Here is a 72,089-nt window from a genome sequence, read left to right on the forward strand (position 1 = left end):
GGGGTCCTGTCCTCAGTCAGAGCATTCCCTGTGTGTGTGCGGTGTGTCGGTACGGCTGTGTCGACATGTTTGATGAGGAGGCTTATGTGGAGGCGGAGCAGGTGCCGATAAATGTAATGTCACCCCCTGCGGGGTCGACACCTGAATGGATGGACATGTGGAAGGAATTACGCGACAGTGTCAACTCCTTACATAAAAGGTTTGACGACATATCAGATGTGGGACAGCCGGCTTCTCAGCCCGTGCCTGCCCAGGCGTCTCAAAAGCCATCAGGGGCTCTAAAACGCCCACTACCTCAGATGGCAGACACAGATGTCGACACGGATACTGACTCCAGTGTCGACGACGATGAGACTAGTGTACATTCCAATAGAGCCACTCGTTATATGATTACGGTAATGAAAAATGTGTTGCACATTTCTGATATTACCCCAGGTACCACAAAAAAGGGTATTATGTTTGGGGAGAAAAAGCTACCAGTGGTTTTTCCCCCATCTGATGAATTAAATGAAGTGTGTGAAGAGGCGTGGGCTTCCCCCGATAAGAAACTAGTAATTTCTAAAAAGTTACTAATGGCATACCCTTTCCCGCCAGAGGACAGGTCACGTTGGGAGACATCCCCTAGGGTGGATAAAGCGCTCACACGTCTGTCAAAAAAGGTGGCACTACCGTCTCCAGACACGGCCGCCCTAAAGGAACCTGCGGATAGAAAGCAGGAGGCTATCCTGAAGTCTGTATATACACACTCAGGAATTATACTGAGACCGGCTATTGCTTCAGCATGGATGTGCAGTGCTGCAGCTGCGTGGTCAGATTCCCTGTCGGAAAACATTGATACCCTAGACAGGGACACTATATTGCTAACCGTAGAGCATATTAAAGACGCAGTCTTATACATGAGAGATGCACAGAGGGATATTTGCCGGCTGGCATCTAAAATAAACGCAATGTCCATTTCTGCCAGGAGAGGATTGTGGACTCGGCAGTGGACAGGAGATAAAGATTCTAAAAGGCACATGGAAGTTTTGCCTTACAAGGGTGAGGAGTTGTTTGGGGATGGTCTCTCGGACCTCGTTTCCACAGCGACAGCTGGGAAGTCGACATTTTTACCCCATGTTCCCTCACAGCCAAAGAAAGCACCGTATTATCAGGCACAGTCCTTTCGGCCCCAGAAAGGCAAGCGGGTTAGAGGCGCGTCCTTTCTGCCCAGAGGCAGAGGTAGAGGAAAAAAGCTGCAACATACAGCCAGTTCCCAGGAACAAAAGTCCTCCCCCGCTTCCTCTAAGTCCACCGCATGACGCTGGGGCTCCACAGGCGGAGCCAGGTACGGTGGGGGCCCGTCTCAAGAACTTCAGCAACCAGTGGGCCCGCTCACGGGTGGATCCCTGGATTCTACAAGTAGTATCTCAGGGGTACAAGCTGGAATTCGAGACGTCTCCCCCTCGCCGTTTCCTCAAATCTGCCTTGCCGACAGCTCCCCCGGACAGGGAGGCAGTGCTGGAGGCGATTCACAAGCTGTATTCTCAGCAGGTGATAATCAAGGTACCCCTCCTTCAGCAAGGACGGGGTTACTATTCCACAATGTTTGTGGTACCGAAACCGGACGGTTCGGTGAGACCCATTTTAAATTTAAAATCCTTGAACACTTATATAAGAAGGTTCAAGTTCAAGATGGAATCGCTCAGGGCGGTGATTGCAAGCCTGGACGAGGGGGATTACATGGTATCACTGGACATCAAGGATGCTTACCTGCATGTCCCCATTTACCCTCCTCACCAGGAGTACCTCAGATTTGTGGTACAGGACTGTCATTACCAATTCCAGACGTTGCCGTTTGGTCTGTCCACGGCACCGAGGGTATTTACCAAGGTAATGGCCGAAATGATGATACTCCTTCGGAAAAAGGGAGTTTTAATTATCCCGTACTTGGACGATCTCCTTATAAAGGTGAGGTCCAGGGAACAGTTGTTGATCGGAGTAGCACTAGCTCGGGAAGTGCTACAACAGCACGGCTGGATCCTGAATATTCCAAAGTCGCAGCTGGTTCCTACAACGCGTCTACTGTTCCTGGGGATGGTTCTGGACACAGAACAGAAAAAAGTGTTTCTCCCGGAGGAGAAGGCCAAGGAGTTGTCATCTCTAGTCAGAGACCTCCTAAAACCAAAACAGGTGTCGGTGCACCACTGCACGCGAGTCCTGGGAAAGATGGTGGCTTCTTACGAAGCAATTCCATTCGGAAGGTTCCATGCAAGGATCTTTCAGTGGGATCTGTTGGACAAGTGGTCCGGATCGCATCTTCAGATGCATCGGCTGATAACCCTGTCTCCAAGGGCCAGGGTGTCACTGCTGTGGTGGCTGCAGAGTGCTCATCTTCTAGAGGGCCGCAGATTCGGCATACAGGACTGGATCCTGGTGACCACGGATGCCAGCCTTCGAGGTTGGGGGGCAGTCACACAGGGAAGAAACTTCCAGGGACAATGGTCGAGTCAGGAGACTTCCCTACACATAAATATTCTGGAACTAAGGGCCATTTACAATGCCCTAAGTCAGGCAAGACCCCTGCTTCAACACCAGCCGGTGCTGATCCAGTCAGACAACATCACGGCGGTCACCCATGTAAACCGAGAGGGCGGCACAAGAAGCAGGATGGCGATGGCAGAAGCCACAAGGATTCTCCGATGGGCGGAAAATCATGTGTTAGCACTGTCAGCAGTGTTCATTCCCGGAGTGGACAACTGGGAAGCAGACTTTCTCAGCAGACACGACCTCCACCCGGGAGAGTGGGGACTTTATCCAGAAGTCTTCAAAATGGTTGTACACCGGTGGGAAAGGCCACAGGTGGACATGATGGCGTCCCGCCTCAACAAAAAGCTAAAAAGATATTGCGCCAGGTCAAGGGACCCTCAGGCGATAGCTGTGGACGCTTTAGTGACACCGTGGGTGTACCAGTCGGTTTATGTGTTCCCTCCTCTTCCTCTCATACCCAAGGTACTGAGGATAATAAGAAGGAGAAGAGTAAGAACTATAATCATTGTTCCGGATTGGCCAAGAAGAGCTTGGTACCCAGAGCTTCAAGAAATGATATCAGAGGAACCATGGCCTCTGCCGCTCAGACAGGACCTGCTGCAGCAGGGACCCTGTCTGTTCCAAGACTTACCGCGACTGCGTTTGACGGCATGGCGGTTGAACGCCGGATCCTGAAGGAAAAGGGCATTCCGGAGGAAGTCATCCCTACGCTGATTAAAGCTAGGAAGGAGGTGACCGCAAACCATTATCACCGCATATGGCGAAAGTATGTTGCGTGGTGTGAGGCCAGAAGGGCCCCAACGGAGGAATTTCAGCTGAGTCGATTTCTGCACTTCCTACAGTCAGGGGTGACTATGGGCCTCAAATTAGGTTCCATTAAGGTCCAGATTTCGGCTCTGTCGATTTTCTTCCAAAAAGAACTGGCTTCACTGCCTGAAGTTCAGACGTTTGTTAAAGGAGTGCTGCATATTCAGCCCCCTTTTGTGCCTCCAGTGGCACCTTGGGATCTCAACGTGATGTTAGATTTCCTTAAGTCACATTGGTTTGCGCCACTTAAAACCGTGGAACTAACATATCTCACGTGGAAAGTGGTCATGCTGTTGGCCTTGGCTTCGGCCAGGCGTGTGTCAGAATTGGCGGCTTTGTCATGTAAAAGCCCTTATCTGATTTTCCATATGGATAGGGCGGAATTGAGGACTCGTCCCCAATTTCTTCCTAAGGTGGTATCAGCTTTTCATTTGAACCAACCTATTGTGGTGCCTGCGGCTACCTAGGACTTGGAGGATTCCAAGTTGCTGGACGTAGTCAGGGCCCTGAAAATCTATGTTTCCAGGACGGCTGGAGTCAGGAAAACTGACTCGCTATTTATCCTGTATGCGCCCAACAAGCTGGGTGCTCCTGCTTCAAAGCAGTCTATTGCTCGCTGGATCTGTAGTACGATTCAACTTGCACATTCTCCGGCTGGACTGCCGCATCCTAAATCTGTAAAAGCCCATTCCACGAGGAAAGTGGGCTCTTCTTGGGCGGCTGCCCGAGGGGTCTCGGCTTTACAACTTTGCCGAGCTGCTACTTGGTCGGGTTCAAACACATTTGCTAAATTCTACAAGTTTGATACCCTGGCTGAGGAGGACCTTGAGTTTGCTCATTCGGTGCTGCAGAGTCATCCGCACTCTCCCGCCCGTTTGGGAGCTTTGGTATAATCTAGAGATGAGCGCCTGAAATTTTTCGGGTTTTGTGTTTTGGTTTTGGGTTCGGTTCCGCGGCCGTGTTTTGGGTTCGAACGCGTTTTGGCAAAACCTCACCGAATTTTTTTTGTCGGATTCGGGTGTGTTTTGGATTCGGGTGTTTTTTTCAAAAAACACTAAAAAACAGCTTAAATCATAGAATTTGGGGGTCATTTTGATCCCAAAGTATTATTAACCTCAAAAACCATAATTTACACTCATTTTCAGTCTATTCTGAATACCTCACACCTCACAATATTATTTTTAGTCCTAAAATTTGCACCGAGGTCGCTGTGTGAGTAAGAAAAGCGACCCTAGTGGCCGACACAAACACCGGGCCCATCTAGGAGTGGCACTGCAGTGTCACGCAGGATGTCCCTTCCAAAAAACCCTCCCCAAACAGCACATGACGCAAAGAAAAAAAGAGGCGCAATGAGGTAGCTGTGTGAGTAAGATTAGCGACCCTAGTGGCCGACACAAACACCGGGCCCATCTAGGAGTGGCACTGCAGTGTCACGCAGGATGGCCCTTCCAAAAAACCCTCCCCAAACAGCACATGACGCAAAGAAAAAAAGAGGCGCAATGAGGTAGCTGTGTGAGTAAGATTAGCGACCCTAGTGGCCGACACAAACACCGGGCCCATCTAGGAGTGTCACTGCAGTGTCACGCAGGATGTCCCTTCCAAAAAACCCTCCCCAAACAGCACATGACGCAAAGAAAAAAAGAGGCGCAATGAGGTAGCTGACTGTGTGAGTAAGATTAGCGACCCTAGTGGCCGACACAAACACCGGGCCCATCTAGGAGTGGCACTGCAGTGTCACGCAGGATGTCCCTTCCAAAAAACCCTCCCCAATCAGCACATGATGCAAAGAAAAAGAAAAGAAAAAAGAGGTGCAAGATGGAATTGTCCTTGGGCCCTCCCACCCACCCTTATGTTGTATAAACAAAACAGGACATGCACACTTTAACCAACCCATCATTTCAGTGACAGGGTCTGCCACACGACTGTGACTGATATGACTGGTTGGTTTGGACCCCCCCCAAAAAAGAAGCAATTAATCTCTCCTTGCACAAACTGGCTCTACAGAGGCAAGATGTCCACCTCATCTTCACCCTCCGATATATCACCGTGTACATCCCCCTCCTCACAGATTATCAATTCGTCCCCACTGGAATCCACCATCTCAGCTCCCTGTGTACTTTGTGGAGGCAATTGCTGCTGGTCAATGTCTCCGCGGAGGAATTGATTATAATTCATTTTAATGAACATCATCTTCTCCACATTTTCTGGATGTAACCTCGTACGCCGATTGCTGACAAGGTGAGCGGCGGCACTAAACACTCTTTCGGAGTACACACTTGTGGGAGGGCAACTTAGGTAGAATAAAGCCAGTTTGTGCAAGGGCCTCCAAATTGCCTCTTTTTCCTGCCAGTATAAGTACGGACTGTGTGACGTGCCTACTTGGATGCGGTCACTCATATAATCCTCCACCATTCTATCAATGTTGAGAGAATCATATGCAGTGACAGTAGACGACATGTCCGTAATCGTTGTCAGGTCCTTCAGTCCGGACCAGATGTCAGCATCAGCAGTCGCTCCAGACTGCCCTGCATCACCGCCAGCGGGTGGGCTCGGAATTCTGAGCCTTTTCCTCGCACCCCCAGTTGCGGGAGAATGTGAAGGAGGAGATGTTGACAGGTCGCGTTCCGCTTGACTTGACAATTTTGTCACCAGCAGGTCTTTCAACCCCAGCAGACTTGTGTCTGCCGGAAAGAGAGATCCAAGGTAGGCTTTAAATCTAGGATCGAGCACGGTGGCCAAAATGTAGTGCTCTGATTTCAACAGATTGACCACCCGTGAATCCTTGTTAAGCGAATTAAGGGCTGCATCCACAAGTCCCACATGCCTAGCGGAATCGCTCCCTTTTAGCTCCTTCTTCAATGCCTCCAGCTTCTTCTGCAAAAGCCTGATGAGGGGAATGACCTGACTCAGGCTGGCAGTGTCTGAACTGACTTCACGTGTGGCAAGTTCAAAGGGCATCAGAACCTTGCACAACGTTGAAATCATTCTCCACTGCACTTGAGACAGGTGCATTCCACCTCCTATATCGTGCTCAATTGTATAGGCTTGAATGGCCTTTTGCTGCTCCTCCAACCTCTGAAGCATATAGAGGGTTGAATTCCACCTCGTTACCACTTCTTGCTTCAGATGATGGCAGGGCAGGTTCAGTAGTTTTTGGTGGTGCTCCAGTCTTCTGTACGTGGTGCCTGTACGCCGAAAGTGTCCCGCAATTTTTCTGGCCACCGACAGCATCTCTTGCACGCCCCTGTCGTTTTTTAAAAAATTCTGCACCACCAAATTCAAGGTATGTGCAAAACATGGGACGTGCTGGAATTTGCCCATATTTAATGCACACCCAATATTGCTGGCGTTGTCCGATGCCACAAATCCACAGGAGAGTCCAATTGGGGTAAGCCATTCCGCGATGATCTTCCTCAGTTGCCGTAAGAGGTTTTCAGCTGTGTGCGTATTCTGGAAACCGGTGATACAAAGCGTAGCCTGCCTAGGAAAGAGTTGGCGTTTGCGAGATGCTGCTACTGGTGCCGCCGCTGCTGTTCTTGCGGCGGGAGTCCATACATCTACCCAGTGGGCTGTCACAGTCATATAGTCCTGACCCTGCCCTGCTCCACTTGTCCACATGTCCGTGGTTAAGTGGACATTGGGTACAGCTGCATTTTTTAGGACACTGGTGACTCTTTTTCTGAGGTCTGTGTACATTTTCGGTATCGCCTGCCTAGAGAAATGGAACCTAGATGGTATTTGGTACCAGGGACACAGTACCTCCAACAAGTCTCTAGTTGGCTCTGCAGTAATGATGGATACCGGAACCACGTTTCTCACCACCCAGGATGCCAAGGCCTCAGTTATCCGCTTTGCAGTAGGATGACTGCTGTGATATTTCATCTTCCTCGCAAAGGACTGTTGAACAGTCAATTGCTTACTGGAAGTAGTACAAGTGGGCTTACGACTTCCCCTCTGGGATGACCATCGACTCCCAGCGGCAACAACAGCAGCGCCAGCAGCAGTAGGCGTTACACGCAAGGATGCATCGGAGGAATCCCAGGCAGGAGAGGACTCGTCAGAATTGCCAGTGACATGGCCTGCAGGACTATTGGCATTCCTGGGGAAGGAGGAAATTGACACTGAGGGAGTTGGTGGGGTGGTTTGCGTGAGCTTGGTTACAAGAGGAAGGGATTTACTGGTCAGTGGACTGCTTCCGCTGTCACCCAAAGTTTTTGAACTTGTCACTGACTTATTATGAATGCGCTGCAGGTGACGTATAAGGGAGGATGTTCCGAGGTGGTTAACGTCCTTACCCCTACTTATTACAGCTTGACAAAGGGAACACACGGCTTGACACCTGTTGTCCGCATTTCTGGTGAAATACCTCCACACCGAAGAGCTGATTTTTTTGGTATTTTCACCTGGCATGTCAACGGCCATATTCCTCCCACGGACAACAGGTGTCTCCCCGGGTGCCTGACTTAAACAAACCACCTCACCATCAGAATCCTCCTGGTCAATTTCCTCCCCAGCGCCAGCAACACCCATATCCTCCTCGTCCTGGTGTACTTCAACACTGACATCTTCAATCTGACTATCAGGAACTGGACTGCGGGTGCTCCTTCCAGCACTTGCAGGGGGCGTGCAAATGGTGGAAGGCGCATGCTCTTCACGTCCAGTGTTGGGAAGGTCAGGCATCGCAACCGACACAATTGGACTCTCCTTGTGGATTTGGGATTTCGAAGAATGCACAGTTCTTTGCTGTGCTGCTTTTGCCAGCTTGAGTCTTTTCATTTTTCTAGCGAGAGGCTGAGTGCTTCCATCCTCATGTGAAGCTGAACCACTAGCCATGAACATAGGCCAGGGCCTCAGCCGTTCCTTGCCACTCCGTGTGGTAAATGGCATATTGGCAAGTTTACGCTTCTCCTCCGACAATTTTATTTTAGGTTTTGGAGTCCTTTTTTTTCTGATATTTGGTGTTTTGGATTTGACATGCTCTGTACTATGACATTGGGCATCGGCCTTGGCAGACGACGTTGCTGGCATTTCATCGTCTCGGCCATGACTAGTGGCAGCAGCTTCAGCACGAGGTGGAAGTGGATCTTGATCTTTCCCTAATTTTGGAACCTCAACATTTTTGTTCTCCATATTTTAATAGGCACAACTAAAAGGCACCTCAGGTAAACAATGGAGATGGATACTAGTATACAATTATGGACTGCCTGCCGACTGCAGACACAGAGGTAGCCACAGCCGTGAACTACCGTACTGTACTGTGTCTGCAGCTAATATAGACTGGTTGATAAAGTGAAGATGTCTATGTAACTATGTATGTATAAAGAAGACTGAAAAAAATCCACGGTTAGGTGGTATACAATTATGGACGGACTGCCTGCCGAGTGCAGACACAGAGGTAGCCACAGCCGTGAACTACCGTACTGTACTGTGTCTGCAGCTAATATAGACTGGTTGATAAAGAGAAGATGTCTATGTAACTATGTATGTATAAAGAAGAATGAAAAAAAACCACGGTTAGGTGGTATACAATTATGGACGGACTGCCTGCCGAGTGCAGACACAGAGGTAGCCACAGCCGTGAACTACCGTACTGTACTGTGTCTGCAGCTAATATAGACTGGTTGATAAAGAGAAGATGTCTATGTAACTATGTATGTATAAAGAAGAATGAAAAAAATCCACGGTTAGGTGGTATTACAATTATGGACGGACTGCCTGCCGAGTGCAGAGACACAGAGGTAGCCACAGCCGTGAACTACCGTACTGTGTCTGCTGCGACTGGATGATAAATGATATAAAAAATATATATATATCACTACTGCAGCCGGACAGGTATATATTATATATTATATAATGACGGACCTGCTGGACACTGTCTGTCAGCAGAATGAGTTTTATTTTTATAGAATAAAAAAAAAAAAAACACACAAGTGAAGTCACACGACGAGTGTTTAACTTTTTCAGGCAATCACAATATAAGTATACTACTAACTATACTGGTGGTCAGTGTGGTCAGGTCACTGGTCAGTCACACTGGCAGTGGCACTCCTGCAGCAAAAGTGTGCACTGTTTAATTTTAATATAATATGTACTCCTGGCTCCTGCTATAACCTATAACTGGCACTGCAGTAGTGCTCCCCAGTCTCCCCCACAATTATAAGCTGTGTGAGCTGAGCAGTCAGACAGATATATAATATATATAGATGATGCAGCACACTGGCCTGAGCCTGAGCAGTGCACACAGATATGGTATGTGACTGACTGAGTCACTGTGTGTATCGCTTTTTTCAGGCAGAGAACGGATATATTAAATAAACTGCACTGTGTGTCTGGTGGTCACTCACTATATAATATATTATGTACTCCTGGCTCCTGCTATAACCTATAACTGGCACTGCAGTAGTGCTCCCCAGTCTCCCCCACAATTATAAGCTGTGTGAGCTGAGCAGTCAGACAGATATATATAATATTATATATAGATAATAGATGATGCAGCACACTGGCCTGAGCCTGAGCAGTGCACACAGATATGGTATGTGACTGACTGAGTCACTGTGTGTATCGCTTTTTTCAGGCAGAGAACGGATATATTAAATAAACTGCACTGTGTGTCTGGTGGTCACTCACTATATAATATATTATGTACTCCTGGCTCCTGCTATAACCTATAACTGGCACTGCAGTAGTGCTCCCCAGTCTCCCCCACAATTATAAGCTGTGTGAGCTGAGCAGTCAGACAGATATATATAATATTATATATAGATAATAGATGATGCAGCACACTGGCCTGAGCCTGAGCAGTGCACACAGATATGGTATGTGACTGACTGAGTCACTGTGTGTATCGCTTTTTTCAGGCAGAGAACGGATATATTAAATAAACTGCACTGTGTGTCTGGTGGTCACTCACTATATAATATATTATGTACTCCTGGCTCCTGCTATAACCTATAACTGGCACTGCAGTAGTGCTCCCCAGTCTCCCCCACAATTATAAGCTGTGTGAGCTGAGCAGTCAGACAGATATATATAATATTATATATAGATAATAGATGATGCAGCACACTGGCCTGAGCCTGAGCAGTGCACACAGATATGGTATGTGACTGAGTCACTGTGTGCTGTGTATCGCTTTTTTCAGGCAGAGAACGGATTATAAAGTAAACTGCACTGTCCTCACTAGTAAACTCTCTCCACTCAGTCTCTACACTTCTACAGTAACAGTACTCCTCCTAGTCAGCTCCAGTAAATCTCTCTCAGTCTCTTATAATCTAAATGGAGAGGACGCCAGCCACGTCCTCTCCCTATCAATCTCAATGCACGTGTGAAAATGGCGGCGACGCGCGGCTCCTTATATAGAATCCGAGTCTCGCGATAGAATCCGAGCCTCGCGAGAATCCGACAGCGTCATGATGACGTTCGGGCGCGCTCGGGTTAACCGAGCAAGGCGGGAAGATCCGAGTCGCTCGGACCCGTGAAAAAAAACATGAAGTTCTGGCGGGTTCGGATTCAGAGAAACCGAACCCGCTCATCTCTAGTATAATCCCCATGGTCCTTACGGAGTCCCCAGCATCCACTAGGACGTCAGAGAAAATAAGAATTTACTCACCGGTAATTCTATTTCTCGTAGTCCGTAGTGGATGCTGGGCGCCCATCCCAAGTGCGGATTGTCTGCAGTACTTGTATATAGTTATTGCCTAACTAAAGGGTTATTGTTTGGAGCCATCTGTTTGAGAGGCTCAGTTGTTATTCATACTGTTCACTGGGTATAGTATCACGAGTTGTACGGTGTGATTGGTGTGGCTGGTATGAGTCTTACCCGGGATTCCAAATCCTTTCCTTATTGTGTCAGCTCTTCCGGGCACAGTTTCCTAACTGAGGTCTGGAGGAGTAGCATAGAGGGAGGAGCCAGTGCACACCAGGTAGTCATAAATCTTTTTTAGTTGTGCCCAGTCTCCTGCGGAGCCGCTATTCCCCATGGTCCTTACGGAGTCCCCAGCATCCACTACAGACTACGAGAAATAGAATTACCGGTGAGTAAATTCTTATTTTATTATTGGTCAGTTAAGTAAAAATATATATTAGCAGTTGTGCTGCAATAAGGTGAAATGTCACCTACTTAAGAAGTAGCTTAATTTATTATCAGTATTTCACCAATAACCCGACGCCTCAACTGATCGATCAACTAAGAGTCACATGACAGGTACCTTTAAGGTTTTTAAGATGCTCAGAACTCCCTGCTTATATTATTTCTCTCTAGTTGAAAGTATATGGCAGGCATTGGTGAGTTGTCATCGGAGTGATTCATGGATAGAAACGGTTCTAGGCACTAATTCAATACATATACAAAACAACTGTTGTGCCGAATCACAGTTCAAATGACGATGTGTGTGGCGGGCTGTAAATCCTGGGACACCCCGAAGTATTGTTCCCACTCAGGATGTACTTGTAGCAAATGGCAGACCAAAAGTGTCCTGCGTGACTGTCCTGGATGCCCTGCTGCGCTTCCGGACCTCTGTAGACAAAGTGGTGCTCTGCAGTGTGCACACAGGTGAGTGGCCTCTGATTGGTCTCAGTATGTCCCAGTTCACAAATATGGGATTCAACCGGAATATCCTGAATCAATGCTGGATGGTAGAACAAAGTGAGGGTCCTTTCTCTAATCGGTTTGGCTCCAAAGTACTGGGAGCTTTTTTGAAAAGTCAAAACAGCTTGGGACGGATGGAGACCAATCAGAGGCCGCTCACCTGTGTGCACACTGCAGAGCACCACTTTGTATTTTATTACTTGTCCACTTTAAAATGTCTGTTCCACATCAGAATCAGCTCTATTGGCCAGGTGTACTCACATACACTAGGAACAGTGGGTTTATAACCCTATAAAAAATAAATAATGAGCATATAGAAGACAAGAATCTCAGAAATGCAGTAAAATGTGACATTCTTTATAGACTCTCAGTAAATAAATTTACAGATTGTTTGCAAACAAGTCCACAAGACTGCTGCAATGCTTGTTGCAGAGTTTAATGCAAGTCAGATGTAATATCTCCCACATTGCGTCGATGGAACTAAGGGCCAAATTCAGAACTGATCGCTCCTCTGCAAATTTGCAGAGGTCTGCGATCAGATAGCCGCCACCCATAGAGGGTGAAAACCTGCCGCATGCAAGTGTGCGAATGCATGCGTACACAGTGCGAAAACTTCGACAGACATCGGACATCTGCAAATCAATTTGCAACTTCCTCACCATCTAATGATTTTTCTAGTCTGTGCAGTCTGTGCGTAGCCCAGGACTTACTCCTACAGTGCGATACAAACAGGATGATCGGGGCCGGAGCTGAGGTCAGACATCTGCCCTGAAAACGCTTGGAAATGCCTGCATTTTTCCTGACACTCCCAGAAAACAGCCAGTTACCACCCACAAATGTCCGCTTCCTGTCAATCACCTTGCGTACACCTAGCAATCAAAGTCTTTGCACCATTCTGTTGCTGTTTAAGCTCGCACCTGCGCATTACTGTGAATGCACATGCGCAGTTATTCGATAATCGCCCGCTGTGCGATTTCACACAACAACGATCAGGTCTGAATTAAGCCCTAAATGCATATATTCACCTGTATTCTTGGTTGTATGAACCTATCTAACTGGATTTTCCCTATAAGTATGCTCAGTTTCACAGCCATCTTTATTATCAATGCACGCTTGCACCAGCCCTATACTAGGTGCAAAAGAATGACACTGCCCGCAATTCTGTCTGCAAGCCACCACTGAACTCTATGTGAGAAAAAAATTTGAATAAAAAACCGTGCGCCACAAGAGCAGCCTTCTGATCTCAAACTGAAGAAAAGATGAGAGTGTCACCAACCACTCTATGTAGATACCGTCACAAAGAATTCCCAATTGAGTCCACTTGGCGCTCATAAAATAAAAAAAATAAAAAAGAACAACCATAGTGTATTCTGTTTTCCACATAAAATCAATTTAAAATGCAATAAGTGATTACTCGTACCCCACAGGATGGTCTACCGTTTTACAGGTAGACAAACACGCTTTTCATGGAGCTGGATATCACCAGTTTAGGCTCTCTACTGTCAGTATATCCTTACAGATCGTTTTCATACCAAAAAAAGAGAGAAGAAATTCTCCAATAGTGCAACACTGTTTTATTCCTTTAAAATATACATTAAAATAAAGTTTGGGGGGATATGAAATGGTCTCTCACCAATGGAAATGGTCCACCACAAAAGCAGACAAAAACAGCATACAGTAGGTAAGTTGTCAAATACAGGCGTCTGTATTTGACAACTTACCTATGCTGTTTTTGTCTGCTTTTGTGGTGGACCATTTCCATTGGTGAGAGACCATTTCATATCCCCCCAAACTTTATTTTAATGTATATTTTAAAGGAATAAAACAGTGTTGCACTATTGGAGAATTTCTTCTCTCTTTTTTTGGTATGAAAACGATCTGTAAGGATATACTGACAGTAGAGAGCCTAAACTGGTGATATCCAGCTCCATGAAAAGCGTGTTTGTCTACCTGTAAAACGGTAGACCATCCTGTGGGGTACGAGTAATCACTTATTGCATTTTAATTGATTTTATGTGGAAAACAGAATACACTATGGTTGTTCTTTTTTCTTTTTTTCTTTTATGAGCGCCAAGTGGACTCAATTGGGAATTCTTTGTGACGGCACCCATGAACTCTACCTACATAAGAAAGCTCCATTACATCCCAAATCTGACCCTTCAGGCTGAGGTAGAGATACATTTAGATGTTCACCTGGACGGGTGGTCTTCAGTATGCCGGCGGTCGGGCTCCCGGCGACCAGCATACCGGCGCTGGGAGCCCGAGAGCCGGCATACCGACACTTATTCTCCCTCGTGGGGGTCCACGACCCCCCTGGAGGGAGAATAAAATAGTGTGGCGCACGTAGCGCGCCACCGTGCCCATAGCGTGGCGAGCGCAGTGAGCCCGCAAGGGGCTCATTTGCGCTCGCCACACTGTCGGTAAGCCGGCGGTCGGGCTCCCGGCGCCGGTATGCTGGTCGCCGGGAGCCTGACCGCCGGCATATCGTAGTGAACCCACCTGGACGCGGTAGATGGGCCCACATTTTTGGGCCAAATTTGTGCTAAGAACTTCACTTAAAATCATGTTATTTGTACCAGTTTAGGAAAATAATTGTACAAACAAAGAAGAGTAGGTATAGGTAAGTCACAAGCGCTATAAAAATGATACTTCCCTCTTATAGGGTGGAAGTGATATGTATGAAGTATGAAGATTTCTCCTTTGTGTTGAATCCTGCCCTTGATTAGTTTCACCAAAGCTCAGTAAAAACATAAAACAGAAATAAAACACATCATATTGCAGTATGTCCACAACATATGGTGATTAGCATAAGTCCCATAAATGTCTCTTAAAGTATGTCCAATACTCAGTGATTATATAAAATCTTTATGTTGAAGGATGTAAACCAGAGAATCCAGGATGGCGTACCAAACTCACTCGGTAGGGATGCTATATAAACATATATATATATAAACGTATAAAGGTATCTTTATGCGGGTCCCCCCTCAGATTAATATTTCTCAGTTAGTGATTAAATATCCCCAAGTGATGTTAATATGGGTGTATGGAAGTGCGTACCCAGACTCACACTTTCAATGCTGATTTGTGCGTATAAAGGTTTCTTTAATTCCCCATACGATAATAACATCTAATCAATAGGATATATTCACTAGGATAAGCGTACCCCACTCACAATGAAATGGACTGCTACTTTCACATCAAGGTTTCTTTATACTTGAGACAAAAGTGGTAAAGAAAAAAACAAAAAGGATTCCATGTCCATAAAAAGGGGGGTTACAATTTATAAAAAAATTTCACACAAGTTTAAAAAGAAGTTCACAAAAGTTTAAACAAACATATACATACTGTACATGGAGAGTACGTACTCAGCACAAACACAGAAAATGACCACAGGTGTAAAAGATGCAAAAAATGGTGTCGGGCGTTTCGGACTGCCCACTCACCACACACCTAGATGTAACAAAGGTGGGGTCATAAATTGGTGTGTTTTTGGTACATGTGGTCCCCTCTGTATTTGCCAATGCATTCCAATCCTGCTGGATCCTTCCTCAGGGCATACAGAGAGGAACAACTGGAGGGATATATATACCCCTATTGATTTATTTACAGGAAGTGATGTCACTTCTGTTACCACATCAGTCATGATCCCACATCTAGTGAACAAATAATGTTATCCTTATGATAGTATATGGTCCATATCATTACAGCATAAAGATGCTGTACAGTGCTTTATTAATTATTATCCCGGAGTAAAGAGCGCAAATAAGCTCAAAACCGCCAACCGGAAGTAGTCACCGCACTGGAAGTGTGCACGCGTTCCACCTCGCGGTTTGCCTTACAAATACCTGAAGTGAGTCTTTCCGGTACTGAAGGAAGTCACAGTGTTTAGAAGCAGAAGGTGGACGTTATGCTGGATATGCATGTGCATTCCACCTAATAAAACTGCATTCCAGGCTCCAGAAAGTGAATCTTTCTGTTATAAAAAAAGACCTAAAACAACATTGGTATTTAAATATGGAATTCTAATTCAATAGCCCTTTGGTAAACGTTTTGGAGTCCCCCCAAAAAATATAAAAATATAAATATAAAAAAATATAAATATAAAAAAGCATAAAGATATTTACACTGTATAACAGCAATAGTATAATTACAGAAAGTGATGTCATTAGTCATAATCCCACATCTATTAAATAAACAATGGTATACTACTGATATTACGTTTTCAATATCGTTGTAGCATATAAATGTCATAAAGTGCTCTAAATATTGATATTAATATCCCGGAGTTCAAGTTAACTAAAAAATGAAAAAACAACAAACAGAAGTGGGCGCTGCACCGGAAGTGTACATGCGTTCCACCTCGCGGTTTGCATTAAAAAAAAATGGAAGTTAATCATTCCGGTAATAGAGGAGGCCACAGTATTTCGAAATTGGAAGTTGGCGTCACGCAGGATATGCGTGTGTGTTCCACCTAATAGATCTGCGCTCCAGGCTCCAGGAAATATCTCTTTCTGTTATACATAAAACATACATACATAAAACAACATTAGTACTCAAATGTAAAACTATAGTTCAATGGCCCTTTGGAAAACATTTTTGAGTCCCAAAAACATACAAATATTTACACATCAACAATATAGTTACATATAGTGCAGAAATTCATATAAAATACATTACAGAAAGAATGATATATCAACCGTCGTGATATCACATGCTTATGTCTCAGAAGAGTGCTTTATCGAAAGATCATAATAATTTCTTTTCAATGGGCCATGTGTATTACCTTAAAAAAAAGAGAAAGATAAATTGTACAAATGTATAAAAATGACAAGATTTTTACATAAACCATTTCATTTTGAAGTCACTATTCAAACCAGTGGGGATGAGAGTTTTACATGAATGGATTAAACTAATTTCTGTTCTAGCTAATTTCTTTGCCAAATCCCTGTTTCTTATGTTAGGAGTAACAAGACGTACCAGTGATATGAGAAATGCAACTATTGTGAACTTCTTTGAAGTGTAAGGAGAGGGCATGGTTCTCCAAACCCTTTTTAACATTCCTTAGAGGTTCACTAATTCTGATTTTTAAAGGCCTTGAAGTTCTGCCTAAATAGAACTTGTTGCAACTGCAGCTAATGATATAAACAACATTTTTACTATTACAAGTGATGAATTCCTTAATGATAATATTCTTGTCATTAATAACAATATTCTCAATTTTACTGGTGTTATTTTATATTCTTACACCCTTGACAGTCATGACATCTGAAGAAACCTTTGGATTTAATTGCTGAAATGTTTTTTTTTTTTAAGGGACCATACTAGAAACGAGTCTAGTTCTTAGATTAGGTACCTTCCTATAAATGCAAACAGGGCGTTCAGGAATAGAGGTCCCTATTATTGGGCCTTTTTCAACATGTTCCAGTGTCTCTGAAAGATCTTTTCAATATCCCTGTGTTCTGAATTGAGTACAAAGGCCCAATTAAACTTTTCATCCTTTTTATGTTCTTTTGTTTCTTTGTCATTGATAAAGGTATCCCTCTCCATCTCTTCAATAGTCATCAGTGAAAGGTTAACCTTCTCTTTGTCATATCCACATGCTTCAAAATTCTGACACATCACTTGAGCTTGGCTTTGAAAGACCTCTTTTTCTGTGCAGTTCCTACGTAATCTTTTGAGTTGCTCATCTGGTATTGACTCCAACCAGTTTTTGTGGTGGCAACTTGACGCAGCTATATAGCTACCGGAGTCAGCAGTTTTGGTGAAGTTCTTAGTATGTAGGACTCCATTCTTCACATACATGGTGATGTCTAAGAAATGAATGGTCTGATTGCTAATTTCAAATGATAATTTGATATTCCTGTCATTCTGGTTTAAGTAAGTACAGAAAAGGTTGAGATCTTATCGACTTCCACTCCATACTATACTCCCATTATCCCTAAGAGAAAAGAGGGCCAGCATGTTTGAGACAGCTTTCTCATATCACTCAAACATAAATTCTTCTGGATGTTATGATGCTAGTCTGGAAAACATAATGAAAAGGTTAGAGAATGCCCTGATTAAAGACACTAAAATTTGGTGGAAGGTTGCAACATTAGAGAGATACTTATCTGTCATGACTGTGGTTTTGTGAACCCGGTGTTAGTGAAGTCTGTGCGGGCGACTGGAGGACTATGTGAATATTAGGCTGGTCTGTAGGAATCAGTGAGAAGAAGGAGCAATCCCTGACCGGGGATCGAACCCGGGCCTCGGCAGAGGAAGCAGTATCCTGACCACTGGATCACCAGGGACTTTGATAGCAGGATGATGAATGTATAGGTGAGACTGTACTGGATATAGTGTCACAGGAGTAGGTGCTTATGTACTCAAGGTTACTGGCAAGATAGTAAGATGGACTGGTTACTGGTGAGACTGATAACCGGGCTGGTTACCGGTGAGACTGCGATGCAACTGTAAGCAGAACGATGACTGTGGCTGTAACTCTAGTACGAGGCTGAAGAACCCTGCGGCTGTGACGGTAGAATACTGCAGCTGTGGTTTTCAGTTGAGACTATGGAATATTGTACTGTGCCTTTAAGATGAAACACTGCAACTGTGCCTTTAAGTTGAGACTGTGGAATACTGCGACTGTACCTTTAAAATGAAACACTGCAACTGTGCCTTTAAGTTGAGACTGTGGCATACTGTACTGTGCTTTTAAGATGAACTCGTGGAAATACTGGATATCAATGGCAACACAAATGTAATCCAAACTGGGTAACAAAGGAACAGAGTTTTTACAGGAACTGAAGTACAAGGGTTACCTTTAGGTAGCTCAGCTTCAAAGCTCACACAGAGCTGTGTGTGACACGAGGAACTGGCAGCCTTTGCAACTCCAGCCTTCAGACTTATACTTCCTGGTCCTTGGTGATTGGTGAGCAGTGTCAGGTGATTCAGAGAGTCTCAGGCTGGCACAGGATTGGACAGCTCTGGGTCAGGTGAACACAGGGGCGTAAGTTCATCCCAGTCGCCTGGAGGCAAGCTGGAGTTTGGTGCCCCCCGCCTTAAAAAAAGGGAAAACAAATGCACACGATTTACAGAATTATATAGATAGTGCTTTCAGCTGGTCTACAGAGACCGGAGGCCGCAGTGTGTGACAATAGCAGTTGGGTCTGGGTCAGACTCACAAGATACAGCCATTTGAAGCATGCAGAATCAGCGTTCATCGGTGGGTCCCATCTCACAGTTCATCAGCAGAAGCAGTGAGTGCACAGTGGCTTGCTGCAGCGCAGGCTGAGCGGTGCTAGGCAGGAGCTGTTCTGTCCCCTAGGACAGATCTGATTAAGGGGGGTAATTCAGTCCTGATCGCTAGGCAGCGATTTTTGCACTGCTGCGATCGGATAGTTGCCGCCTACAGGGGGAGTGTATTTTTGCGGTGCAAGTGTGCAAATGCATGTGTAGCAGAGCTGCACAAAATGATTTTGTGCAGTCTCTGAGCAGCCCAGGACTTACTCAGCCACTGCAATCACATCACCCTGTCTGGGGCCGGAATTGATGTCACGAACCCTCCCTTCAAACGCTTGGACACGCCTGTGTTTTTCCAAACACTCCCAGAAAACGGTCAGTTGCCACCCACAAATGCCCTCTTCCTGTCAATATCCTTGCGATCGCCCGTGTGTTCGGAAATTTTGCACCGTCCAGTCGATGACCGGTGATCCCTGTTGCTGCGGTCCATTGCGCCTGCGCATTGCGGTGCATACACATGCGCAATTCAAATCTGATTGCAGTTTGTGAGAAAGTGCAGCCTAGCGATCATGCCTGAATCGGCCCCTAAATCTGCAGCAGCAATGGGTGCACCGCAGAGCTCATTTTAAAGAGCAGCGGTCACATTTTGATCTCGCTGTAAACCACACAGGTACAGCTGTACAAGCAGGTGCCCCTTTAGGGCTAGGAGCCCGGAGGAAGGCATCTCCATTGCCTCTGGGAGTTACGCCTCTGGGTGAACAGTCACTGTCATGTGAGTACTCTAGACTAGGCTGTGAAGTGGAGCAAGGCCTAGCAGGCCGAGAGAACACTGAAGCCTGAACTTCTGCAAACAAACAGAGAATGCTGGCTTTTAGGCCTAAACTTCAGATTGCTGAATTCAGACTCACACCGAAGATTAATCACAGGTAGAGCTCGTTAACTATTACCCTCCAGGCAGAGAACTAAGGACTCAGGAAACGCATGGTGCTGACAAGCTGTTTATCTCAGTGAGCAAAAAGGCACAGGATCCAGGACAGATGGCAGGGGTAAGTCACCAAATACGAGAACTACAGTCAGGATCGTGACATTATCTCATAAGATCATTCCCAAAGGACTTAAAATTGACAAAGTAGCATATTTCCAAACTAGCAGTGAAGAATGTAAAAATAATTGGAATCTCATTATTGAAAACTGTTCCTTCTCACTGATAGAACTTATTATCATAGAGAGACGTGGGGAATTAACAAAGGTAGAAAAAGAGAGAGTGGATTTAAAACATCTCACACTCCCATTCTTAGACCTCCAGGACTATAAAGAAATGGAGGACAGAGCTATTAATAACATCAATAGAATAGAGAAACCCCTTATTAATAGGAAAATTAAGAAATGTAACCGCGACAAAACGGACCTTCAAAAATTATCCATATCGGTTCAGTCCACACCACAGAAATAAAAATCGCATACTCAACCAAAGAGAAATAATGTCACAAGGAGACATATAGTTAATTATGAAGTAGACCATAGAGACGATAATAAGGAACGGAAATTTTCTGTACTATATTATGTTATGTATCTTTTAAGCGCCTTAAGTCCTATTGGAGAAAGAGCGCTATATAAATAAAATTATTATTATTATTATTAAATTGAATAGGAATAGAAATAGAATAAAGAACACAGGAACCGACCTTCATCATACTCCAGAATGGAGGAATTATAAACCAGGCATAAAAGAACAAGGAATAGAACCCAGATTTACCCAGAGAATATAAAATTCTAATCAAAGAGAAAGAGAATACGGATATTGGGATAAACCATCATGGAATCGATTTGAACCTTTAACTAAACAGACCAGAAAAGGAATCGGGGAAAAGGGGGGTAACAAGAAAAGAATCCTAAGAACAAATATACAGAAGAAGAGAATCAAATCAAAAAGAATAATAGAATCTATAATATCAAAAGAAAAGGAGACTACAGAAAAAGTTCCACATAACCTTTCGATGTATACATAGATGTACAAAAGTTCATTCGCAAACTGACATTGAAGAAATTCTTCATGGATAAGAAGAGAAACAATGAAGAAGACACCATGAGAAATGAAACTCCTTTTCATCCAAAATCTGTGTTCTTTCCGCAGGCCCTTTTCTGGATACCTTTAATACCTTGGTTATGGACGATATTGAGAAACTTAGTTCGAATAAAAAGAAATGGAGATGACACCCAAATTTATCCCATAATGAGAGGAAGGCTCTGAAAAACCTAAAAGATCAGGAAGATCTCATTATCAAACCGGTGGACAAAGAAGGGGGAATTGTGCTCATGGATCTGGAATATTATGAAAAGGAAGTTTATAGACAATTGAGTGACACTTCAGTTTATAAAAACTTAAGGAACGAAAGGAATGACCCCACTGATATTATTATGGAAAAATTGAGAGAACTAGTTGGTGAATTCATGAAGAAGAATATTCTCACTGAAAAGGAAATGAAGTTTCTCATTTATAGAAGAACCTGCTACTCCCCTATTATATGTGCTCCCAAAGGTTCATAAATGTGCGAACCCATCGGGGAGGCCAATAATATCTGGTGTGGGTTCAATTACAGCCAATCTCTCACAAATGATCGACCGTTATTTACAACCCCTTGTTCTCAAAAACAAATCTCATCTGAGAGACACGAAAGACCTGTTGAAACATCTGTCCACCTTAAAATGGGATGAAAATTACACTCTTGTGACTGCAGATGTCACCTCATTGTATACGATTGTAGACCATTCCCAGGGAATTATAGCCTCAAAGGAAGCACTGGAAAAATCAGACCGTAAAAAAGATCTCCAGGATTTCATCATAGAGGGGATAAACTTCATCCTCCATAATAATTTTTTCCTGATTAAAGATGAATTCTATCTACTAAAAACAGGTACGGCCATGGGCACCAGGTTCACTCCAAGCTAGGGCAACATTTTTATTGGCAAATGGGAATCCGATTACATCTGGATGAATAATTCCCATGGAGCGAACCTGGTGTACTTTTTTAGATACATTGATGACATCTTTTTTTTTCTGGAGTGGAAGTCGACGAGAACTCAACCTTTTCTGTACTTACTTAAACCAGAATGACAGGAATATCAAATTATCATTTGAAATTAGCAATCAGACCATTCATTTCTTAGACATCACCATGTATGTGAAGAATGGAGTCCTACATACTAAGAACTTCACCAAAACTGCCGACTCCGGTAGCTATATAGCTGCATCAAGTTGCCACCACAAAAACTGATTGGGGTCAATACCAGATGAGCAACTCAAAAGATTACGTAGGAACTGCACAGAAAAAGAGGTCTTTAAAAACCAAGCTCAATTGATGTGTCAGAATTTTGAAGCATGCGGATATGACAAAGAGAAGGTTAACCTTTCACTGATGACTATTGAAGAGATGGAGAAGCATACCCTTATTAATGACAAAGAAATCGTATTCAATATAAAATAGTTTTACTCGCACACAAGGCCATTAACCAATCTACACCAACGTACATCATTTTGCTTATCTCAAAATATCTCCCAACCCAACCTCTTCGCTCTTCACAAGATCTGCACTCATTACTCACTCCCACCCATGCAGGACTTTCATCGGGCTGCACCCACTCTGTGGAATGTCCTACCACGCACAATTAGACTCTCCTCTAGTCTCCAAACCTTCAAGCATTCCCTGAAAACTCATCTCTTCAGGCAAGCGTATCAAATTCCAGAACCACCCACATAACAAATCTTCCTATCAAATTGCTTCCACTCTGCACAGTCCACACATATCCTCACATGTCTTCTCATTCTTCACTTTCCCTTCCTCTCGACCTCGGTTCATCATTGCTGTATGACCATACCATACAGCCCACCAAGAACCTTTGCAATCTGGTGGCGGTGACTATCTTATCGCAGGACTGCAAAAATCGCTGCCCAGTGATCAGGTCTGAATTACCCCCAAAGTCTTTATGTGGATAGTCTGTTACACAACACTTTAAGGAGAATTATTCAGGACAACATCTAGGCATCTCTTCAGACAAGCCTATCAAATTCCAGACCCACCCACATAACCTTCAGTGCTTCCCTATCTAATTACATCCTCTCTGTACAGTGCACATAACATCACATATTTTGTCTTTCTTTACTCTCACACCCTCCTGACACTTGGCCAACATTGCGGGGTGATCATATCATACAACTCATTAAGAACCTAGCAATCTGGTGGACCATTATGCAATAGGTAGCATCTATCCTTGTGTATCAATGCCTATTTCCCTATAGAGTATAAGCTTGGGAGCAGGGTCTTCCTACCTCTATGTGTGTTTGTTATTACCCAGTTTTGTTATATCATTGTTATTTCCAATTGTAAAGTGCAACGGAATTTGCTGCGCTATATAAGAAGAAAGAAAGAAAGAAAGAAAGAAAGAAAGAAAGAAAGAGAGAAAGAAAGAAAAGAAAAGAACCTAAAAAGGATGAAAAGTTTAATTGGGCCTTTATAACCGAGTACAAATCACAACACAGGGATATTGAAAAGATCTTTCAGAGACACTGGAAAATATTTAAAAAGGACCCAATAAAAGGGACCTCTATTCCTGAACGCCCTGTTTGCATTTATAGGAAGGCCCCTAATCTAAGAACTAAACTCGTTTCTAGTATGTTCCCTTAAAAAAAAACAGATCAGTTAAATCCAAAGGTTTCTTCAGATGTCATGACTGTCAAGGGTGTAAGAATATAAAAAGGAATAACACCAGTAAAATTGAGAATATTGTCATTAATGACAAGAGTATTAATAAGTAATGTATTTTATATGAATTTCTGCACTATATGTAACTATATTGTTGATGTTATACAGTGTAAATATTTGTAAGTTTTTGGGACTCAAAAATGTTTACCAAAGAGCCATTGAACTATAGTTTTACATTTGAGTACTAATGTTGTATGTATAACAGAAAGAGATATTTCCTGGAGTCTGGAGTGCAGATCTAATAGGTGGAACGCACACGCATATTCAACGTGATGCCCACTTCCAATTTCGAAATACTGTGGCCTCCTCTATTACCGGAATGATTAACTTCTGGTTTTTGGAACGCAAACTGGTGCAGCGCCCACTTCTGGCTGTCGTTTTTTCGGTTTTTTTTTACTTGAACTCCGGGATATTAATATCAATATTTAGAGCACTTTATGACATTTATATGCTACAATGATATTGACCATGTAATATCAGTAGTATAACATTGTTTATTTAATAGACGTGGGGTTATGACTAATGACATCACTTCCTGTAATTATACTATTGCTGTTATACAGTGTAAATATCTTTATGCTTTTTTATATTTAGATTTTTTTATATTTAGATTTTTATAATTTTTGGCAACTCCAAAATGTTTAACAAAGGGCTATTGAATTAGAATTCCATATTTGAACACCAATGTTGTTCTAGGTCTTTTTTATAACCGAAAGAGTCACTTTCTGGAGCCTGGAATGCAGATTCATTAGGTGGAACGCATACGCATATCCAGCGTGACGTCCACCTCATGCTTCTAAACACTGTGGCTTCCTTCAGTACTGGAATGACTCACTTCCAGTATTTGGAATGCAAACCGCGAGGTGGAACGCGCACACACTTCTGGTGCGGCGCCCACTTCCGGTTGGTGTTTTTGAGCTTATTTGTGCTCTTTACTCCATGATAATAATTTATAAAGCACTGTACAGCATCTTTATGCTATAATGAAATGGACCATATAATATCATAAGGATAACACTGTTTATTCACTAGATGTGGGATCATGACTGATGTGGTTACAGAACTGACATCACTTCCTGTAATTAAATCAATAGGGGTATATATATCCCTCCAGTTGTTCCTCTCTTTATGCCCTAAGGAAGGATCCAGCAGGATTGACGCATTGCAGATACAGAGGGAACCACATGTACCAGGAAATACACCAATTTATGACCCCACCTTTGCTACATCTAGGTGTGTGGTGAGTGGGCAGTCCGAAACGCCCGACACCATTTTTGCATCTTTTACATCTGTGGTAATTTTCTGTGCTTGTGCTGAATACGTACTCTCCATGTATGTATATGTTTTTTTAAACTTTTGTGAACAACTTTTTGAACTTTTGTGAGCATTTTTAATAAATTGTAACCCCCCCTTTTATGGACGTGGAATCCTTTTTGATTTTTTCTTCACCACTTTTGTCTCAAGTATAAAGAAACCTTGATGTGAAAGTAGCAGTCCATTTCATTGTGAGTGGGGTACGCTTATCCTATTGAATATATCTTATTGATTAGATATTATCATCATATGGGGAATTAAAGATACCTTTATACGCACGAATCAGCACTGAAAGTGTGAGTCTAGGTATGCACTTCCATACCCCCATATTAACATCACTTGGGATGTTTAATCACTGAGAAATATTAATCCGAGGGGGGACCCGCATGAAGATACCTACATATACATTTATATATCATCCCTACCGAGTACGGTACGCCATCCAGGATTCTCTGGTTTACATCCTTCAACATAAAGTTTTATATAACCACTGATTATTTGACATACTTTAAGAGACATTTATGGGACTTATGCTAATCACCATATGTTGTGGACATGCTGCACTATGATGTGTTTTATTTCTGTTTTATGTTTCTACTGATCTTTGGGGAATCTATTCAAGGACAGGATTCAACACAAAGGAGAAATCTTCATACTTCATCCATATCACTTCCACCCTATAAGAGGGAAGTATAATTTTTATAGCGCTTGTGACTTACCTATACCTACTCTTCTTTGTACTCATTGTTAGTTGTGAAGTAAGGTGTAACTTCTCTGAGTGATATCTAGTTCAGCATCTTGAGCGCCTGAGTGTGATCTACTCTACTGTTGTATGAAAATAATTGTGACTATCAGTAGTCTTAATGCTTAGAGTGTGCGCCTGATTTTTCTTTTTCCAGTGTGGCACAAGAAGCCTCAGCATGGTAGCACTTCTTAATATGTTTAAAAATAGGGCATGCAGTCCAAGCCCCAACCCCCTCCCCCCCCCCCCTCTATATTTGTCTATAAATTACACACTTGAAAGTGTGGCTCCTTCATTTTGGCATTAGAATCCCTCCCTTCTACCCTTAGGTGTTTTTAATTAGTACAGGCTCCTGCACTGCTGACCAGGGGCGTCGGAATGGGGGGGGGGGGGGGGGGGGGCAAGGGGGCAGCTCGCCCCCCGCAAAGATGAGGGAGGCGCCTATTACCCATAGCAGAGGAGCGGCAGTCAGGTGAAACACCGCGGCCAGCTACCGCACTTTACAGCTGATGTGCAGTACCAGCCTCCTCTGCTTCTTCCTTGCATGGCATCACACTGGGTATCAGACTGACTTCAGCCCTGGCCCCTGTGTGACACACGAGGCTGAAGTCAGTCTGATATACAGTGTGATGCCGTGCAAGGAAGAAGCAGAGGCGCCTGGTACTGCACATCTCAAGTGGTCCCGAACTCCTCCACTGCCACCTCCTCCTTCCCTGCAGTGGCTCCGCCCCCAACCACAGTGGCTCCACTCCCACCTCTTCCCAGTGGCTCTGCCAGTTGAAACTCCCCTGCAGCCATGGAGGATGTAGCGGGAGAAGGGACACCAAGCCTGACCCGGACTGCTCTGTCCCTGCCCATGTCGGCTCACAGTGGCAGTGCCGCGATTCGTGGGCATTTTGGGGGCGGAGCCTAATGTTGTGAAGTGCCAGCCCCATAAGAGACCTGATCTGTACTGTAGTCAGGTAATGTCCGTCTCTCTCTCCCTATCCCCCCCCTCCCTCCCTCCCTTTCTCCCTGACACTATCTCTCTCTGGGCTCTCCCTGACACTATCTCTCTCTGGGCTCTCCCTGACACTATCTCTCTCTGGGCTCTCCATGACACTATCTCTCTCTGGGCGGGATGTAGTAATGCTTACTGGCACAGTTTTTCCCATTTAACGCAGAGGCTATTTAACGTAGAGAGATATGTACTAAACCTCGGTAACTGAGATGCCCTTCTTACCGTACTGCTGGGTAGCTGAGCTGTGCAGGAAGATAGCCACCAGCAGCAAGAGCAGCATGTCGGAGAACAGCAGCTGAGGGTGCGGGCTGTACATACCTGAGGCAGCTGGATATACAGTACAACAGTGCTGAGAGCCTCTGGAGCCCACACCCTCGGAGCTGTAGTACTCCGGCAGAGGACACTCATCCTGCGTCGCGAAAGTGGAAACTGCAGCCACTTGTTGCCGGCATGGTGCTGCTGCTGGCTGTCCTCCCGCCCTGGCTCGGCCACTCAGCAGTACGGTGAGAAGGGCATATCAGTGCTAGAGATGAGCGGGTTCGGTTTCTCGGAAACCAAACCTCCCCGAACTTCAGCCTTTTTACACGGGTCCGAGGCAGACTCGGATCTTCCCGCCTTGCTCGGCTAACCCGAGCGCGCCCGAACGTCATCATCCAGCTGTCGGATTCTCGCGAGGCTCGTATTCTATCGCGAGACTCGGATTCTATATAAGGAGCCGCGCGTCGCCGCCATTTTCACACGTGCATTGAGATTCATAGGGAGAGGACGTGGCTGGCTTCCTCTCCGTTTAGAGTAGAGTAGAGAGTAGAGAGTCTAGAGACACTTGATTTACTAATTTTGGGGAGCATATTAGGACGGAGTACTACTTGCTGATAGTGTGACCAGTGACCACCAGTTTAATTAATCCGTTCTCTGCCTGAAAAAAAACGATACACAGTGTGACACAGTCACATACCATATCTGTGCTCAGCCTCAGTGTGCCCTCAGTGTGCTGCATCATCTATGTAATACTGTATATCTGACTGTGCTGAGTGCTCACTGCTCACACAGCTTAATTGTGGGGGAGACTGGGGAGCAGTTATAGCAGGAGTACATATTTTAACAGTGCACACTTTTGCTGCCAGAGTGCCACTGCCAGTGCCAGTGTGACTGACCAGTGACCACTGACCACCAGTATATTGTGATCGTCGTGTGGTGTTTTTATTCTATAAACGCATTCTGCTGACAGTGTCCAGTATATACGTATATAATATATACCTGTCCGGCTGCAGTAGTGATATATATATTTTTTTTATATCATTATCATCCAGTCTATATTAGCAGCAGACGCAGTACGGTAGTCCACGGCTGTAGCTACCTCTGTGTCGGCAGTCGCTAGTCCATCCATAATTGTATACCACCTACCTGTGGTGTTTTTTTTTTTTTCTATCTTCTTGATACTACTAGTAGCTTACTTTAGGAGTCTGCAGTGCTGAGCTGACAGTGTCCAGCAGGTCCGTCATTATATAATATATACCTGTCCTGCTGCAGTAGTGATATATATATATATTTTTTATATCATTATCATCCAGTCTATATTAGCAGCAGACGCAGTACGGTAGTCCATGGCTGTAGCTACCTCTGTGTCGGCAGTCGCTAGTCCATCCATAATTGTATACCACCTACCTGTGGTGGTTTTTTTTTTTTCTATCTTCTTGATACTACTAGTAGCTTACTTTAGGAGTCTGCAGTGCTGAGCTGACAGTGTCCAGCAGGTCCGTCATTATATAATATATACCTGTCCGGCTGCAGTAGTGATATATATATATATTTTTTATATCATTATCATCTAGTCTATATTAGCAGCAGACGCAGTATGGTAGTCCACGGCTGTAGCTACCTCTGTGTCGGCAGTCGCTAGTCCATCCATAATTGTATACCACCTACCTGTGGTGTTTTTTTTTTTTCTATCTTATTGATACTACTAGTAGCTTACTTTAGGAGTCTGCAGTGCTGAGCTGACAGTGTCCAGCAGGCCCGTCATTATATAATATATACCTGTCCGGCTGCAGTAGTGATATATATATATATTTTTTATATCATTATCATCCAGTCTATATTAGCAGCAGATGCAGTACGGTAGTCCACGGCTGTAGCTACCTCTGTGTCGGCAGTCGCTAGTCCATCCATAATTGTATACCACCTACCTGTGGTGTTTTTTTTTTTTCTATCTTCTTGATACTACTAGTAGCTTACTTTAGGAGTCTGCAGTGCTGAGCTGACAGTGTCCAGCAGGTCCATCATTATATAATATATACCTGTCCGGCTGCAGTAGTGATATATATATATATATATATATATATATATTTTTTTTTATATCTTTATCATCCAGTCTATATTAGCAGCAGACGCAGTACGGTAGTCCACGGCTGTAGCTACCTCTGTGTCGGCAGTCGCTAGTCCATCCATAATTGTATACCACCTACCTGTGGTGTTTTTTTTTTTCTATCTTCTTGATACTACTAGTAGCTTACTTTAGGAGTCTGCAGTGCTGAGCTGACAGTGTCCAGCAGGTCCGTCATTATATAATATATACCTGTCCGGCTGCAGTAGTGATATATATATATATTTTTTATATCATTATCATCCAGTCTATATTAGCAGCAGACGCAGTACGGTAGTCCACGGCTGTAGCTACCTCTGTGTCGGCTGTCGCTAGTCCATCCATAATTGTATACCACCTACCTGTGGTGTTTTTTTTTTTCTATCTTCTTTATACTACTAGTAGCTTACTTTAGGAGTCTGCAGTGCTGAGCTGACAGTGTCCAGCAGGTCCGTCATTATATAATATATACCTGTCCGGCTGCAGTAGTGATATATATATATATTTTTTATATCATTATCATCCAGTCTATATTAGCAGCAGACGCAGTACGGTAGTCCACGGCTGTAGCTACCTCTGTGTCGGCAGTCGCTAGTCCATCCATAATTGTATACCACCTACCTGTGGTGTTTTTTTTTCTATCTTCTTGATACTACTAGTAGCTTACTTTAGGAGTCTGCAGTGCTGAGCTGACAGTGTCCAGCAGGTCCGTCATTATATAATATATACCTGTCCGGCTGCAGTAGTGATATATATATATATATTTTATATCATTATCATCCAGTCTATATTAGCAGCAGACGCAGTACGGTAGTCCACGGCTGTAGCTACCTCTGTGTCGGCAGTCGCTCGTCAATCCATAAGTATACTAGTATCCATCCATCTCCATTGTTTACCCGAGGTGCCTTTTAGTTGTGCCTATTAAAATATGGAGAACAAAAATGTTGAGGTTCCAAAAATAGGGAAAGATCAAGATCGACTTCCACCTCGTGCTGAAGCTGCTGCCACTAGTCATGGCCGAGACGATGAAATGCCAGCAACGTCGTCTGCCAAGGCCGATGCCCAATGTCATAGTACAGAGCATGTAAAATCCAAAACACCAAATATCAGTAAAAAAAGGACTCAAAAATCTAAAATAAAATTGTCGGAGGAGAAGCGTAAACTTGCCAATATGCCATTTACCACACGGAGTGGCAAGGAACGGCTGAGGCCCTGGCCTATGTTCATGGCTAGTGGTTCAGCTTCACATGAGGATGGAAGCACTCAGCCTCTCGCTAGAAAAATGAAAAGACTCAAGCTGGCAAAAGCACGGCAAAGAACTGTGCGTTCTACGAAATCACAAATCCACAAGGAGAGTCCAATTGTGTCGTTTGCGATGCCTGACCTTCCCAACACTGGACGTGAAGAGCATGCGCCTTCCACCATTTGCACGCCCCCTGCAAGTGCTGGAAGGAGCACCCGCAGTCCAGTTCCTGATAGTCAGATTGAAGATGTCAGTGTTGAAGTACACCAGGATGAGGAGGATATGGGTGTTGCTGGCGCTGGGGAGGAAATTGACCAGGAGGATTCTGATGGTGAGGTGGTTTGTTTAAGTCAGGCACCCGGGGAGACACCTGTTGTCCGTGGGAGGAATAGGGCCATTGACATGCCTGGTGAAAATACCAAAAAAATCAGCTCTTCGGTGTGGAAGTATTTCAACAGAAATGCGGACAACATTTGTCAAGCCGTGTGTTGCCTTTGTCAAGCTGTAATAAGTAGGGGTAAGGACGTTAACCACCTCGGAACATCCTCCCTTATACGTCACCTGCAGCGCATTCATTATAAGTCAGTGACAAGTTCAACTTGACCAGTAAATCCCTTCCTCTTGTAACCAAGCTCACGCAAACCACCCCACCAACTCCCTCAGTGTCAATTTCCTCCTTCCCCAGGAATGCCAATAGTCCTGCAGGCCATGTCACTGGCAATTATGACGAGTCCTCTCCTGCCTGGGATTCCTCCGATGCATCCTTGCGTGTAACGCCTACTGCTGCTGGCGCTGCTGTTGTTGCTGCTGGGAGTCGATGGTCATCCCAGAGGGGAAGTCGTACTCGTAAGCCCACTTTTACTACTTCCACCAAGCAATTGACTGTCCAACAGTCCTTTGCGAGGAAGATGAAATATCACAGCAGTCATCCTGCTGCAAAGCGGATAACTGAGGCCTTGGCATCCTGGGCGGTGAGAAACGTGGTTCCGGTATCCATCATTACTGCAGAGGCAACTAGAGACTTGTTGGAGGTACTGTGTCCCCGGTACCAAATACCATCTAGGTTCCATTTCTCTAGGCAGGCGATACCGAAAATGTACACAGACCTCAGAAAAAGACTCACCAGTGTCCTAAAAAATGCAGTTGTACCCAATGTCCACTTAACCACGGACATGTGGACAAGTGGAGCAGGGAAGGCTCAGGACTATATGACTGTGACAGCCCACTGGGTAGATGTATGGACTCCCGCCGCAAGAACAGCAGCGGCGGCACCAGTAGCAGCATCTCGCAAACGCCAACTCTTTCCTAGGCAGGCTACGCTTTGTATCACCGCTTTCCAGAATACGCACACAGCTAAAAACCTCTTACGGCAACTGAGGAAGATCATCGCAGAATGGCTTACCCCAATTGGACTCTCCTGTGGATTTGTGGCATCGGACAACGCCAGCAATATTGTGTGTGCATTAAATATGGGCAAATTCCAGCACGTCCCATGTTTTGCACATACCTTGAATTTGGTGGTGCAGAATTATTTAAAAAACGAGAGGGGCGTGCAAGAGATGCTGTCGGTGGCCAGAAGAATTGCGGGACACTTTCGGCGTACAGGCACCACGTACAGAAGACTGGAGCACCACCAAAAACGCCTGAACCTGCCCTGCCATCATCTGAAGCAAGAAGTGGTAACGAGGTGGAATTCAACCCTCTATATGCTTCAGAGGTTGGAGGAGCAACAAAAGGCCATTCAAGCCTATACAACTGAGCACGATATAGGAGGTGGAATGCACCTGTCTCAAGCGCAGTGGAGAATGATTTCAACGTTGTGCAAGGTTCTGCAACCTTTTGAACTTGCCACACGTGAAGTCAGTTCAGACACTGCCAGCCTGAGTCAGGTCATTCCCCTCATCAGGCTTTTGCAGAAGAAGCTGGAGACATTGAAGGAGGAGCTAACACAGAGCGATTCCGCTAGGCATGTGGGACTTGTGGATGGAGCCCTTAATTCGCTTAACAAGGATTCACGGGTGGTCAATCTGTTGAAATCAGAGCACTACATTTTGGCCACCGTGCTCGATCCTAGATTTAAAACCTACCTTGGATCTCTCTTTCCGGCAGACACAAGTCTGCTGGGGTTCAAAGAACTGCTGGTGACAAAATTGTCAAGTCAAGCGGAACGCGACCTGTCAACATCTCCTCCTTCACATTCTCCCGCAACTGGGGGTGCGAGGAAAAGGCTCAGAATTCCGAGCCCACCCGCTGGCGGTGATGCAGGGCAGTCTGGAGCGACTGCTGATGCTGACATCTGGTCCGGACTGAAGGACCTGACAACGATTACGGACATGTCGTCTACTGTCACTGCATATGATTCTCTCCCCATTGAAAGAATGGTGGAGGATTATATGAGTGACCGCATCCAAGTAGGCACGTCAGACAGTCCGTACTTATACTGGCAGGAAAAAGAGGCAATTTGGAGGCCCTTGCACAAACTGGCTTTATTCTACCTAAGTTGCCCTCCCACAAGTGTGTACTCTGAAAGAGTGTTTAGTGCCGCCGCTCACCTTGTCAGCAATCGGCGTACAAGGTTACATCCAGAAAATGTGGAGAAGATGATGTTCATTAAAATGAATTATAATCAATTCCTCCGTGGAGACATTGACCAGCAGCAATTGCCTCCACAAAGTAGTACACAGGGAGCTGAGATGGTGGATTCCAGTGGGGACGAATTGATAATCTGTGAGGAGGAGGATGTACACGGTGATATATCGGAGGATGATGATGAGGTGGACATCTTGCCTCTGTAGAGCCAGTTTGTGCAAGGAGAGATTAATTGCTTCTTTTTTGGTGGGGGTCCAAACCAACCCGTCATTTCAGTCACAGTCGTGTGGCAGACCCTGTCACTGAAATGATGGGTTGGTTAAAGTGTGCATGTCCTGTTTATACAACATAAGGGTGGGTGGGATGGCCCAAGGACAATTCCATCTTGCACCTCTTTTTTCTTTCATTTTTCTTTGCGTCATGTGCTGTTTGGGGGGTGTTTTTTGGAAGGGCCATCCTGCGTGACACTGCAGTGACACTCCTAGATGGGCCAGGTGTTTGTGTCGGCCACTAGGGTCGCTTAGCTTACTCACACAGCTACCTCATTGCGCCTCTTTTTTTCTTTGCGTCATGTGCTGTTTGGGGAGTGTTTTTTGGAAGGGCCATCCTGCGTGACACTGCAGTGCCACTCCTAGATGGGCCAGGTGTTTGTGTCGGCCACTAGGGTCGCTTAGCTTACTCACACAGCTACCTCATTGCGCCTCTTTTTTTCTTTGCGTCATGTGCTGTTTGGGGAGTGTTTTTTGGAAGGGCCATCCTGCGTGATACTGCAGTGCCACTCCTAGATGGGCCAGGTGTTTGTGTCGGCCACTAGGGTCGCTTAGCTTACTCACACAGCTACCTCATTGCGCCTCTTTTTTTTCTTTGCGTCATGTGCTGTTTGGGGAGTGTTTTTTTTGGAAGGGCCATCCTGCGTGACACTGCAGTGCCACTCCTAGATGGGCCAGGTGTTTGTGTCGGCCACTTGGGTCGCTTAGCTTAGCCATCCAGCGACCTCGGTGCAAATTTTAGGACTAAAAATAATATTGTGAGGTGTGAGGTGTTCAGAATAGACTGAAAATGAGTGGAAATTATGGTTATTGAGGTTAATAATACTTTGGGATCAAAATGACCCCCAAATTCTTTGATTTAAGCTGTTTTTTAGGGTTTTTTGAAAAAAACACCCGAATCCAAAACACACCCGAATCCGACAAAAAAAATTCGGTGAGGTTTTGCCAAAACGCGTTCGAACCCAAAACACGGCCGCGGAACCGAACCCAAAACCAAAACACAAAACCCGAAAAATTTCCGGTGCTTATCACTAATCAGTGCCCGAGGTATAGTACATCTCTCTGCATTAAATAGCCTCTGCAGTAAATGGGAAAAACCGTGGCAGTAAGCATTAGTACATCCTGCTCTCCCTGACACTGTCTCTCTGTCCCCTCCACACTCTCTCTCTTTGACAATGGGGGTGATACAGATCTGATCGTAGATGTGCTAAATTTAGCACATCTGCGATCAGTTACTCAGACATGTGGGGGGACGCCCAGCACAGGGTTAGTCCGCCCCGCATGTCTGGCTCTGCCCTCCCCTCCACCGCGTGTGGAAGCATCGCATGGCTGCGATGCCTTCGCACCCAGCGAGTAGTCCCCTGTCTGCGCAGCTAGTGCACAGCCTAGCTGTGCTGGCACGCGACTACCCACTGCGTCCCGGGGCGCATCAGCTGCATGTGACGTCACGCAGCTGCCGTGGCCCACCCCCACAATGGTCCGGACACACCTGCGTTGTCCGGACCGTGCCCCACCAATGGTGTTCTAACATTGGTGGGGTCACTTTCGGTCAACCGCTGACCTGAAAGTTCCCACCATTGGTTACAATGGAGCGCATAGGCGCTACATTGTAACACTGCCGTGTGCCGCCTGTCATACAGTACAGGAGCACACAGCCGATCAGGAGGGTGCTACAACATGGCGCTCCCTGATTGGCTGAAGAAACCCACTTAGACATCAGTCAGAGTGGGTTTCTGGCATTCGGGGAAAGGGGGCCCATGTGAAAACATGGGTCCCCTTTCAGTTCGTGGTCGGGTGTCCGTTTTTTTATTTTTTCAAGTACGTGGATTACAAAAGGATTTACAGAGGAGCCGAAAACACTGGATTATGTGAGTATAATGTTTTCTACAGGTACACCATGGATTCTACTGGAGAAGAGGACCGACCTGCGTGGGAGCATAAGGTAAGTATGTGTATATGGTGGTGTGTATGTATGTATTAAAGTTATACTGTCAAGGTGTGTGTGTGTTGTCTTTATTGGGGTATTTTTTTAGTAGTAGTACTACAGGTACCAGCGGGCCCATTTTTCCGCCGCATGCTGGTACTTGTGGTTCTCCAAGTACCAGCTTGCGGGGGAGGCTTGCTGGGCATTGTAGTACTGCTACTAAAAACAATATCAATCACTTTTCACAAAGGCTATCAGCCCCCCATCCGCAGCCTATTGGATGGGGGGGACAGCCTCGGGCTTCACCCCTGGCCCTTGGGTGGCTGGGGGGGGGGACCCCTTGATTGAAGGGGTCCCCACTCCCCCAGGGTACCCCGGCCAGGGGTGACTAGTTGGATATTTGATGCCACGGCCGCAAGGCACTGTATAAAAGTGACCCCCGGCTGTGGCATTATCTGTCCAGCTAGTGGAGCCCGGTGCTGGTTTCAAAAATACGGGGGACCCCTACTCTTTTTGTCCCCCGTATTTTTGGAACCAGGACCAGGCGCAGAGCCCGATGCTGGTTGCTTAAATATGGGGGAACCCCTGTCCATTTTTTTCCCATATTTCAGCAACCAGGATCGGCTCAAAGAGCCCGAGGCTGGTTTGCCTTAGGAGGGGGGACCCCACGCAATTTTTTTTTTAACATTTCAACTTTATTTTTTTGTTTAACAAAGTGCACAATGAAGCCCAGCACGGATCTCTCAGATCCGGCCGAGATTCATTGTATTAAAGTCGGCAGTGTTTTACAAGTCACTCACGTAAAACACTGCCTAAAAAAACGAATGACATCGACATCGGAAAACCCGAAAATGCAGAATATGGCAGCTTAGTAAATTAGTCGTAATCAATTCAAAAAGTTGCATATTTACACTTTCGATGTCATTCGTGATTGAACTTTGACCTCAAACGGGAAAACACGAATCTTAGTAAATTTACCCCTCTCTCTCCATTTTTGTTATGAGGTACTGTATAACACAGAGGGGGCAGCATTTAGCGATTTAGGGGCGCCAAACGGAAACGATATCTTGCCCCCCCCCCACCTAAAAATGTTCTGACGCCCCTGCTGCTGACTACATATTAGAACAGGCTCTATTTAAAGGTAAAACCTGGATAAATTAAATGAATGTAATGTGTTGTTGGGGACCCATTTAATGAAGTTCACCTGGATGGGCCCATAATTTTGCCCAAATTTGTGCTAAGAACTTCACTTCTACTCCATGTTAATTGTAAGAGTTTATCAAAATAATTTTGACTATCACTATTCTTAGTGCTTAGAGTGTGCACCGGCATTTTTCTTTTTCCTGTGTATCACTTGTAATTGCATAAACTTGGTTTTGGTGCATTTGCACAGCACACACATACTCCACACATGGACTTGCATTTAGCTCTGCACTCTTCCATCTGAAGGTGTTATAGGAGAGATAAAGTGGAGAAGTTGCTTATAGCAACAAATTAGCATCGGCCATTTTTTTTTAGCATAACCTGTAAAATGATCACATAACTTGATTGGTTGGTATTTCATCTCTCTCCAAGACTTGATAAATATCTCCCTATATCTGTGCAGCATTGAATCTAAAAAAGAAGAAAAGGAAGTTAAAACAAAGTCTTTTTAAATGATATGCAAACAAGAAGTACGGATCTGAGATTTATTGTGCAGAATTACTATCTTGCCTCGTCAATAATTCAATGTTCAGCATTTGTTAGCGAGCAGTTAAGTCATAAAAAAGACATTTCATATGTAACAAGGAATATTAGAACACTGTCATTGTACAGGAGTGTGATTATAATTATTTCACATGTAACATCTTGTACATGTTGTCCTAACGGCAAATTATATAGATAACGCTTTCCAGACTCCAGCCTGAGATCCCTCACTCCAGATGAGAGTCCCAGCATTCTGGGTAATAGGTTTATGGAGGATTACACTGTAGATTAATTTTTGTACTGAGCTACTGGATAAATTGTGTCCCAACAAGTGAGTTTATTTCATCCTCACTGCTTAATTCCCCATTGTGCAAAGAGTTATGAGCTTTTTATCTGCATATCTATCTATAATTTATGGAAGCACCAGAGAAAAACACTTTTGGGTATCTGTTTATGATCGCGGTGTCCTGGAACGGCTTGTGTGCATTATAATCACTTGTATAATTCATTGGAGCTAACGACTGTCAGACAGTGTTTGCATACTGGGAAATTAGAAGCCTATTAAAAAAAAAAGTTGTTTGCTTGCAAAGGTGCTGTATGCTTCTTTATTCTCAAGGTCAGAACTGAAGGCCCGATTCAGAGATCTACGCAGATCACATAGCGGCTGTGCCCTAATATGTTAATGCCGCAGGAGGAGTTTTGTGTTATAGACGCCTGCTGCCGAACATTGGACATCTGAGTAACCTTCGGGTTACTCCAGATGACCGGGGAATTGATGATGCTGTATCCAAGGACGCAGACACCAGGCTTCAGCATGCCAAGAAATAAGGACCAACTCCCCCGTTTTCTGTGATGCATCCTGTCGCCGCTCTCCGCTCCATTCCTAAGCAGTTGCAATTTGTCAATCAGTCTATGGGGTCTATTGCACTACGAGGGATCTTACAGAATAAAATCTGAACATGTGCAGTGTAGTCGCTGTTTGACAGCCGTTTCTGGGCCGAAACCTGACGTTTTCTGAGTGTGTCTGAAAAAATGCAGGCGTGCCCAGGCGTTTTTTTAAGGAGGGCCTCTGAAGTCAGCGATGACCACTTCCAGTCTATTGTGTCGCAATAATTATGGACTACCTTGCCTGGCGTAGATAGGAAAAATCTTCGATGTTCCAGTAATTGCGTATGGTTTTGCGATCAGCCCACATATTGCGATGCATTCGCAGTTTCTGCAATGGGCGTTTTTTCTCAATTTCTGGGCGGTAACTATTTAATCGCAGTAACTGCTTTTTAGCAGAAACTGCAATGGTCCTCTGTCTCTATGGTGACCTGGATGTATTTCGGTCTCACAATTTCTTGTGTTTAGAAGATGGGAACAGGGGTTGGAAGTAGCATCCAAGAACAGTGTCACTGTGAAAATGCTCCCCATTCTGAACACAAGAAAAGTAATATGCAACTGGAGGAGGATCACTTATGAGGGCTCGACCGCTGGTGCAAAATAGAAACTGATGATGATGAAGACAATTGGGGGCCTCGTCTGATTGGCTGTGTGCACTTGATTCCGCCCACTAGCACTATTAATATCAGTAGTGTGGTTTCTGCAAGCTGTTCACATGATTAAATTGGCATTTGCAATCGGTCCGCAGCACGAAAGCAGATTTTCATTTGATCTTGCAAAGGACAAGACAACAGATGTCTGACTATTTACACGTACTTAATGAGTACTTTCACTTTGTATTTGCATCTTGACTTAATTGATTTTTACATGGTAAATGTGACTTTATTATTTATTAATACTGCTGTCTAGACACAAAGCGAGTATATTGTATATAAGTTGTGCATTGTCATTTTAACATTTACTACTAACACAGTCAGACTATGGGCCTAATTCAGAGGCGATCGAAGCACTCTGAAGCTCTTTGTAGAGTGCGCACACGCATCAGCGCACTGCGCGTGCACACCCATTGAGATGTGAAAGCATCTCACTGATGCGATCGCCTCTGCCTGATTGACAGGCAGAGGCGCTCGTGGGGCGGGAGGGGGCATGCCAACGGTGTTAGAACGTCGTTGGGGAGGGGGCGCAGTCTGGACAACGCAGGTGTGTCCGGACCATTGGTGGAGCGGGCCACGGCGACTGCGACCCAAAGCACGGCGGGTAGTCACCTGCAGTCGCACCTGTGCAGGGGGAGAGGGGGTAGGGTCTGATATGCGTGGCGGACTAGCCTTGTGTTGGCCGTCCCCACGCATGCCAGAGAACCTGATCATAGATATGCAGATATGACTATTCTCTACTGGACACATATGCTATCCTTGGGATACGGACTATGGGTTGTCATGCATTAGGTCAACAGATATTAGGCAGACCCGATATGGTCGACAGGCACAAGGTTGACATGGATGAAAAGTTGACATATGAAAGGTCGACACTAGAAAAGGTCAACATGTTCAAACATTCGACAGGTTCACATGGATTTTGGACTTTTCCCACCTTTGACTATCCATGTCACAAATCATAACATTTAGTAACCTTGTGGTGAGTTGAGCGACTCTGCAAGGGGCCACGTTTCTACAAATAATGGTCCCATATGACAAAACTATCCAGACTAACCCAAAAAATGCAAAAAAAGTGTGTTGACTATTCTATTGCCAACCTTTTGACCCTGTCGGCTTTTTCTCCATGTTTCTCCATGTTAACCTTTTCCACTGTCGACCACCCATGTTGACATTATGTCCATTTCGACCTTTTGTCTGTCGACCATATGTGGTCGACCTAATGACTGCAGACCGCTACCCTTACAGAGCTACATGCTTCTTACAATACAGCCCTCTCTGCAAGCTGAGCAGAAGGACACTTTCCAGGGTGGGCATTTTACACCACCTCCAAACCACGACGCCGCCCCATCCCCACCGGCTCATAAACTGCGATCGCAGTTTAAGTCCTCGAACATGTGCGCAGCGGCATGCCTGCATGCGCAGATGTACGGAAATCACTGAATAGCGATTTACGCACATCTGCTAACCATGGTGAATTGGGCCTACAGTCGCAGCCCAGTTACACATGTTCAGTCACAAGTGGGTATAACTGGACAGCTGAGATGCTTACAATCATGAATCAACAGTAATTGCTCAATTGCTCATAGCTGCATAAGCTTGGGTCAGACGCAGGGCCTTCTTTTCGTATGGGCTCAATGGGCACTTGACCAAGTGCCCCAGGAGTATAAGGGGCCTCGGCTGATAGCTGAGCGTCCCCTCTTTCCAGGGGTACCAGATTTTTGAAAATCGGCCCTGGGGAACTAGAGATATCAGACTTCAAAGCAGTGGTTCCCATCGAAGCCTGTTAATTGCTCTTCCCAGCCAGATAGCTCGGGTTCTGTCTGACTTAGACTTTTTCTGAGGGTATACTCCAAAAACTGGGACTTTCTCCTTTTAGTGGACACTGGCAGCTTGTCTCTACTATTGCCAGAACCAGAGATATCAGCCTTCAAGCAGCTGGTCCTTGCTTCAGCTCCACACGCCTAATGCAGTTTTATATTTTTGTCGGTGGATTGCTTTGGCTTCTGAACTCTTATCACCAAGTCCCCACTACCTTTTGAAAGGTGGGATTCTCTAGTTTTTTATCCAATTCAAAGCTAAGAAATCTATATCCAGGACCTTGAGATATCTGTGGTCAAGCAAGCTGACCTTCCTTGATGAATATTAAAACCACTCCACTATCCACCCCTCACCTACGTATTAAACACCCCCTACCACCCTGGAAGTCATCTAGCAGGTCTTCTTCATCCAGCCCAATGTCCCCTTCTACAGTTTAGTGTTCTCACTCCCGCCCCATCTGTGCAGTAAAGGAGTAATTAGCAGAAATGACTGCTTCAGGTCCTACATGCTGAGCAGAACATAGAACACCCCCCTACCGCCTGTGGGACATCAAAGCTGCTGCTGATAGCTTCCTCCACCCCTTACCACTGGAGCATGGGTAGGGGTCCCAGTGCATTGCTGTTGCCAGGGGCCTACACTGCTGTTAAGACAGCCCTGGTCAGACTCATGCCGTGTGTGAAAAATTGCAGGATTGACCAGAGAGGGGGAACCACTGGACAGTATGGGTGTATAACCCAAAATGGGGACCAGAGAAGACCTACAGCATCCCACTAATACTATATGTGCAATGGCTCTTTGTATGGAAAAAAGTAACGTAAAAAAAAGTACTAAAGTGTTAAACAGCACTAGCACTCACTAGGCTGGTTGCGGCAAAATTAAAGGGGGGGGGTCCAAAAAAGCCACTACCAGCACTAGGCTCTGATAATATGGGCTGGGGATATTATAGAAAGGATACCACAGCCTGAATCCTCCTGCCATAAAGCATAAATACTGACTTTGCGGCACCCTTCTCCGGGAGCAGCCCGATTGGCGTATAGGAGACATGTCAGGTGCGAAAGTTGGCTGGTCGGGGTGCCATGGCGGTACGATTGCATCATCGTTGTGTAATACCCCACGCATACCTATTTTTTTAATTGAAAATACAGGGGCTGCCCTTTATTTATTTTCCCTCACAAAGGCAGAGGTGCTACAGAGCTCAGAGTAGAATTTGGGCTGTACTTTTACTATCCAGGCACCCCTGTTAGAGAGCTTTGGAGCCACTTAGCCAGGAAGCTTTCACCCGTGGCCAGCAACAGCTGTAGCCCGGGAAAATCTCTAGGACACTATTGCCCGTGGAGTCCGCAGGATCAGAGGTGCTGACCGCCTGTGGAAGAACGGGGAAAGTGGAGTGTGTCCGGAGCTGCTTGGAGAGAATCACAGAGGGAGGGAAGCCTCAAGAACCAGTGTCCAGGAGCCCTGGAGAGAGGAGCTGCCCACGACGGTGCCTGCGCTTCCACTCATTGAAGAGCAGCTGAGCGGAGCGGCGGGGAATCAACGCAGAGGAAGGCTATGTGGCCAGAGACCGGGGAAGACGTGGATAAGCCTACTCAAACAACATCCAGTGAAGTGGGAGAAGACCAGCTGGTGGCAAGGACGACCTGCCATCAAAGGACCTTTGCCGAGGAACCCTAGCAGCTTATAAGAGGATGACGCAGCCGGGAGAGAACGATCCAGCCCAGGAGAGGAGAGCCTGCCGAGCATAGAAGAAAGAGGACTCCTGTGCCAGCATTGGTCAAAGGGTGCATCTGCGGTGCATTGCATCCTGGGTGGCATCAATGACCCAGGACCTGGTTGGAGGTGGCAGAAGAGCCGTAACAAGGGTGAGTTCAATTCTATACCCTTCCGCTGCGGGACTCTGCCCCTGTTAATGTTTTTCCGCTGCAAGACTATGCACTTGGCCAGCATTTAGGAAAGGGGGTAGGCTCCCCTAAAACCAACCATATCCAGACCAATTTGGTTAATAGGGGTTTGGCTCCCCTCCCTCTGTTGCCCCGGGGTATGTTTTAATGAAAAAGGTGTAGGCTCCCTTTAAGCGTGGTGCCCGCTGTATTCAAGAAGAAAAAGGGGGTAGTCCCTTCCCTTAATTATCTATGCCCTAATTACGAGAGTATAAGGGGATAGGATCCCCACTAGTGCTGTGCCCCTGCACATAAAGCTAATAAGGGGGTGGGCTTCTCTTAGTTATTGGTACCCCATTGGCTGCAAAAAGGGGGTAGAGGTGTGTATTCCCCTTTATAATTACTGTTGAAGTATTGTCTGGTTATGTGCTCTCAGAGGCTGGCTGTTTTATGCTAATTATGGCCAGTCATTGAAACCGTGGTTTTGTAAATGAGAATAGCTTGTACTGAGCAATTGAGAGAATAGGTGTTTGTTTTATACATGCTTCATTGACTGTTTATGCAAGCTCCGCCCAATAGTGTTTCAGTTATTATAATAATAATAATAATAATTTTATTTATATGGCGCTCTTTCTCCAATAGGACTCAAGGCGCTTAACAGATACATAGCATAATAGAGTACAGAAAATAATGAAGTACATTTTCATAAAATACAGAAGCATGAAGATACTATAAGGGACATTATGGAAATGCTTGAGTAAACAGAAAAGTCTTGAGTCTTCTTTTGAAGGATTCTATAGTTGGGGCTTCTCGCACTGTGCGGAAAAGTGAGTTCCATAGAGTCGGAGCCGCATGACTAAAAGCTCAACCTCCAGATGAATTACGGTAGATTCTAGGTACTGCTAAAAGTCCTTCATCTACAGATCGCAGTAATCGAGTGGGGCAGTATGGGGTCAGAAGCTGTTTCAGGTACCTTGGGTCTTGGTCATGTAATGCTTTGAAACTCAGTAAGCCAATCTTGAAGATTATTCGCCATCTTACAGGCAGCCAGTGAAGGGAGTAGAGAATGGGTGTTATGTGGCTAGAACGGGGCTGGTTGGTTAATAGCCTGGCAGCTGTGTTTTGCACCAGCTGTAAGCGTTGCAATTCTTTTGCTGGTAGACCAAGGTAGAGGGCATTACAGTAGTCTAAACGAGATGATACAAATGCATGTATGACTTTTGGCATATCATCTGAGGGAATTAAGTGCTTGATTCTGGCTATGTTCCTCAGGTGAAAGAATGAGGATTTGATTGTGGCTGATATCTGATGTTTAAGTGTCAAGCCACCATCCAGGACAACGCCAAGATTCCGCACACGATCACTGATCTGTAATTCTGAATCCCCGAGGGTAAGTCCAGTTGGTTGGCTATGCTGCAGTCTTGTCCTTTGATGTTGCGGTCGTATCATAAGGACCTCTGTTTTATCCGGGTTCAGTCGTAGCCAACTGGCGCTCATCCACTCCTGTAGTTCAGCTAGACAGCCATTTAGGGTTGCTATTGGGTTATCAGTGCCGGGAGCAAAGGACAAGTACAGTTGTGTATCATCTGCATAGCAGTGGTAGACCAGGCCATGGCGCCTGATTATTTCGCCCAATGGGAGCATGTATACTGCAAAAAGCATGGGGGATAGTATAGAACCTTGTGGGACACCACATGGCAATGGCACTGGTGGTGATGAGTATAATCCAGATGATACTCTCTGTGACCTGCCTGTGAGAAATGATTTGAACCAGCTTAGGACTGTGCCATCCAGACCACAGAAATGTATCAGTCGCTCAATCAGAAGCCCATGGTCCACGGTATCAAATGCTGCCGAGAGATCCAGAAGGATTAATATCGAACAGTCACCTCTGTCTTTTGCCATCAGAAGATCATTTAACACACACACCAGGGCTGTTTCAGTGCTATGTCTTCTCCTGAATCCTGATTGAAATGGATCATAAAGCTTATGCACCTCTCTGCTGTTCTACTAACGCTGGTACTTCTTTGACTCAGTGGCGGAACTAGCTAGCGGTGGGCCCAGGTCGGACAAAATGTTTTGCCCCCCCCCCCCCCCCCCATCCCATCCAAGTCCACCCCCTCACCCCTGGAGAGGACCTGGTGAGGGGGACCTGCTCAGGGCCAGCGAAATGGATACCTAGCAACAGTGCCGTAATTAACTAGACATTTTAGCACTGTGTGCAAGAAACGGCGTCGGAGCCCCACCCCTGCATGCAAAACAGGGGCAGTGCGCGCCGTAGGCGCGTGCAAAAATACATAGTGGCGTGGCTTCGTGGGGAAGGGGTGTGGCCACAAAATAATACCAGTTCATAAAACGGTGCACAGTAGTCTCCATTATTCAAATTACGCCGCACAGTAGCACCACTACAACAGGTAGAGACCCTTTTACACCTTACAGCGGACAGAATCCTCTTTTTACACATTACGGCAGACAGCGTACACTTTTTACACATAACGGCAGACAGCGTCCCCTTTTTACACATTACGGCAGACAGCGTACACTTTTTACACATAACGGCAGACAGCGTGCCCTTTTTACACATTACGGCAGACAGCGTGCCCTTTTTACACATTACGGCAGACAGCGTCCCCCTTTTTACACATTACGGCAGGCAGATTCCCCCTTTTTACACATTACGGCAGGCAGATTCCCCCTTTTTACACATTGCGGCAGGCAGATTCCCCATTTTTACACATACTGGCAGGCAGATTCCCCATTTTTACACATTGCAGCAGGCAGATTCCCCATTTTTACACATTGCAGCAGGCAGATTCCCCATTTTTACACATTGCGGCAGGCAGATTCCCCATTTTTACACACTGCGGCAGGCAGATTCCCCATTTTTACACATAGTGGCAGGCACTAGAGATGTGCACCGGAAATTTTTCGGGTTTTGTGTTTTGGTTTTGGGTTCGGTTCCGTGGCCGTGTTTTGGGTTCGAACGCGTTTTGGCAAAACCTCACCGAATTTTTTTTGTCGGATTCGGGTGTGTTTTGGATTCGGGTGTTTTTTTCAAAAAACCCTAAAAAACAGCTTAAATCATAGAATTTTGGGGTCATTTTGATCCCAAAGTATTATTAACCTCAATAACCATAATTTCCACTCATTTTCAGTCTATTCTGAACACCTCACACCTCACAATATTATTTTTAGTCCTAAAATTTGCACCGAGGTCGCTGGATGACTAAGCTCAGCGACCCAAGTGGCCGACACAAACACCTGGCCCATCTAGGAGTGGCACTGCAGTGTCACGCAGGATGGCCCTTCCAAAAAACACTCCCCAAACAGCACATAACGCAAAGAAAAAAGAGGCGCAATGAGGTAGCTGTGTGACTAAGCTCAGCGACCCAAGTGGCCGACACAAACACCTGGCCCATCTAGGAGTGGCACTGCAGTGTCAGGCAGGATGGCCCTTCCAAAAAATACTCCCCAAACAGCACATGACGCAAAGAAAAAAAGAGGCGCAATGAGGTAGCTGTGTGAGTAAGCTCAGCGACCCTAGTGGCCGACACAAACACCTGGCCCATCTAGGAGTGGCACTGCAGTGTCACGCAGGATGGCCCTTCAAAAAAACACTCCCCAAACAGCACATGACACAAAGAAAAAAAGAGGCGCAATGAGGTAGCTGTGTCAGCATCAGCAGTCGCTCCAGACTGCCCTGCATCACCGCCAGCGGGTGGGCTCGGAATTCTGAGCCTTTTCCTCGCACCCCCAGTTGCGGGAGAATGTGAAGGAGGAGATGTTGACAGGTCGCGTTCCGCTTGACTTGACAATTTTGTCACCAGCAGTTCTTTGAACCCCAGCAGACTTGTGTCTGCCGGAAAGAGAGATCCAAGGTAGGTTTTAAATCTAGGATCGAGCACGGTGGCCAAAATGTAGTGCTCTGATTTCAACAGATTGACCACCCGTGAATCCTTGTTAAGCGAATTAAGGGCTCCATCCACAAGTCCCACATGCCTAGCGGAATCGCTCTGTGTTAGCTCCTCCTTCAATGTCTCCAGCTTCTTCTGCAAAAGCCTGATGAGGGGAATGACCTGACTCAGGCTGGCAGTGTCTGAACTGACTTCACGTGTGGCAAGTTCAAAAGGTTGCAGAACCTTGCACAACGTTGAAATCATTCTCCACTGCGCTTGAGACAGGTGCATTCCACCTCCTATATCGTGCTCAGTTGTATAGGCTTGAATGGCCTTTTGCTGCTCCTCCAACCTCTGAAGCATATAGAGGGTTGAATTCCACCTCGTTACCACTTCTTGCTTCAGATGATGGCAGGGCAGGTTCAGGCATTTTTGGTGTTGCTCCAGTCTTCTGTACGTGGTGCCTGTACGCCGAAAGTGTCCCGCAATTCTTCTGGCCACCGTCAGCATCTCTTGCACGCCCCTCTCGTTTTTTAAATAATTCTGCACCACCAAATTCAAGGTATGTGCAAAACATGGGACGTGCTGGAATTTGCCCATATTTAATGCACACCCAATATTGCTGGCGTTGTCCGATGCCACAAATCCACAGGAGAGTCCAATTGGGGTTAGCCATTCTGCGATGATCTTCCTCAGTTGCCGTAAGAGGTTTTTAGCTGTGTGCATATTCTGGAAAGCGGTGATACAAAGCGTAGCCTGCCTAGGAAAGAGTTGGCGTTTGCGAGATGCTGCTACTGGTGCCGCCGCTGCTGTTCTTGCGGTGGGAGTCCATACATCTACCCAGTGGGCTGTCACAGTCATATAGTCCTGAGTCTGCCCTGCTCCACTTGTCCACATGTCCGTGGTTAAGTGGACATTGGGTACAACTGCATTTTTTAGGACACTGGTGAGTCTTTTTCTGAGGTCTGTGTACATTTTCGGTATCGCCTGCCTAGAGAAATGGAACCTAGATGGTATTTGGTACCAGGGACACAGTACCTCAAACAAGTCTATAGTTGGCTCTGCAGTAATAATGGATACCGGAACCACGTTTCTCACCGCCCAGGATGCCAAGGCCTCAGTTATCCGCTTTGCAGCAGGATGACTGCTGTGATATTTCATCTTCCTCGCAAAGGACTGTTGGACAGTCAATTGCTTGGTGGAAGTAGTAAAAGTGGTCTTACGACTTCCCCTCTGGGATGACCATCGACTCCCAGCAGCAACAACAGCAGCGCCAGCAGCAGTAGGCGTTACACGCAAGGATGCATTGGAGGAATCCCAGGCAGGAGAGGACTCGTCAGAATTGCCAGTGACATGGCCTGCAGGACTATTGGCATTCCTGGGGAAGGAGGAAATTGACACTGAGGGAGTTGGTGGGGTGGTTTGCGTGAGCTTGGTTACAAGAGGAAGGGATTTACTGGTCAGTGGACTGCTTCCGCTGTCGCCCAAAGTTTTTGAACTTGTCACTGACTTATGATGAATGCGCTGCAGGTGACGTATAAGGGAGGATGTTCCGAGGTGGTTAACGTCCTTACCCCTACTTATTACAGCTTGACAAAGGCAACACACGGCTTGACAAATGTTGTCCGCATTTCTGTTGAAATACTTCCACACCGAAGAGCTGATTTTTTTGGTATTTTCACCAGGCATGTCAATGGCCATATTCCTCCCACGGACAACAGGTGTCTCCCCGGGTGCCTGACTTAAACAAACCACCTCACCATCAGAATCCTCCTGGTCAATTTCCTCCCCAGCGCCAGCAACACCCATATCCTCCTCATCCTGGTGTACTTCAACACTGACATCTTCAATCTGACTATCAGGAACTGGACTGCGGGTGCTCCTTCCAGCACTTGCAGGGGGCGTGCAAATGGTGGAAGGCGCATGCTCTTCACGTCCAGTGTGGGGAAGGTCAGGCATCGCAACCGACACAATTGGACTCTCCTTGTGGATTTGTGATTTCGAAGAACGCACAGTTCTTTGCTGTGCTTTTGCCAGCTTAAGTCTTTTCATTTTTCTAGCGAGAGGCTGAGTGCTTCCATCCTCATGTGAAGCTGAACCACTAGCCATGAACATAGGCCAGGGCCTCAGCCGTTCCTTGCCACTCTGTGTGGTAAATGGCATATTGGCAAGTTTACGCTTCTCCTCCGACGATTTTATTTTAGATTTTTGAGTCCTTTTTTTACTGATATTTGGTGTTTTGGATTTTACATGCTCTGTACTATGACATTGGGCATCGGCCTTGGCAGACGACGTTGATGGCATTTCATCGTCTCGGCCATGACTAGTGGCAGCAGCTTCAGCACGAGGTGGAAGTCGATCATTATCTTTCCCTATTTTTGGAACCTCAACATTTTTGTTCTCCATATTTTAATAGGCACAACTAAAAGGCACCTCAGGTAAACAATGGAGATGGATGGATACTAGTATACTTATGGATGACGAGTGACTGCCGACACAGAGGTAGCTACAGCCGTGGACTACCGTACTGCGTCTGCTAGTATAGACTGGATGATAATGATATAAAAAATATATATATATCACTACTGCAGGACAGGTATATATTATATAATGACGGACCTGCTGGACACTGTCAGCAGCAGACTCCTAAACTACTAGTATGAAGAAGATAGAAAAAAAAAAAACCACCACAGGTAGGTATACAATTATGGACGAGCACTGCCGACACAGAGGTAGCTACTGCCGTGGACTACCGTACTGCGTCTGCTAGTATAGACTGGATGATAATGATATAAAAAATATATATATATCACTACTGCAGGACAGGTATATATTATATAATGACGGACCTGCTGGACACTGTCAGCAGCAGACTCCTAAACTACTAGTATGAAGAAGATAGAAAAAAAAAAAACCACCACAGGTAGGTATACAATTATGGACGAGCACTGCCGACACAGAGGTAGCTACAGCCGTGGACTACCGTACTGCGTCTGCTAGTATAGACTGGATGATAATGATATAAAAAAAATATATATATCACTACTGCAGGTATATATTATAATATAATGAATGACGGACCTGCTGGACACTGTCTGTCAGCAGAATGTGTTTATAGAATTTAAAAAAAAAACACCACACGAGTATTTAACTTTTTCAGGCAGACAATATACTGGTGGTCACTGGTCAGTCACACTGGAAGCAAAAGTGTGCACTGTTATGTACTCCTGCTATAACTGCTCCCCAGTCTCCCCCACAATTAAGCTGTGTGAGCAGTGAGCACTCAGCACAGTCAGATATACATAGATGATATTATCATGCAGCACACTGAGGCTGAGCACAGATATGGTATGTGACTGTGTATCGTTTTTTTCAGGCAGAGAACGGATTTTAAATAATAAATAAAACTGGTGGTCACTAGTATAACTATCAGCAAAACTCTGCACTCTCTGAGTACTCCGAATGCTCCCCAAAATTACTAAAATTAAATTACTGGTAAATCAAGTGTCTCACTCTCTATCTAAACGGAGAGGACGCCAGCCACGTCCTCTCCCTATCAATCTCAATGCACGTGTGAAAATGGCGGCGACGCGCGGCTCCTTATATAGAATCCGAGTCTCGCGATAGAATACGAGCCTCGCGAGAATCCGACAGCGGGATGATGACGTTCGGGCGCACTCGGGTTAGCCGAGCAAGGCGGGAAGATCCGAGTCTGCCTCGGACCCGTGTAAAAAGGCTGAAGTTCGGGGGGGTTCGGATTCCGAGGAACCGAATCCGCTCATCTCTAGCAGGCACATTCCCCATTTTTACACATAGCGGCAGGCAGATTCCCCATTTTTACACATTGCGGCAGGCAGTCCCAAGAAAGAAAGAAAGAAAGAGACAGAAAGAAAGAAGAATTATACTTACCCTCTCCGCTGGCTCAGGCTCCTCGTTGCAGCTTGATGATTCCCGGGCAGTAGAGAAGGAGGAGGAGGGAGGTGGAGGAGGGAGCCGCAGCAGCGCTGTGTTATTGGTGGAGGCGCTGCTGCTGCTGCCCCTCTGCTTCACTATAGGCTGTTCTCGGAAGACAGCCTATAGTGAAGCAGAGGGGCAGCAGCAGCAGCGCCTCCACCAGTAACAAAGCGCTGCTGCGGCTCCCTCCTCCACCTCCCTCCTCCTCCTTCCTCGTACCGCTGCTCCTCTCCTCTCCGGGCGGCTGTGCGCTGCGGGCAGCGGTTGCCCGCAGCACACAGCGGCATGTAATGAGTCAGTTTGACACAATACATGCTTTGGGCCCCTGGATAGAAGTGGGCCCCAGTGCAACGCACTGGTTGCACTGGCGGTAGTTCCGCCTCTGCTTTGACTGTTTATGCAAACTCCGCCCAGCAGTGTTTCCGTTAGGGTTATGCACCTGTCCGCTATTCTACTAATGCTGGTACTTCATAGACTGTTTATGCAAGCTCTGCCCAGCAGTGGTTTCAATTAAAGTTTATGCACCTGTTTGCTATGCTATTAATGCTGGTACTTCATTGTTTCTACAAGTTCCACCCAGCAGTGTTTTCAGTAGAGATGAGCGCCGGAAATTTTTCGGGTTTTGTGTTTTGGTTTTGGGTTCGGTTCCGCGGCCGTGTTTTGGGTTCGAACGCGTTTTGGCAAAACCTCACCGAATTTTTTTTATCGGATTCGGGTGTGTTTTGGATTCGGGTGTTTTTTTCAAAAAACCATAAAAAACAGCTTAAATCATAGAATTTGGGGGTCATTTTGATCCCAAGGTATTATTAACCTCAAAAACCATAATTTCCACTCATTTTCAGTCTATTCTGAATACCTCACACCTCACAATATTATTTTTAGTCCTAAAATTTGCACCGAGGTCGCTGTGTGAGTAAGATAAGCGACCCTAGTGGCCGACACAAACACCGGGCCCATCTAGGAGTGGCACTGCAGTGTCACGCAGGATGTCCCTTCCAAAAAACCCTCCCCAAACAGCACATGACGCAAAGAAAAAAAGAGGCGCAATGAGGTAGCTGATTGTGTGAGCAAGATAAGCGACCCTAGTGGCCGACACAAACACCGGGCCCATCTAGGAGTGGCACTACCGTGGACTACCGTACTGTACTGTGTCTGCTGCTAATATAGACTGGATGATAATGAGATGTAGTATGTATAAAGAAGAAAGAAAAAAAAACCACGGGTAGGTGGTATACAATTATGGATGGACTGCCGAGTGCCGACACAGAGGTAGCTACAGCCATGGACTACCGTACTGTACTGTGTCTGCTGCTAATATAGACTGGATGATAATGAGATGTAGTATGTATAAAGAAGAAAGAAAAAAAAACCACGGTTAGGTGGTATACAATTATGGATGGACTGCCGAGTGCCGACACAGAGGTAGCTACAGCCGTGGACTACCGTACTGTACTGTGTCTGCTGCTAATATAGACTGGATGATAATGAGATGTAGTATGTATAAAGAAGAAAGAAAGAAAAACCACGGGTAGGTGGTATACAATTATGGATGGACTGCCGAGTGCCGACACAGAGGTAGCTACAGCCGTGGACTACCGTACTGTACTGTGTCTGCTGCTAATATAGACTGGATGATAATGAGATGTAGTATGTATAAAGAAGAAAGAAAAAAAAACCACGGGTAGGTGGTATACAATTATGGATGGACTGCCGAGTGCCGACACAGAGGTAGCTACAGCCGTGGACTACCGTACTGTACTGTGTCTGCTGCTAATATAGACTGGATGATAATGAGATGTAGTATGTATAAAGAAGAAAGAAAAAAAACCACGGGTAGGTGGTATACAATTATGGATGGACTGCCGAGTGCCGACACAGAGGTAGCTACAGCCGTGGACTACCGTACTGTACTGTGTCTGCTGCTAATATAGACTGGATGATAATGAGATGTAGTATGTATAAAGAAGAAAGAAAAAAAAACCACGGGTAGGTGGTATACAATTATGGATGGACTGCCGAGTGCCGACACAGAGGTAGCTACAGCCGTGGACTACCGTACTGTACTGTGTCTGCTGCTAATATAGACTGGATGATAATGAGATGTAGTATGTATAAAGAAGAAAGAAAAAAAAACCACGGGTAGGTGGTATACAATTATGGACGGACTGCCGAGTGCCGACACAGAGGTAGCTACAGCCGTGAACTACCGTACTGTACTGTGTCTGCTGCTAATATAGACTGGTTGATAAAGAGATGTAGTAGTATGTATGTATGTATAAAGAAGAAAGAAAAAAAAAACCACGGGTAGGTGGTATACAATTATGGACGGACTGCCGAGTGCCGACACAGAGGTAGCTACAGCCGTGAACTACCGTACTGTGTCTGCTGCTAATATAGACTGGTTGATAAAGAGATGTAGTAGTATGTATGTATAAAGAAGAAAGAAAAAAAAACCTCGGGTAGGTGGTATACAATTATGGACGGACTGCCGAGTGCCGACACAGAGGTAGCTACAGCCGTGAACTACCGTACTGTGTCTGCTGCGACTGGATGATAAATAATGATATAAAAAATATATATATATCACTACTGCAGCCGGACAGGTATATATATTATATAATGACGGACCTGCTGGACACTGTCTGTCAGCAGAATGAGTTTTTTATAGAATAAAAAAAAAAACACCACACAAGTAAAGTCACACGACGAGTGTTTAACTTTTTCAGGCAATCACACAATATAGTATACTACTAACTATACTGGTGGTCAGTGTGGTCAGGTCACTGGTCAGTCACACTGGCAGTGGCACTCCTGCAGCAAAAGTGTGCACTGTTTAATTTTAATATAATATGTACTCCTGGCTCCTGCTATAACCTATAACTGGCACTGCAGTGCTCCCCAGTCTCCCCCACAATTATAAGCTGTGTGAGCTGAGCACAGTCAGATATATATACATAGATGATGCAGCACACTGGGCTGAGCAGTGCACACAGATATGGTATGTGACTGAGTCACTGTGTGTATCGTTTTTTTCAGGCAGAGAACGGATATATTAAATAAAACTGCACTGTCTGGTGGTCACTGTGGTCAGTCACTAGTAAACTCTGCACTCTCTACACTTCTACAGTACTCCTAAGCTCCAGTAAATCAGGTCAATCTCTCTCTCTCTTCTAATCTAAATGGAGAGGACGCCAGCCACGTCCTCTCCCTATCAATCTCAATGCACGTGTGAAAATGGCGGCGACGCGCGGCTCCTTATATAGAATCCGAGTCTCGCGAGAATCCGACAGCGTCATGATGACGTTCGGGCGCGCTCGGGTTAACCGAGCAAGGCGGGAAGATCCGAGTCGCTCGGACCCGTGAAAAAAAACATGAAGTTCGTGCGGGTTCGGATTCAGAGAAACCGAACCCGCTCATCTCTAGTTTTCAGTTAAAGCTTATGCACCTGTCTGCTATTCTATTAATGCTGGTACATCATTGACTGTTTATGCAAACTCCGCCCAGCAGTGATTCAGTTAAAGCTTATGCACCTGTCTGCTATTCTATTAATGCTGGTACATCATTGACTGTTTATGCAAACTCCACCCAGCAGTGTTTCCAGTTAAAGCTTATGCACCTGTCTGCTATTCTATTAATGCTGGTACATCATTGACTGTTTCTACAAGCTCCGCCCAGCAGTATTTCAGTTAAAGCTTATGCACCTGTCTGCTATTCTACTAATGCTGGTACATCATTGACTGTTTATGCAAGCTCCGCCCAGCAGTGTTTCCAGTTAAAGCTTATGCACCTGTCTGCTATTCTACTAATGCTGGTACTTCATTGACTGTTAATGCAAACTCCACCCAGCAGTGTTTCCAGTTAAAGTTTATGCACCTGTCTGCTATTCTACTAATGCTGGTACATCATTGACTGTTTATGCAAGCTCCGCCCAGCAGTGTTTCCAGTTAAAGCTTTTGCACCCATCTGCTATTCTACTAATGCTGGTACATCATTGACTGTTTATGCAAACTCCACCCAGCAATGTTTCCAGTAAAAGCTGATGCACCTGTCCACTATTCTGTTAATGCTGGTACATCATTGACTGTTTATGCAAGCTCCACCCAGCAGTGTTTCCAGTTAAAGTTTATGCACCTGTTTGCTATTCTATTAATGCTGGTACTTCATTGACTGTTTATGCAAACTCCGCCCAGCAGCATTTCAGTTCAAGCTTATGCACCTGTCCGCTATTCTATTAATGCTGGTACATCATTGACTGTTTATGCAAACTCCACCCAGCAGTGTTTCCAGTTAAAGCTTATGCACCTGTCTGCTATTCTATTAATGCTCGTACATCATTGACTGTTTATACAAACTCCGCCCAGCAGCATTTCAGTTCAAGCTTATGCACCTGTCCGCTATTCTATTAATGCTGGTACATCATTGACTGTTTATGCAAACTCCACCCAGCAGTGTTTCCAGTTAAAGCTTATGCACCTGTCCGCTATTCTACTAATGCTGGTACTTCATTGACTGTTTATGCAAACTCCGCCCAGCAGTGTTCCAGTTAAAGCTCATGCACCTGTCCGCTATTCTACTAATGCTGGTACATCATTGACTGTTTATGCAAACTCCACCCAGCAGTGTTTCCAGTTAAAGCTTATGCACCTGTCTGCTATTCTATTAATGCTGTTACATCATTGACTGTTTATGCAAACTCCACCCAGCAGTGTTTCCAGTTAAAGCTTATGCACCTGTCTGCTATTCTACTAATATGGGCACTTCATTGACTGTTTATGCAAACTCCGCCCAGCAGTGTTTCCAGTTAAAGCTTATGCACCTGTCTGCTATTTTACTAATGCTGGTACTTCATTGACTGTTTATGCAAACTCCGCCCAGCAGTGTTTCCAGTTAAAGCTTATGCACCTGTCTGCTATTTTACTAATGCTGGTACATCATTGACTGTTTATGCAAACTCCACCCAGCAGTGTTTCAGTTCAAGCTTATGCACCTGTCTGCTATTCTATTAATGCTGGTACATCATTGACTGTTTATGCAAACTCCACCCAGCAGTGTTTCCAGTTAAAGCTTATGCACCTGTCTGCTATTCTACTAATGCTGGTACTTCATTGACTGTTTATGCAAACTCCGCCCAGCAGTGTTCCAGTTAAAGCTCATGCACCTGTCTGCTATTCTATTAATGCTGTTACATCATTGACTGTTTATGCAAACTCCACCCAGCAGTGTTTCCAGTTAAAGCTTATGCACCTGTCTGCTATTCTACTAATATGGGCACTTCATTGACTGTTTATGCAAACTGCGCCCAGCAGTGTTTCCAGTTAAAGCTTATGCATCTGTCTGCTATTCTACTAATGCTGGTACTTCATTGACTGTTTATGCAAACTCCGCCCAGCAGTGTTTCCAGTTAAAGTTTATGCACCTGCCTGCTATTCTACTAATGCTGGTACATCATTGACTGTTTATGCAAGCTCCACCCAGCAGTGTTTCAGTTCAAGCTTATGCACCTGTCTGCTATTCTATTAATGCTGGTACATCATTGACTGTTTATGCAAGCTACGCCCAGCAGTGTTTCCAGTTAAATCTTATGCACCTGTCTGCTATTCTATTAATGCTGGTACTTCATTGACTGTTTATGCAAGCTCCGCCCAGCAGTGTTTCCAGTTAAAGCTTATGCACCTGTCTGCTATTCTATTAATGCTGGCACTTCATTGACTGTTTATGCAAGCTCTGCCCAGCAGTCTTTCAGTTCATGCTTATGCACCTGTCCGCTATTCTATTAATGCTGGTACATCATTGACTGTTTATGCAAGCTCCGCCCAGCAGTGTTTCCAGTTAAATCTTATGCACCGGTCTGCTATTCTATTAATGCTGGTACTTCATTGACTGTTTATGCAAGCTCCGCCCAGCAGTGTTTCCAGTTAAATCTTATGCACCTGTCTGCTATTCTATTAATGCTGGTACTTCATTGACTGTTTATGCAAGCTCTGCCCAGCAGTCTTTCAGTTCATGCTTATGCACCTGTCCGCTATTCTATTAATGCTGGTACATCATTGACTGTTTATGCAAGCTCCGCCCAGCAGTGTTCCAGTTAAATATTATGCACCTGTCTGCTATTCTGTTAGTGCTGGTACATCATTGACTGTTTATGCAAGCTCCGCCCAGCAGTGTTTCCAGTTAAATCTTATGCACCTGTCTGCTATTCTATTAATGCTGGTACTTCATTGACTGTTTATGCAAGCTCTGCCCAGCAGTCTTTCAGTTCATGCTTATGCACCTGTCCGCTATTCTATTAATGCTGGTACATAGTTGACTTTTTATGCAAGCTCCGCCCAGCAGTGTTCCAGTTAAATATTATGCACCTGTCTGCTATTCTGTTAATGCTGGTACATCATTGACTGTTTATGCAAGCTCCGCCCAGCAGTGTTTCCAGTTAAAGCTTATGCACCTGTCTGCTACTCTACTAATGCTAGTACTTCATTGACTGTTTATGCAAGCTCCGCCCAGCAGTTTTTTCAATTAAAGTTTATGCACCTGTTTGCTATGCTACTAATGCTGGTACATCATTGACTGCTTAAATGCACAGCAGCGATCAGATCTGAATTACCCCCTATATTCTTTACGTGAACATTTATATTTGCTCCTACATACCAAGATCTGCACAGCGCAGCATATAGGATCATGGGGGTTATTCAGTACGGATTGCAAATTCTGCTTCTTTCACATGCTGGGAGCCACCCATTGCAGGGCAAGGCAACCTGTCATGATACCCGCCGCCCACCAACTGCAACCGTGCTCTAATTGAAATCGTGCCGCAATTAGTGGGTGGTCGCAGAAACTAGGGAAGCCTCTCGCCGCCATTTTTTTGTTAGGAGCGGTTACATGTGACTTCATACAGCCGTCCCAAAAATACTGCCGATCCACCCCCGTCTTCCCCGCACTGCCCCTACTATGGTCCGTCGCCACCCTGCAAATTCCTCTCCCTGTCATTCAAGCAGAGGTGTTCACAGTTAATGCAACCCACCGCAATAACTGCATGTTCTTGCGCAGGACGGGACCTGCGCGTGCGCGCTGCACCCTGATCTCAGAAATTGTGATCACATCATGTTTGCGATGCGACCTGAATAAGGCCCAATGTTCACAAGTTTTTCATGTGCTTCTATTTCCCAATTGCACTAATTTAGTTGGTTACACAAATACTGATTCTGCCTCACTGGTGATCCACAGAATCATACTGTAATTTACATGGTTGGCGAGGTGATGTATGTACACACTGACTTTAGGATGTGAAGAACAATAACTACTGAAGCATTTACTTTTGAACGTCTGCACATAATACACAAGTTGGCAGAAGGGCACATAGAATACACTCCTAGGGCTATATTTACTAAAGTACAGGTTTTAAGAAGTGGAGATGTTGCCCATAGCAAGCAGCCAATCAGATTCTACTTATCATTTATCTAGCACCTTCTGGAATATAATAGATAGAATCTGATTGGTTGCTGTCAATCTCTGCAAACAATAAAGTAGCGCATTACGTGCTGTAGCTGGATTAGAGTTGGTCATCCACCACTGGTGGTTAGTAACCATCTGTATTTTCCTCACAGTGGTTTTACCATTATGGTAAAGCCCACCGCCATTTTCCATACCATATTGCTCATACGTGGCCACAGTCTTCATGTGTTTTACACACGCACACATCTGTACTATTGATAGTTAAACTGTCAGTTGACAACCCTACTCTGGATAACCTCCAGACCATATGGGGATCTGTTAGTGTGGTAAGAAGGTGACAGCACACAAAGGTCATAAGAACAGGCAGACTTACGAAGCAAGGGATTAAAGAACTGCAATTTTTGAATTATAAATGTGACAATTTAGGGCCAATTGCTGTATATTCATAGTAATATTTTACTATGTGTGGTCAATATTACTATTAGTTCTCTATTGAATATAATAAACCAGCAGAACACAAAATAATGGTAAATACTATTAGCATATATGCACTTTCCTAAATCACATCCTTTCTGGGCCTACATGGTTGATACAGCCTTTCTCTGACGTCCTAGTGGATGCTGGGTACTCCGTAAGGACCATGTGGAATAGACGGGTTCCGCAGGAGACTGGGCACTCTTTAAAGAAAGATTAGGTACTATATCTGGTGTGCACTGGCTCCTCCCTCTATGCCCCTCCTCCAGACCCCAGTTAGAATCTGTGCCCGGCCAGAGCTGGATGCACTTAGTGGGCTCTCCTGAGTTCACTATAAAGAAAGTATTTGTTAGGTTTTTTATTTTCAGTGAGATCTGCTGGCAACAGACTCACTGCTACGTGGGACTTAGGGGAGAGAAGCAAACCTACCTGCTTGCAGCTAGCTTGTGCTTCTAAGGCTACTGGACACCATTAGCTCCAGAGGGATCGAACACAGGGCCCGTCCTCGATCGTCCGTTCCCGGAGCCGCGCCGCCGTCCCCCTTGCAGAGCCAGAAGACGGAAGATACCGGAGAAAATCGGCGGCTGAAGACTCCGGTCTTCAATAAGGTAGCGCACAGCACTGCAGCTGTGCACCATTGCTCCCACAGCACACCACACGCTCCGGTCACAGGTGGGTGCAGGGCGCTGGGGGGGGGGGAGCCCTGGGCTGCAATTAGTATACCTTAAGGTGGCAAACTGCACATAATACAGTTCTAAACTGTATATGTGCCTAATCCCCCGCCATAATTTTCATTAAAAAAGCGGGAGAAGCCTGCCGCTGAAGGGGCGGGGCTATCTTCCTCAGCACAGCCAGCGCCATTTTCTCTTCACAGCTCCGCTGGAAGGACGCTCCCCAGGCTCTCCCCTGCAGTATACACTACAGAAAGGGTAAAAAAGATAGGGGGGGCACATAAATTTAGGCGCATATTGTGATATAAGCAGCTATTGGGGGAAAATTCACTTGTGTATAGTGTATATCCCTCTGTTATATAGCGCTCTGGTGTGTGCTGGCATACTCTCTCTCTGTCTCCCCAAAGGACTTTGTGGGGTCCTGTCCTCAGTCAGAGCATTCCCTGTGTGTGTGTGCGGTGTGTCGGTACGGCTGTGTCGACATGTTTGATGAGGACGCTTACGTGGAGGCGGAGCAGGTGCCAATAAGTGTGATGTCACCCCCTGCGGGGCCGACACCTGAGTGGATGGATATGTGGAAGGTATTAACCGACAGTGTCAACTCCTTGCATAAAAGGTTCGATGACGCAGCTTTGGGGCAGCCGGCATCTCAGCCCGCGCCTGCCCAAGCATCTCAGAGGCCATCAGGGGCTCAAAAACGCCCGCTACCTCAGATGGCAGACACAGATGTCGACACGGAGTCTGACTCCAGTGTCGACAAGGATGAGACGAATGTACAATCCACAAGGGCCATCCGATGCATGATTACGGCAATGAAAAATGTGTTGCACATTTCTGACATTAACCCGGTTACCACTAAAAAGGGTATTATGTTTGGGGAGAAAAGGCAGCCAGTGACTTTTCCCCCGTCTGATGAGTTAAATGAATTGTGTGAAGAAGCGTGGGGTTCCCCAGATAAGAAACTAGTGATTTCTAAGCGGTTACTAATGGCGTACCCTTTCCCACCAACGGATAGGTTACGCTGGGAGACATCCCCTAAGGTGGACAAGGCGCTCACACGCTTATCAAAAAAGGTGGCACTGCCTTCTCAGGATACGGCCGCCTTAAAGGAGCCTGCAGATAGAAAGCAGGAGGCTATCCTGAAGTCTGTGTATACACACTCAGGTACTATGCTAAGACCTGCTATTGCTTCAGCATGGATGTGTAGTGCTGCAGCCGCATGGTCTGATTCCCTGTCTGATAACATTGATTCCCTTGACAGGGACACTATTTTGCTAACCATAGAGCATATTAAAGACGTAGTCTTATATATGAGGGATGCACAGAGGGACATTTGCCGGCTGGCATCTAGAATTAATGCAATGTCCATTTCTGCCAGGAGAGTATTATGGACTCGGCAGTGGACAGGTGATGCTGATTCTAAAAGGCACATGGAAGTTTTACCTTATAAGGGTGAGGAATTGTTTGGGGACGGTCTCTCGGACCTCGTATCCACAGCAACAGCTGGGAAGTCGACTTTTTTACCTCAGGTTCCCTCACAGCCTAAGAAAGCATCGTATTATCAAGTACAGTCCTTTCGGCCTCAGAAAGGAAAGCGGGTTAGAGGCGTCCTTTCTGCCCAGAGGCAGGGGTAGGGGGAAAAAGCTGCACCAGACAGCCAGTTACCAGGAACAAAAATCCTCCCCTGCTTCCACTAAGTCCACCGCATGACGCTGGGGCTCCACATGTGGAGCCAGGTGCGGTGGGGGCCCGTCTCCGGAACTTCAGCGACCAGTGGGTTCGCTCACAGGTGGATCTCTGGGTTCTACAAGTGGTATCTCAGGGATACAAGCTGGAGTTCGAGACGTCTCCCCCTCGCCGTTACCTCAAATCAGCCTTGCCAGCTACTCCCCAGGACAGGGAGGTAGTACTGGCGGCAATTCACAAGCTGTACCTCCAGCAGGTGATAATCAAAGTTCCCCTCCTTCAACAGGGACGGGGTTACTATTCCACAATGTTTGTGGTACCGAAACCAGACGGTTCGGTGAGACCCATTCTAAATTTGAAATCCTTGAACACTTATATAAGAAAGTTCAAGTTCAAAATGGAATCGCTCAGGGCGGTTATTGCAAGCCTGGAAGAGGGGGATTATATGGTATCACTGGACATCAAGGATGCTTACCTACATGTCCCCATTTACCCACCTCACCAGGAGTACCTCAGGTTTGTGGTACAGGACTGCCATTACCAATTCCAGACGTTGCCGTATGGTCTGTCCACGGCACCGAGGGTATTTACCAAGGTAATGGCCGAAATGATGATACTCCTTCGAAAGAAGGGAGTTATAATTATCCCGTACTTGGACGGTCTCCTTATAAAGGCAAGGTCCAAGGAGCAGTTGTGGGTCGGAGTAGCACTATCTCAGGAAGTGCTACAACAGCACGGCTGGATTCTGAATATCCCAAAGTCGCAGCTGGTTCCTACGACGCGTCTGCTGTTCTTGGGCATGATTCTGGACACAGAACAGAAGAAGTTGTTTCTCCCGGAGGAGAAGGCGAAGGAGTTGTCATCTCTGGTCAGAGACCTTCTGAAACCAAAACAGGTGTCGGTGCATCACTGCACGCGAGTCCTGGGAAAGATGGTAGCTTCTTACGAAGCAATTCCCTTCGGCAGGTTCCATGCAAGGATCTTTCAGTGGGATCTGTTAGACAAGTGGTCCGGATCGCATCTTCAGATGCATCGGTTGATCACCCTGTCCCCGAGGGCCAGGGTGTCTCTGCTGTGGTGGCTGCAGAGTGCTCATCTTCTCGAGGGCCGCAGATTCGGCATTCAGGACTGGGTCCTGGTGACCACGGATGCAAGCCTCCGAGGTTGGGGGGCAGTCACTCAGGGAAGAAACTTCCAAGGACAATGGTCGAGTCAGGAGACTTCCCTACACATAAATATTCTGGAACTAAGGGCCATTTACAATGCCCTAAGTCAAGCAAAACCCCTGCTTCAAAACCAGCCGATGCTGATTCAGTCAGACAACGTCACGGCGGTCGCCCATGTAAACCGACAAGGCGGCACAAGAAGCAGGATGGCGATGGCAGAAGCCACAAGGATTCTCCGATGGGCGGAGAATCACGTGATAGCACTGTCAGCAGTGTTCATTCCGGGAGTGGACAACTGGGAAGCAGACTTCCTCAGCAGGCACGACCTCCACCCGGGAGAGTGGGGACTTCATCCAGAAGTCTTCCAGCTGATTGTAAATCGTTGGAAAAGGCCACAGGTCGACATGATGGCGTCCCGCCTCAACAAAAAGCTAAAAAGATATTGCGCCAGGTCAAGGGACCCTCAGGCGATAGCTGTGGACGCTCTAGTGACACCGTGGGTGTACCAGTCGGTTTATGTGTTCCCTCCTCTTCCTCTCATACCAAAGGTACTGAGGATAATAAGAAAGAGAGGAGTAAGAACTATACTCATCGTTCTGGATTGGCCAAGAAGAACTTGGTACCCGGAACTACAAGAAATGATCTCAGAGGACCCTTGGCCTCTGCCGCTCCGACAGAACCTGCTACAGCAGGGACCCTGTCTGTTCCAAGACTTACCGCGGCTGCGTTTGACGGCATGGCGGTTGAACGCCGGATCCTGATGGAAAAGGGCATTCCGGTTGAAGTCATTCCTACGCTGATAAAGCTAGGAAGGATGTGACAGCAAAACATTATCACCGCATATGGCGAAAATATGTTGCTTGGTGTGAGGCTATGAAGGCCCCAACAGAGGAATTTCAGCTGGGTCGATTTCTGCACTTCCTACAGTCAGGAGTGACTATGGGCCTAAAATTGGGATCCATAAAAGTCCAGATTTCGGCCCTGTCTATTTTCTTTCAAAAAGAACTGGCTTCACTGCCTGAAGTTCAGACGTTTGTTAAGGGGGTGCTGCATATTCAGCCCCCTTTTGTGCCTCCAGTGGCACCTTGGGATCTCAACGTAGTGTTGGATTTCCTAAAATCACATTGGTTTGAGCCACTTCAGACCGTGGAGTTGAAGTATCTCACGTGGAAAGTGGTCATGCTTTTGGCCTTGGCTTCGGCTAGGCGGGTGTCAGAATTGGCGGCTTTGTCATGTAAAAGCCCTTATCTGATCTTCCATATGGACAGGGCAGAATTGAGGACTCGTCCCCAATTTCTCCCAAAGGTGGTATCAGCGTTTCATTTGAACCAACCTATTGTGGTGCCTGCGGCTACTCGGGACTTGGAGGATTCCAAGTTGCTGGACGTAGTCAGGGCCCTGAAAATCTATGTTTCCAGGACGGCTAGAGTCAGAAAAACTGACTCGCTGTTTATCCTGCATGCACCCAACAAGCTGGGTGCTCCTGCTTCTAAGCAGACTATTGCTCGCTGGATCTGTAGCACGATTCAACTTGCACATTCTGCGGCTGGACTGCCGCATCCTAAATCAGTAAAAGCCCATTCCACGAGGAAGGTGGGCTCTTCTTGGGCGGCTGCCCGAGGGGTCTCGGCTTTACAACTTTGCCGAGCTGCTACCTGGTCGGGGTCAAACACGTTTGCAAAATTTTACAAGTTTGATACCCTGGCTGAGGAGGACCTTGAGTTAGCTCATTCGGTGCTGCAGAGTCATCCGCACTCTCCCGCCCGTTTGGGAGCTTTGGTATAATCCCCATGGTCCTTACGGAGTACCCAGCATTCACTAGGATGTCAGAGAAAATAAGAATTTACTCACCGGTAATTCTATTTCTCGTAGTCCGTAGTGGATGCTGGGAGCCCGTCCCAAGTGCGGACTTCTGCAATACTTGTATATAGTTATTGCTTAACTATAGGGTTATTGTTCTGAGCCATCTGTTGAATGAGGCTCAGCTGTTGTTCATACTGTTAACTGGGTATAGTTATCACAAGTTGTACGGTGTGATTGGTGTGGCTGGTATGAGTCTTACCCTGGATTCCAAATCCTTTCCTAGTAATGTCAGTTCTTCCGGGCACAGTTTCCCTAACTGAAGTCTGGAGGAGGGGTATAAAGGGAGGAGCCAGTGCACACCAGATATAGTACCTAATCTTTCTTTAAAGAGTGCCCAGTCTCCTGCGGAGCCCGTGTATTCCCCATGGTCCTTACGGAGTACCCAGCATCCACTACGGACTACGAGAAATAGAATTACCGGTGAGTAAATTCTTATTTTTATTCATATTTATAAGCACATGAAAACCAATTCCTACCACTGTAATGCAGGCACTGTTTGTCAGGCTATGTATACACAATACACCTTTCACTTTTAGTGATAGGTAAACGAACCAGGCATCAGGGCCGTTTCTTGGGGCAGGCGTGCAGTGCAACCGCACTGGGCGCCCGCCGCGGCACTAACTGTGGCTCCCTACTTCCCCTCCTAGTTTCACGGAATGACGCGGTTGCGTCGTTACGTCACGACGCAACCCCGTCACTCCGCAAAACTCCCCCCCCGAGCGGAGTACAGAGGGGGATCCAAGTTAGGAAGAGGGAAAGGCCGGCGCGAGGAGCGACTGGTGAGGCAGGCCGAAGAGCGGTAATCGCCTCTGTAAGTATTCTCTCTCTCTCTCAATGTGTAAAATGGGGACACCTGCCGTAATGTGTGAAATGGGGACTCTTGCCTGCCGTAGTGTGGGGATTTAATGTATCAAGGGCATTGCGGTGTGTGGCATAATATGGTGCAGGGGGCATTACTGTGTGGGGCTTAATATGGTAGAATTTTTTTTTCCTGTGGTGGTCGTGATCTGTTGGAGCAGGTTCAAAAACTGGATTGTGAGGTAGTATTTTCAGACGAGGCCATATCCATTTAAATGAGGCCACACCCATTTAGATGAGGCCACGCCCCCTTGCCGGGTGCGCGTGCACATTTTTTTTATCTAGGTGTGTGTGTGGGGGGGGGCATATTTTTTAATGTCATGGGGGGGCCGCATTTTTAAATCTCGCACTGGGAGCCAAATTGGCTAGAAACAGCCCTGCCAGGCATCACAAACTGTGTCCTTTACTCGGTTGCTGTGCTTTATTTGATCTTTTTTTAAAGGGCTGTATATGACATTTGTACCTCCAGGGACTGGAGAATGCATAAAATCTTCAGGATCTTGACAGGGAAAAAATAAGTTAATTGGGATATTATTCAAAAATTCACAGCAGAGAATTGAAAGACAGGAATAAACAATCATCTGGTTTAACTACTTCAGTGCAGGGAAGTCTAACAGCCTTTTCTGTTGATCCAGTCCTGGTAGGTTGGCATAAAGGACAAATCTACTTATAGACCATGAGCCAGGATCAAAAGTGCCTGTATCTGGTAGCATATCTAGGTTTACAAACAGAGAGGATGCCTTGAGTTCTAAATTCTTAATCCCATATGTTAATTTGAATTTGCAAATCCATCTAGATGAAGAGGCTGCAAGGCTAACATAATCAGACGTGAAGCTGCATTCAGTATGTTCTTTTTGAGCATGGTCAATGTGTTATTTACATAATTTACTAAACCATGCCCTCGTACATGATTGCCCCTTTAAAAAAAACCCTCTGCGTTCGTCCGAGATCCTGCACGGCCGCCGGACTTGTATTTTATTATACCCACCAAGTGTGTTTGAAAATAAGAATTAATGGGAATTGCTTAGTTAATTTAGGAAGTTAAAAACAGGAAAATACTTCAGTACATTAAAAAACATTTTTCATTTTTTTAAATGGAACTTCAATTTGAATGACTTTCACATCATAAACATATTTTAAAAAAAAAAATGTAATTTTATGAAATACAAAGGGGGTAATTCAGACCTTTTCTCACAGCCTGCGATCAGGTCCAAACTGCGCCTGCGTATGCACCGCAATGTGCAGGTGCGTCGGACGACTGCACCGGGCATCGGTGCTTAGTGACGGGATGGTGCGAAAAAAGTGATCGCTCGGGCAATCGCAAGGAGATTGACAGGAAGAGGGCGTTTGTGGGTGGCAACTGACTGTTTTCAGGGAGTGTCTGGAAAAACACAGGCATGTCCAAGCGTTTTCAGGGAGGGTGTCTGACGTCAAATCCGGTCCTGGAAAGGCTGAAATGATTGCAGTGGCTGAGTAAGTCCTGGGCTGCGCAGCGACTGCACAAAATTAGTTTGTGCAGCTCTGCTACACATGGGGGGTCATTCCGAGTTGATCGCTAGCTGCATTTGTCTGCAGCGCAGCAATCAGGCTAAAAATCGGCAATGCTGCGCATGCGTATGTGGCGCAATGCGCATGAGCGACGTACGGGCACAACGAACTATGCAGTTTTGCACAGGCTCTAGCGATGCATTTCAGTCGCACTGGTTGCCGCAGAGTGATTGACATGAAGTGGGCGTTTCTGGGTGACAACTGACCAATTTCAGGGAGTGTTTGGAAAAACGCAGGCGTGCCAGGGAAAACACAGGCGTGGCTGGGCAAGCGCTGGGCGGGTGTGTGACGTCAAATCCGGAACTGAATAGTCTGAAGTGATCGCAAGCGCTGAGTAGGTGTTGAGCTACTCTGAAACTACACAAAAAATTTTTGCAGGCGCTCTGCGATACAACCGTTCGCACTTCTGCTAAGCTAAAATATACTCCCAGTGAGCAGCGGCATAGCATTTGCACGGCTGCTAAAAACTGCTTGCGAGCTATCAACTCGGAATGACCCCCATGGTTCACACACTTGCACAGCTCAAATACCCTCCCCCTGTAGGCAGCGACTCTCTTATCGCAGGACTGCAAAAATCGATGCCCAGCGATCAGGTCTGAATTACCCCCAAAGTCTTTATGTGGATAGTCTGTTACACAGCTAAAAGCATTGGATCTGTGGTTAGATGCCTGCATATTATAGCCTGGATGTTAATGACAGACGGGGCCCGTCCCCTTGAAACCAGTGGTGGCCCCGATGACAGCTTAGGGCAGATGAGCAGCGATGGCAGAAATGAGCAGCACCGTCGCCGCCTAGAGGTATTTTTTTTTATTTTTAAGACACCTTATTAATCTATTGTGCCCCTCCCCCTGGACCCAACGCACCAGGCTGCAGCCTGATCAGCCTATTGGTTGATTAGGCCCTGCCCTAGAGTATCAGAATTTTTGGCACCCCTAGGCCAAAAGTTTCTTATTGAGAAATTTAGAAACAAAATATGAAATTAAGTAAATTGTGTTTATATGCCATCCTTAGGTTTATGACTGGCAGCCACCAGCACTAGTTTTGCCTATCACATTGACCCCGCTGTACATTGAGGGGAAATTCTGATCTGAACGCTGCTGTGCATTTTCGCACAGCGGGCAAACAGACACAAACTGTGCATGTGTATGCTCCGCAATGCGCAGGCGCGTCTCACGGCTACCAAGCGGATCGCCGCTCAGTGATGGGTTTGTGCAAAGGATCCATTCGCACGGGCGATCGTAAGGAGATTGACAGGAAGAGGGCGTTTGTGGGTGGCAACTGACCATTTTCAGGGAGTATTTTGAAAAACGCAGGCATGTCCAAGCGTTTTCAGGGAGGTTTCCTGACGTCATATCCGGTCCCTTAAGCCTGATGTGATCGCAGTGGCTGAGTAAGTCCTGGGCTGCACAGAGAATGCACAAAATCTGTTTGTACAGCTCTGCTACACATGCAATCGCACACTTGCACAGTTAAAATACACTCCCCCCCGTAGGCAGCGACAATCTGATCGCAGGGCTGCAAAAATCACTGCCCAGCGATCAAGTCTGAATTACCCCTATTCTCTGTAATCTATGCATTGTATAGCGAGGAGCAAGGCCATGATATGTCATGCTCCCACCCCGCATCACTAAATATAAAGACACTGGGGTATATTTATTATTTACTAAGGTCCCGATTTTGACCGAGATGCCGTTTTTTCTTCAAAGTGTCATCAAGGTAATTTACTAAGCAAAAATCACGGCAGTGATGAGGGCATTCGTAATTTTTTGGAAGTCCTAGGAAAAAATCACGAATCAATACACCATCGGTCAAATACGCCTGCAATTTGGTAGAAATCGGGAATTTACTAAAAAGTGCAAAACACAAACACTGCCGACAATAGCCAAACACTGCCGTGATGAAATACAAATCGTGAAAAAGTGCTAAAAAAAAACAGACCTGCTTTTTTATCCCGTGTTTGTATAGGCATGCACGGATCCATGAGATCCGTGCATGTTTTTCAGTGGGAAGGGGTGGGAAATGTTTTAATTTTACAAAAAAAAAACCGCGTGGGGTCCCCCCTCCTAAACCAAACCAGCCTCGGGCTCTTTGAGCCGGCCCTGGTTGCAAAAATATGGGGGGAAAATTGACAGGGGTTCCCCCATATTTAAACAACCAGCACCGGGCTCTGCGCCTGGTCCTGGTTCCAAAAATACGGGGGACAAAAAGCGTAGGGGTCCCCCGTATTTTTGAAACCAGCACCGGGCTCCACTAGCTGGACAGATAATGCCACAGCCGGGGGTCACTTTTATACAGCGCCCTGCGGCCGTGGCATCAAATATCCAACTAGTCACCCCTGGCCGGGGTACCCTGGGGGAGTGGGGACCCCTTCAATCAAGGGGTCCCCGCCCCCAGCCACCCAAGGGCCAGGGTTGAAGCCCAAGGCTGCCCCCCCCCCATCCAATGGGCTGCGGATGGGGGGCTGATAGCCTTTGTTGAAAGTTATGAATATTGTTTTTAGTAGCAGTACTACAAGTCCCAGCAAGCCTCCCCCGCAAGCTGGTACTTGGAGAACCACAAGTACCAGCATGCGGGGGGAAACCGGGCCCGCTGGTACCTGTAGTACTACTACTAAAAAAATACCCCAATAAAGACATTACACACACACCTTGAAAGTATAACTTTAATGCATACATACACACCACCATATACACATACTTACCTTATGTTCACACGAGGGTCGGTCCTCTTCTCCATGTAGAATCCATGGTGTACCTGTTGAAAAAATTCTACTCACCAAATCCAGTGTAGAGGGCTCCTCGGATAATCCATTTGTAATCCACGTACTTGTAAAAATAAAAAAACGGGACACCCGACCACGAACTGAAAGGGGCCCCATGTTTTCACATGGGACCCCTTTCCCCGAATGCCAGAAACCCCCTCTGACTGATGTCTAAGTGGGTTTCTTCAGCCAATCAGGGAGCGCCACGTTGTGGCACCCACCTGATCGGCTGTGTGCTCCTGTACTGTCTGACAGGCGGCACACGGCAGTGTTACAATGTAGCGCCTATGCGCTCCATTGTAACCAATGGTGGGAACTTTGTGGTCAGCGGTGAGGTCACTTTCGGTCAACCGCTGACCACAAAGTTCCCACCATTGGTATTTTTGGAACCAGGACCAGGCGCAGAGCCCGGTGCTGGTTACTTAAATATGGGGGAACCCCTGTCAATTTTTTTCCCATATTATTGCAACCAGGGCCGGCTCAAAGAGCCTGAGGCTGGTTTGGTTTAGGAAGGGGGACCCCACGCAATTTTTTTTTTAAGTTTAAACATTATTTATTTATTTTTTTTACAAGGTGCACAATGAAGCCCTGCACGGATCTCTCAGATCCGGCCGAGATTCATTGTATTAAAGTCGGCAGTGTTTTACAAGTCACTCACGTAAAACACTGCCTAAAAAAATGAATGACATCGACATCGGAAAACCCGAAAATGCAGAATACGGCAGCTTAGTAAATTAGTCGTAATCAATTCAAAAAGTTGCATATTTACACTTTCGATGTCATTCGTGATTGAACTTTGACCTCAAACGGGAAAATACGATTCTTAGTAAATTTACCCCACTGTCTGCCATAATGTGTAAAAAGGGGGGCGCTGTCTGCCATAATGTGTAAAAAGGGGGACGCAGTCTGCCGTAATGTGTAAAAAGGGGACGCAGTATGCCATAATGTGTAAAAAGGGGATGCAGTCTGCCATAATGTGTAAAAAGGGGACGCTGTCTGCCGTAATGTGTGAAAAGGGGGACGCTGTCGGCCATAATGTGTAAAAAGGGGGGCGCTATCTGCCGTAATGTGTAAAAAGGGGGCCCTGTCTGCCGTAATATGTAAAAAGGGGATGCAGTCTGCCGTGATGTGTAAAAAGGGGATGCTGTCTGCCGTAATGTGTAAAAAGGGCGACACTGTCTGCCGTAATGTGTAAAAAAGGGGGCGCTGTCTGCCATAATGTGTAAAAAGGGGGACGCAGTCTGCCGTAATGTGTAAAAAAGGGGACGCTGTCTGCTGTAATGTGTAAAAAGGAGGCTCTGTCTGCCGTTATGTGTAAAAAGGGGACGCAGTCTGCCGTAATGTGTAAAAAAGAGGACGCTGTCTGCCGTAATGTGTAAAAAGGGGGACACCGTCTGCTGTAATGTGTAAAAAGGGGACACAGTCTGCCATAATGTGTAAAAAGGGGGATGCAGTCTGCCGTAAGGTGTAAAAAGGGGGATGCTGTCTGCCGTAATGTGTAAAAAGGGGACACTGTCTGCCGTAATGTGTAAAAAGGACGCAGTCTACCGTAATGTGTAAAAAGGGGGATGCTGTCTGCTGTAATGTGTAAAAAAGGGATGCAGTCTGCCGTAATGTGTAAAAAGGGGACGCTGTCTGCCGTAATGTGTAAAAAGGGGGCGCTGTCTGCTGTAATGTTTAAAAAGGGGGACGCAGTCTGCCGTAATGTGTAAAAAGAGGACGCTGTCTGCCGTAATGTGTAAAAAGGGGACGCAGTCTGCTGTAATGTGTAAAAAGAGGACGCTGTCTGCTGTAATGTGTAAAAAAGGGGGCGCTGACTGATTTAATGTGTAAAAAGGGGACGCAGTCTGCCGTAATATGTAAAAAGGGGGACAGTCTGCTGTAATGTGTAAAAAGGGTACACTGTCTGCCATAATGTGTAAAAATAAGGACGCAGTCTGCCGTAATGTGTAAAAAGGGGGATGCTGTCTGCCGTAATGTGTAAAAAAGGGATGCAGTCTGCCGTAATGTGTAAAAAGTGGACGCTGTCTGCCGTAATGTGTAAAAAAGGGGGCGCTATCTGCTGTAATGTGTAAAAAGGGGGATGCAGTCTGCCATAATGTGTAAAAAGAGGACGCTGTCTGCCGTAATGTGTAAAAAGGAGACGCAGTCTGCTGTAATGTGTAAAAAGAGGACGCTGTCTGCCTTAATGTGTAAAAAGAGGACGCTGTCTGCCGTAATGTGTAAAAAAGGGGGCGCTGTCTGCCGTAATGTGTAAAAAGGGGGATGCAGTCTGCCGTAATGTGTAAAAAGGGGGATGCAGTCTGCCGTAATGTGTAAAAGAAAAGGAGATGCAGTCTGCCGCAATATGTAAAAAGGGGGACGCAGTCTGCCATAATGTGTAAAAAGGGGGATGCTGTCTGCCGTAATGTGTAAAAAGGGGGCCCTGTCTGATGTAATGTGTAAAAAGGGGACGCAGTCTGCCGTAATATGTAAAAAGCGGGACGCAGTCTGCCGTAATGTGTAAAAAGGGTACACTGTCTGCCGTAATGTGTAAAAAGAAGGACGCAGTCTGCCGTAATGTGTAAAAAGGGGATGCTGTCTGCCGTAATGTATAAAAAAGGGATGCAGTCTGCCGTAATGTGTAAAAAGTGGACGCTGTCTGCCGTAATGTGTAAAAAAGGGGGCGCTGTCTGCTGTAATGTGTAAGAAGGGGGATGCAGTCTGCCGTAATGTGTAAAAAGAGGACGCTGTCCGCTGTAATGTGTAAAAAGGGGATGCAGTCTGCTGTAATGTGTAAAAAGAGGACGCTGTCTGCCGTAATGTGTAAAAAAGGGGATGCAGTCTGCCGTAATGTGTAAAAAGGGGGACGCAGTCTGCCGTAATTTGTAAAAGAAAAGGAGACGCAGTCTGCCATAATGTGTAAAAAAAAAGAGATGCTGTCTGCCGTAATGTGTAAAAAGGGGGACGCAGTCTGCCGTAATGTGTAAAAAGGGTACACTGTCTGCCGTAATGTGTAAAAAGAAGGGCGCAGTCTGCTGTAATGTGTAAAAAGGGGGATGCTGTCTGCCGTAATGTGCAAAAAGGGGGCCAAGTCTGATGTAATGTGTAAAAAGGGGACGCAGTCTGCCGCAATATGTAAAAAGCGGGATGCAGTCTGCCGTAATGTGTAAAAAGGGTACACTGTCTGCCGTAATGTGTAAAAAGAAGGGCGCAGTCTGCTGTAATGTGTAAAAAGGGGGATGCTGTCTGCCGTAATGTGTCAAAAAGGGATGCAGTCTGCCGTTATGTGTAAAAAGTGGACACTGTCTGCCGTAATGTGTAAAAAGGGGGACGCAGTCTGCCGTAATTTGTAAAAGAAAAGGAGACGCAGTCTGCCATAATGTGTAAAAAAAAAGAGATGCTGTCTGCCGTAATTTGTAAAAAGGGGGACGCAGTCTGCCGTAATGTGTAAAAAGGGGGATGCTGTCTGCCGTAATGTGTAAAAAGGGGGCCAAGTCTGATGTAATGTGTAA

The sequence above is a fragment of the Pseudophryne corroboree genome, chromosome 8 (assembly GCF_028390025.1).
Source record: "Pseudophryne corroboree isolate aPseCor3 chromosome 8, aPseCor3.hap2, whole genome shotgun sequence".
NCBI classification, from domain to species: Eukaryota; Metazoa; Chordata; class Amphibia; order Anura; family Myobatrachidae; genus Pseudophryne; species Pseudophryne corroboree.